The following is a 66,135-nucleotide window of genomic DNA, read 5'->3' on the forward strand; positions in this document are numbered from 1 at the left end:
ATCACACCCATCTGAACACACCCACCTGAACACACCCACCTGATCACACCCATCTGAACACACCCACCTGATCACACCCACCTGATCACACCCATCTGAACACACCCACCTGATCACACCCACCTGATCACACCCACCTGATCACACCCACCTGATCACACCCATCTGAACACACCTACCTGATCACACCCACCTGATCACACCCATCTGAACACACCTACCTGATCACACCCACCTGATCACACCCACCTGATCACACCCATCTGAACACACCCACCTGAACACACCTACCTGATCACACCCACCTGATCACACCCACCTGAACACACCCACCTGAACACACCTACCTGATCACACCCACCTGATCACACCCATCTGAACACACCCACCTGAACACACCCACCTGATCACACCCATCTGATCACACCCATCTGAACACACCCACCTGATCACACCCATCTGAACACACCTACCTGATCACACCCACCTGATCACACCCACCTGATCACACCCATCTGAACACACCCACCTGAACACACCCACCTGATCACACCCATCTGAACACACCCACCTGATCACACCCACCTGATCACACCCATCTGAACACACCCACCTGATCACACCCACCTGATCACACCCACCTGATCACACCCATCTGAACACACCTACCTGATCACACCCACCTGATCACACCCATCTGAACACACCTACCTGATCACACCCACCTGATCACACCCACCTGATCACACCCATCTGAACACACCTACCTGATCACACCCACCTGATCACACCCATCTGAACACACCCACCTGAACACACCCACCTGATCACACCCATCTGAACACACCTACCTGATCACACCCACCTGATCACACCCATCTGAACACACCCACCTGATCACACCCACCTGATCACACCCATCTGAACACACCCACCTGATCACACCCATCTGAACACACCTACCTGATCACACCCACCTGAACACACCCACCTGATCACACCCACCTGATCACACCCATCTGAACACACCCACCTGATCACACCCACCTGATCACACCCATCTGAACACACCCACCTGATCACACCCATCTGAACACACCTACCTGATCACACCCACCTGATCACACCCACCTGAACACACCCACCTGATCACACCCACCTGATCACACCCATCTGAACACACCCACCTGATCACACCCACCTGATCACACCCATCTGAACACACCCACCTGATCACACCCACCTGATCACACCCATCTGAACACACCCACCTGAACACACCCACCTGATCACACCCATCTGAACACACCCACCTGATCACACCCACCTGATCACACCCATCTGAACACACCCACCTGATCACACCCACCTGATCACACCCACCTGAACACACCCACCTGAACACACCCACCTGATCACACCCATCTGAACACACCTACCTGATCACACCCACCTGATCACACCCACCTGAACACACCCACCTGATCACACCCACCTGATCACACCCATCTGATCACACCCACCTGATCACACCCATCTGAACACACCCACCTGAACACACCCACCTGATCACACCCATCTGAACACACCTACCTGATCACACCCACCTGATCACACCCATCTGAACACACCCACCTGAACACACCCACCTGATCACACCCATCTGAACACACCTACCTGATCACACCCACCTGATCACACCCACCTGATCACACCCATCTGATCACACCCACCTGATCACACCCATCTGAACACACCCACCTGAACACACCCACCTGATCACACCCATCTGAACACACCTACCTGATCACACCCACCTGATCACACCCATCTGAACACACCCACCTGATCACACCCACCTGATCACACCCATCTGATCACACCCAGCAGCACAGGTAATATCATGTAGGATGTCTCTGTATTTCTATATACTGACCCACTAAAAGAACTACACACTAACACTTCTACTTTAAGCTGAATGTGAAATAAGGAGTTTGTGTGTTTGTTCCATTTTTAAGGACATGTAACTGAAGATCTGATTATTATCAAAATGGGAACTAAGAAAGGGTAGGAACTGATTTATTACTGAAGTTGTTACTTCAATACTTTAATACACTTTATAATGTAAAATACACTCTTAGATCTGATCTGAGCAAAAAATCAGAACTGTGCAACGAAGCTGGTAATGTGAATGCAACCTTGCAACGATCTGACTTTATAAATTAAAACTATCTGTTTTCTACTAAATGTGTGTGTGTGTGTGTGTGTGCGATGTTGCAGATAGTAGCGAGCGGAGTATGTCACACAGACTGGACGTATCTGTATGATTGTGAGAAAGGAGTGAAGACTCGGCCGTTTCCCCTCATTCTGGGTCACGAGGCTGCTGGTGTGGTGGAGAGTGTCGGCCCGGGGGTGACCGCTGTGCAGCCTGGTACACTAAACACACACACACACACACACACACACACACTCCACGCTGACCCTACTACTTGTCCTGATTTCTTTTCCCTATTTTTCTTCTTTTACTCATTCTTCTTGTTCTTCTTGCTGATATTCTTCTTCTTCTTTTCTTCTTCTTTCCTCCAGGTGATAAGGTGATCCCTCTCTTCCTGTCTCAGTGCGGTGAGTGTGACTACTGTCTGAGCCCAAAGACAAACCTCTGCTTAAAGAACCGGTGAGAATATTGTTGTTGATGTTGTTTTAAGACTCCTGATCAAAACAACCAAACCTTATAGACACAGTCTTTACTACTGGAACTGTATAGGAATGTTAGTAATATATATTTTCTCATTATATATAATGAGTAGTATGTAAAAATGATATAAAATGTTATATTTTCTCTATTCTGTATTCTAATTAGTTATGCTCATAGTGCTTAAGAACCCTTATGTTTTCGCTAGGATTTTTCTTATGCTTCTTTTTATTTTTCTCCAATAAAACTGATCATGCCATAGGTGCTACAGACATGAAACATGGTGAGTAGGTACTAATCCTTCCTTCTACTCAGGCAAGAGAGGTACTTATTCAGTGGGTTCTCCCAAACAAAAAAGCCTCAAGAACCATTTAGTTCCACCCACTTTAATTTTTAGCTAATTTGCATAATATGCAAAACCTACTTTTGAGAACTTCTCCCAGGATTTTTGTTTATCTTCCCAAAATTGGATCTGATCTAGCTGAAATTTGGTACGCTGCATCTCGATACTAATCTGTAGATGGATGTTTGATGATGACCTGATTACTTAAAAAACATGGCTGATATCAGACAATCAGATTTTAGCATGCATTTGACAGGGTTTACATTGAGCTATTAAAAGTTTGGGAAGTGCTATTCATGATTGTGCACTTAAGAGCAAGCATATCTTTTGCAAAATAAGGTGTACAGTGATCTTTCCCTATGGTTTTTCCATTATATCATGAGAATTTGACTTTTGGAAAATTTAGCTCTGCCTAGTCAAATTTCTGATCTGTTTAATTTGTTTAATATGCATAACCTATTTTTGATAACGTATCCTATGATTTTTGCCCTACCTACAAAATTTGGTGTCACATTACTCAGCAAAGACTGAACCTCAATATTAAGCAAAAGAGAGGGAGAGGCAGAGAACGAGTGGAGTTCACAGCCAGATTTTGCTTTATTTTTCACTCCAAATTCTAAAATAGATGCAAACGTGCTGATTAGAGAACTGGTGAGACACTACAAACTGGGGCAAACCATGAGGCCTCCATCTGCCGGAATAGCCGACCTCAACTGGAAATGCATGTAAAAAAAAAAGGATCAGCAAAATAAAAAGAAAGAGGAGAAGGGAGAGATCAGACAAAAAAAAGCAGATCAAGCTAGAAACAAAAGCGAGACTGCGAGAGAAACTTTTTTTTTTCCCTTTTATACATTTCTTAAGGGCTGCTAATAGGACACACCTGCGCACCAGTGTAACCCATTTCCTGTTAGAACACTGGTAAATGCCACGCCTCCCTCAACAACCCAACAAGGAAACTCTTAAATCAACCAGATGACTGACAGGCTCTTTACAGTCAATAATTATCAAAAACAAGTTGAAATTGTAAACAATATGGCAGCCACATGCAATCAATCATTGCATGGCAGAGCTTCATTTACTCAGGCAGCTATAAAACAGGGCTATCATTGAGCTATCAACACCAAATGTGGTAATTAGGTCCCATATCCCACCCCCTACTCAGCCATATTAAATGACACATACCCACCTGACGGGGGCGCTGTAGTTAATGAATTTACCTTTTGGTTTATATCTCCACAACTGTATGGGAAGAGTAAAAATATATCAGCTGAATTCCTAAGTTGTCCTGCATCTTTTCGCTTTAATTTAAACTTTTGGCTGACATATTTTCCACCATCTTGAACTCCTCTTAAGTTGTTCATCAACATGAAATATGGAACGTAGCATGTAGAGAGTTTGGTAACAAAAATTACTAAACAGTTTTGATTGGGCAAACAATTTGGCTACTACAGGTCAATGAAATTTTAGGTCAATGCATGTATGTACTAAGATAGCCATTTCTTCTGAATGCAAAGTTCAATTTCTATGACCTTTTCTGTATGTAATCACTAGAATACTCTGTGGCCACGCTCCAAATTTCAATAATTTCAACAATCGGTCAATAGGTGGTGCTATAACTAACAAATATATCTCCTCAACCGTTGAAATTTGCTATACTTTTTCTTGGGCAAAATTGAAAACTTTACTTGCAGTTATTTGTACAATTATTGCATTTGCGGCAGAAATATGGCAAAGCAAAACCTGGAAAACTCAGAAAATTGAGTACTTTTGGACCCTGGTGTACTAATTTAGGCTTGGATTTCATAATTTAGGCTTGGCCCACTTAGAAACCATGGCTTTGGACTTCAGTTGATATGATAGCTGTGGAAGACATGATAGACATGTGGAAACTGTATTGAATTTGTCCATGGAGTACACAGTTATAGAAGGGAATGATTTATAATCGCACTATCGGGTGTCACCCAGATGAAGATGGGTTTCCTTTTGAGTCTGGTTCCTCTCAAGGTTTCTTCCTCATATCGTCTCAGGGAGTTTTTCCTCACCACTGTCACCTCTGACTCGCTCAAGGTACGAGTCGTATCACCTGTAAGGGGCAGCAGGTGTATCAGTTTATCGGTGTGAGCACTTTCTGTGAATACACGGCTGTTCCTGAATACAACGTCGTTAAAATTCACGGAGATGCACCTCTGGATAAAGTCTGTCTCCTCGGCTGTGGAGTGGCTACGGGATACGGAGCAGCACTAAACACAGCTAAAGTGTGTGTGTGTGTGTGTGTGTGAAGAAGTTTTGATGAGTGACATGAACATTACTCTCGTTACTTCTTCTTTCCTGTTTCTACTTTTGATTTTCGTTATTTTTCCTTTTCTGTCTTTTTCATCTTTTTCTTCTTCCTCTTCTTCTTCTTTAATTCTTTTCCCGTGGTTGTACCTCCTCGTCTTTGCAGGTGGAGCGTGGTTTCGTCTGTGCCGTATTCGGTTTGGGAGCCATCGGTCTCGCCGCTGTGATGGGCTGTAAAGCTGCCGGAGCCTCCAGGATCATCGGCGTCGACATCAACGCAGAGAAACGAGAAATCTCCAAGTTTGGTGTCTCTGAGTTTGTGAACCCTAACGATCACAGCAAACCCATTCAGGAGGTGCTGGTGGAGATGACGAGTGGAGGAGTGGACTACAGCTTCGAGTGTGTGGGGAACGTCACGCTTATGGTGGGTTTGAGTTTGAGTCAGGAAATATCAGCTTCCGTGTGACTGCTCTGCAGTGACAACTTCTTCTTCTGAAGGCAGAGATTGCACATTAGACGTGATTCAGATGATAATAAACTTCACGTTTGATTTGATTGATGCTCTTTTATGAAACTGTTTATGTGTAAATGGTGTCACTAAGACAACCGAGAGTGTGCTGATTCAGACTCAGATGAATGAATGTGTTTTGTCTCCACTAGAGGGCAGCGTTTGAGAGCTGCAATGCTGCCTGGGGAACCTGTGTGATTGTGGGATGGACTGAAAAAACCTAATCTCAGTGCTGCCTAAGGACCTTGTGCTGGGACGAACACTTAAAGGATGCGTCTTTGGTGGTAAGAGACGAGTAATTTATCACGTAGCTATTCTCTGAATCAAGCTGTCCAAAATGCTCTCAATTAATTACTTACTATTAATTAATCACATATTTAATTACATTGTGATTTCATGAAAAACCAGAAACTGTAAGTGTTTTTTCTCATGTACTGTTTATTCCTAAACACAGATCTCAACAGAGAGAAAAAAAATAACTACATATGTAAAAATAGTAATTTTTCACTGCAGTCATGTAACAGTGTTTCACACAGGTATTTTCAGTGGCAGAAGATAATCTAGAACTTTACTGGCAGACCATTTTTCTGTAAATGATATGCTGAAGGAATGTAATGTGTATGTCTGTGTAATATGTGGTAATACTGGGGAAGTTTTGGTTGCTGAACAATGTCCAGTAGTCCCCCGTCAGTGCCGCTGTAGTCTGTATGTTTTCACGCCACTGTGTTTTGTTTTAAAGGGAAGGTTAAAGACGTCATACTTCTGTGATACTTATAATCTGCCAAGACAAAGATCGCCAGCTACGACACCCTTGTCCACTGAACCATCTGGGAGAGTTTTACAGAGACATTAAATCATTAAGCAATGTGTGTGTGTGTGTGTCTGTGTTGTACTGAACAGGATGGAAGAGTGTGTGTAGTTTACCCAAACTGGTGGAGGATTACATGAGCGGCTGAATTTTGCTGGACGAGCTTGTGAGACACACTCACTCTGGAGGAGACTAACCACGCCTTCAAACTGATGACTAGTGGGAAAACGTTTGTGAGTCACATGACCATAATACGACCAATAGACCTGTGTTATTTATTTGGTGGGATTAATTTTCAGGGTTTTTTTTTCTTCTGTGCCTATTTAAGCTGGCTGTATGACTTTAAAGGAGTTGATATAAAAATCATTAAACATAAAGTTGTGGAATTTATCCCACTTATCTTTCATTTATTTTTTGTATCTTTCTGTCTGTTCTCTCTTTCTTTCCATATTTTCCAATTAAACTTCCTATCTTTTTATTAATCTACTAGTTACATCTCATTTTTTCTACTTTCTTTACTTTTCATTTCATTTTGACTGAATGACTGACTGAAGCTGATTAAATCGGATTAAACAGGTGTTCTAATTAAAATAAGGACAAAATGATGACACACTTTACAAAATAACGAACGCTGAATATAAAGTCACTTATCCCACTTTTCATTTACTGCTTTCTCTCTCTGTCTCTTCTCTCTTTCTCAGTGTCCGATCAGTGATAAAAATGTGAGATGTGAGCGTCCAATCTCAGTTCTTTAACCATGATGACATCATCAGTCACCATGTTGACAGCATCAGTCTCCATGGCAACAGTCTCACTCTTCAGTGGGCCTCAGAGCTGCTGGAACTTCTGTAAAGTTTAAAGGAAAACACAATGATGTAGATGGAAACTTGGGACAGAAGACATGACTGTGTGTTTGTCGGTCATGTGTTAATGCTGTGATTGTAAATCAATATAATAATAAAACTGAGATGTAGTACAGATGTTGGAGAACATTTCATTGGTCCTGACATCACATGATTTGAAGCAGTTTTAATTCAGATATACTGATGACAATTTATACTGCATTGCTCCCCCCTAACACTTGAGCCACTTCCTGGAACATTACAGCAACCTAGCAACAGCCTAGGAACCAAGTGACATATCAAACTCCATAACTAACTACATGTTTCAAACTTTTAGCCTTTTAACGCACAGGACACAGAGCGTTCAACCTCTGATCCTCTAGATAGGAGAAGGGAGGCGGAAAGCTCGATCACCTCACAAGTGAATGCTGGGGAGCATTTAGCCATAAAGGCCTGGTTGGACATGAGAAAAACCTTATCTCCACTGTGAGAGAATTTAGTGCACGAGGGATGAACAGAGAATGCGTGTAAGTCACTGACATGTTTGGCTGAAGCCAGGGCCAGGAGCAAAGCTGTCTTAAAGGACAGAAACTTTGGGGGAAATGTCTCTGAGGGGCTCAAAAGGCTGTTGAGATAGAGCCTCCAGCACCATGGAGAAGTCCCAATCTGGAACAGCTCTTCTAGTGACTGTAAGGGAATGGTGAGCGCCCTTCATGTACCTGCGAATGAGGGGGTGTTGTCTCACCATTGTGCGGTTGAGCACAACATGGCATGCAGCAATAGCTGCTAAGTAGACCTTAATAGTGGAAAAGGATTTACCACCGTCCATAAGGTCTTGCAAAAAGCATAAAATATCCGAAACTGAACACTGATATGATATCAGCCAGCACCCATCACACCACTCCTGGAACACATGCCACTTACTGTCATATAGGGACCTTGTGGAGGAGGCCCTAGCACTCTGTATGGTGGTGGCCACATGTAGAGGAAGCCCCATTATGTTCAGTTTTGCCCTCTCATGGGCCAAGCCCAGAGGGCCACCTTGTCTGGGTGAGGGTTATAGATTTTCCCGTTTGCCTGAGACAGGAGGTCTGTGTATAATAGGAGGGGCCACGGCTGGGCATACAAAAGAGGAATTATCTCTGCCAGCCACAGTGCTTTGGGCCACCTGGATGCAACCAGAACTCTCACCCTGGCCATGGTGGGGGCTATTAAACAAAGGGGAGGGAATGCGTAGAGCAGCACGTTGGGCCACAGATGGACAAATGCATCCACGCTGAGGGGTGTGTCCCCATCCCTGAGCAAGAAGAACATAGGACAATGGGTGTTTTGCACGAGGTAAAGAGACCTACTGTTGCCTGACCAAATCTCTCCCACAGCAATCCCACTACTTGAGGTTAGAGGCACCAGTCTCTGTAGAGTTGGTTCCCCCTCAACAAGAGGTCTGCACCCCTGTTCGAAATGCCTGGGACATGGGTCACACATGATGGCAGAAAGTGCCGTCTGCTCCACACTAAAAGCCTGTGAGGTAGAGCATGAAGCTTGGTGGAGTGCATCCCTACTTGGCAATTGACGTTTGCTACAGCCATGATATTTTCGCAGTGTACCAGCACATGATGGCCATGGTGGCGGGGCAGGAAATGTTTCAGAGTCTTCCAAACTGTAATGACCTCCAAATAATTTATGTGGGCTGAGCGAAGCTCATTTGCCCACAAGCCATTCAGTGTTCTGCCCTCCTGGATGGCTCCCCACTCTGTTGAGGATGCAACTGTTGTTAGCACTTTTCACAACACACCCGCCCTGAGGGGGGTGCCATGAACCTAAAACTCCAAGTGGTGCAGGGCTGCTGAGCATGAGTGCGTCACCCTGACGGAGTGGCAGAGGTTGTGTAAAGGACTGAGTTGGAGGGATAAAACCCACTTCATGAATGCCATCATTCTCAGAGGGCCCAGAGGCAAAACCTGAATAGCTGATGCCAGAAGACCCTCGCCCCCTTCTTGAACTGTGAGAGGCAATTCATTATGGAGAGAATGCACTCTTGCGATAGGCATGCACGCATAGTTATTGAATTCAGCTCCAGACCCAGGAATATGACATTCTGAGCAGGAGTGAAACTGCTTTTGCTCACATTCACTCTGCAGCCGAGCGATGTGATGTTGAGCACATGATGGGTGTTTTGCACCACTTTCTCTCTGGAATTGGCTTTAATTAGCCAATCGTCTATATATGTTAGGATCCTGAGACCCATCATTCTCAACGGGGCTAAACCCGCCTCCGCACACAGACAGAACACTCTCAGACTCAGCAAGAGGTCGAAAGAAGAACTGTGAATTCGTAATGTATGCCTTGGTAGGCAGATGTTCCGATGAATTAAAAGAGAAAGAGTGCTGTAAGCCAACATTCTAAAAGGTTATTTCCTCAAATTTTTGTTCCAAAATAGGAAGAAGGGAGCTGTCCTTCTTTGGAACCAGAAAATAACGAGAGTAAAACCCCTGATGGCATAGATGCGGGGGTACCACTTGAAGTGCCACTCCTCGAGAAGGCACTCCTCTTTCAGAACATCCTCTGTATGAGAAGAGACTGACACAGGGGCTGACAGAGACTGCCAGGCTGTTATGTGACTCACGAGAGTTCCCATCTGAACCAGGGAATTGCTAAGAGCTGGAAATGTGGCTAGTTCATTCATTTGTGACACAATGGTGCCATCTAATGAACAACTTGGGATGCTGGGAGATGATTTGTAATATTTTTTTGTGTTTTGGGGAACACTGGGGCCGAAGCCTTTATTGAAAGTTTGAGAGCTGTGTGGAGGGAGCTGTGCTTGAGCACCGCTTGTGCACATTTTCTCACTGAATTACCCTTTGATAAGTGGATGCCCCCCAAAGTGAGCTGGGAGGGGGACCACACACTACACACACTAGACAACACTGGGAATGGTGAAGCCACTACAAACACAGGGTGGCTGGCTGATTAATGAAGGAGGGTTCACCTGGTAATGTCCTTGAGGAGAGTTGGATCGCTTTGGTCAGCCCAGTTCACGGAGGCCACACCCTGGAGTGTGCCGTCATCATAGTTTCCCCCATCAGAGTTGGACTGTTCAAAATCCACACTCTGAGTCATGGCCACTTTGAGCATTCGACGCCAAAGTTTTTGGGGAGCACTAGGCAGTGGCTACAGTTTTCGGGGAAGTCAAGGGCTTCTTCGAGTGTGCTTCAGGCCTATGCAAACCACACAGAAAGGATGAGAATCCCTAGCCATGATAAAGCACCGTACGTGGCCAGGCAGGCATGCGACTGATTATCCCTGGTGGAAGCCGAAGCTGGTTTAGAATGCGCCATGGCAGCAAAACACAGAGCTCAGTCGAATCCATAAGGTGGGCAGCTGTAGGACAGGGAAAAAGATTGAGAGGAGGGAGGCAGCCTAATAAGAAGTGCGAGCATGGTTGGATTGGAGTGACACAGCTAACCTGGCTAGCAAGATAAACACGTCTGGCAGAGGCTGATCCAAGGCATATGTCCTCCTGCAGACAAAAAGCACAAGTCAGTAATCCAGCAAGATAAGAGTACAAAATAAATCAGAGGTTGCAAGAAGAGAATGTCAACTGAGGAAGAGTACCCCATGCAGGTTCTTTATGCACTCGGGTAAGGGGCGTGCCTCTACCAGGCACTGGACACATGCTCGTGTCTGTCAAAGCCAGACATAGTGCAATTGGATGCTTCTGCAGAGGTCAGGTACGGATGCCCTTCCCATAGGTGGATCTCGAACACGAGATGATGAAAGAAAACATCACAGTATCATTCAGTCAGTTCTAGGTTAGTCTACAAATTTTACCCTTCTAGAGTTTGTCTTTAACCCATTACGTTTATACTGTATACTTTACAGGGTTCTGTAGTTTACTGATGAGGAACTATTCTAGAGCGGGTTCTTGTGTTTCAGAGTGCGTTACTGTGGATGTGAGGAGTGTGTGGCAGGTGGCAGTGTTGGGTTTATGACTCTGTGACTAACACAGAACACGGAAGAAATGGATTCTGGAAGAGTTCCAGGATTATAAACACAGGAACACACAATTCAGCACACACTTCAGTACAGGTAATGTCATGTAGAACATCTCTGTAACTATAAATGCACTACTAAAAGTAAGGGATAAAAATGAATGAAGTGCACATCAGCTAGTGTACACTTTTAACTTATACTGAATCTGCAATAAGGAGTTTGTGTGTGTGTGTGTGTGTGTGTGTTGCTTTTTAAGGAGGTGTAACTGAAGATCTGATTATTTTCAAAATGGGAACTGAGAACAAGGTAGGAACTGATTTATTACTGGAGTTTTTTCTTCTACGGCTGCTTAATGTGCCCTATAATATAAATCTTATACACTCTTATGATCTAAAATAAACTCCGTGGTTGAATATTAAACCAATACACTACTTAAGGACGAGTGTTACACTAATTTTATTCCCCTGTCATTGATAAAATCACTGTAACGCACACCCTCAAGTGGTTTATTGCATTTATAAAAAAGTAACAAAAAATTACTATTAATAATAACCACAATAAATAATTCTCCTGCCACAAAAAATTTGTGTGTTAACAGTAAGCTTTGCTAAGCAAAATCAGGGTCCAAGATTAGGGTGCTCCATGGACAGAGCAATGGCTTAAGAGTAACAGTTTTATTGATTTAAAATTTGGCTCATTAAAACAGACGATAGTATCACTGCAAATCTTTGGAATCACCTATAACGGTTCCTCCGCAGGGTTGCAGGCGTTTAGTCTCCGTGATAGTGTGAGGTCTACAGAAAATTGCTGCCTCCCTGATGTCCGAGTGATTTACGTGTAAACCTAATGACACTCAGCAGTGCCACTCTGTGTGTGTCTGTGTGTATGTGTGTGTTTATATGTTATTTTAGGTGATCAGGTGTAAAGCGGCTGTGGCTTGGGAACCTGGGAAGCCTCTCTCTGTTGAAGAAGTAGAAGTTGCTCCACCTAAAGACCATGAAGTGAGAATTAAGGTGCGTATTTCTCGTCAGGACTAACAGGAGTTTGTTCCTTCGGTTCTTCTGTAAAATCATGGTTGCATCCTTGACTTTTGGACACAACCACTGATTAAAACTCTGTGTGTGTGTGTGTGTGTGTGTATTTGTGTGTGTGGTGTTGCAGATAGCAGCGAGCGGAGTGTGTCACACAGACTGGACGTATCTGTATGATTATGAAAAAGGAGTGAAGACTCTGCCATTTCCCCTCATTCTGGGTCACGAGGCTGCTGGTGTGGTGGAGAGTGTCGGCCCGGGGGTGACCGCTGTGCAGCCTGGTACACTAAACACATACACACACACACACTTGCTTACTTGTCATCCATTGTAATCTGATGTCCTTTGTCCTGTAATGGTGGGTTCTGAGACGGCTAAACAGTCTAATCCTGGAACCCCAGGTTGTGTTACAGGTGGGGTATTTATAAGTGGTAGTGGTGGTAGCAGCATACTCCTGTGTGTTCTTTCTCGGTTGTTTCTGGTATCTCCTAGCAGTTCTGTCCTCTTCTTCCAGTGTTCAAGTCCCTCGGTCATCCCCGGGCCAACACTCTCCTGTCAATAAGGTTGAGCTGCTCCCATGTGTTATGGTCAGCAGATACCCCCTACAGGTTCTCAGGTCTTATGTAGCACTTCTTTAGTGAAAGCTTCACCTGGTCTTTATACCTTTTTTCTGTCTACCAGCTGAGCCTTGGCCACAGTGTACCTGACTGTAGACCACTCTGTGGGTTAGGTGGTTCTGGGGTGCTGATAACGTGACCTACCCAGTGTAGTTGTTTTTGTGTGACCATGGCCTCAATACTTTTGAAGTTGGTCTGGTAAGTATGTCAGTATGAGGCACATGATCACAGCAGATGAGTCCCAGGATAAGCTTCAGACATCCTACAATATGTGGAAGCACTCAGGGCCCTTCTGGATGTGACCCAGGCTTCCAGACCCCCAGCTGTAGAGGAGGGCTGCTATACAGGCAGTGTGGTAAACAGCAACCTTGGTGTGTTGGTGGAGATTCTTGTTCTGAAAGACCTGGCAGTGAAGCCTCCCAAAAGCAGCTGATGCTTCTTTAATCTGGTTGTGTATTTTGTTGTCGATACTGCAGTCCTCAGACAGGATACTACCCAGGTGTTTCAATGAAGGAGCTACTGAAGGTGTATATGGTTAATTTTGAAGACTGCACAATTTGCATATTAATAATTGGGTTAATTAGCTGACACATACGAATTATTATGCACTGGCTAGTAATTGGCAGCTGTCTGAGCCTGAGTATCTTCTCTCACCCTTATCAGATTATAGAGAATCCAAAGGTACACAATTTGGGATATACATTGAATTAGAGTAGAAAACATATCTCTCTTTTATTTTATTTTTTATTGATAAACCAAAACTTATGTGATAACAGTTTTCTCCAGCAAATGACATAATCAAGTAATGTATTCTTACTTACTCTAAAAGTAACAGGCTGCCAGGAAGCAAATATTTTTTATTTTATCATATCATTTTGTGCAGAAAGTTGATGGAAGTGTAGATTATGACAGTCTATTTAGTGCTTCTTTTTCTTCTTCTTCTGCTTCCCTCCAGGCGATAAGGTGATCCCTGTCCTTCTGCCTCACTGTGATAAGTGTGAGTTCTGTCTGAGCTCAAAGACGAACCTCTGTACAAAGAACTGGTGAGGACATTGTTGTTGAGGTTGTTTTTTTTTAATCCAATTACAGACCCTGATCAACATGACCAAACATTATTGTCTCTATATTTACTACTGTAACATAATACTTTTCTGAACTTATTATATAACACTTACATATTTTGAATCTGGTCCCTCTGAAGGTTTCTTCCTCTAAATCTATATCTGTATTTCTGTAAAGCTGTGCTGTGACTATTAGTAAGAGCACTATATAAAGAAAATTGAATATAAATGAACGTATAATATCAGGATTGAGTAGTGTGTTATATTTCTCCTCATTGCACTCATGTTCAGTTTGCTCACTGGAGGTTTAAATAGTGACCCTGGCAAACAGGTTACTCAGCTGATAATAGTGACTTTTTATCTACAGACTTTTTATCTACAGACCTTTTGTCTGTCTCTCTCAGGGAGAAGCTTCAGCAGTGTGTGCAAGCTGATGGTACGAGTCGTATCACCTGTAAGGGGCAGCAGGTGTATCAGTTTGCTGGTGTGAGCACCTTCTGTGAATACACGGTTGTTCCTGAATACAACGTCGCCAAGATTCACCGAGATGCACCTCTGGATAAAGTCTGTCTCCTCGGCTGTGGAGTGGCTACGGGATACGGAGCAGCACTAAACGCGGCCAAAGTGTGTGTTTGTATGTGTGTGTATGTGTGTGTTCATTCCAAGAACTTTTAATGAGTAACTCGAACATGCAATAAAATAGTTTACCTTAGGACATTATATTACTGATTAACCTGCTCAACGGTCTCATGGAGGACTTTAAAATCCTGAGTCATGGTGAGACACTTTAAATGTTCATGAACTCTCAGTGCTCTACTGACACACACTGCTGTACTTTTTTTTATAAACACCATGACATGGAGTTTCAGACTTTTAATTTTAATCCCCCACTGCTCTGTAAAGCAAGGTGTCCCTTAGGGATCAATCAAAGGCTGTGTTTTATTTATTATTCATATGGTTGCAATTTACAAGTGGGCAAGCTCTATCCACAAGCCCATGGCTGGACAGCTCTTTCCCTGAGACCATGGTTGGCCAGCTTTGTCCACAAGCCTGTGGTTGGCCAGCTCTCTCCACGTGCCTTTGGTCTGCCAGCTCTATCCATGAGTCCTTGTTGGCTAGCTCTATCCATGAACCCGTGGTCAGCTAGCTCTTTCCACACGTCCGTGGTCAGCTAGCTATTTCCATGAGCTCGTGTTCGGACACCTCTATCCATGAACATGTGGTCGGACAGCTCTATCCAAGAGCCCGTGGTTAGCCAGCTTTTCCACGAGCCTTTATTCAGACAGCTCTATCCATGAGCTCATGAGCAGACAGCTCTATCCATGAGCTCGTGGTCAGACATCTCTATCCATGAGCCTGTGGTTGACAGTTCTAAAACACCAGCCATTCTCATGCTGTTAGTTAGTCTCGTCTTCCAGCTTGAAGCTGTGAGGTAGTGAGCACCCCATGTGGCTCCCACCTGAAAGTCAGTATTTACCCCTAACCGATCCTAACCTAACCACTTTTCTTCTTAACATCTACTTCTCCCTCTTTTTCTTCAATTCCTCCTGCTTCTTCTTCCTCTTTTTTTCCTTTTCATTCCAATTTCCATCTTCACCATCTTCTCCCCTTTCTTCCTCTTTCAACTTCTTCTTTTTCTTTTCCCTCTTGTTCTTGTCCTTGGTTAGGATAAGTCACAGGATGAAAATAAATATAAGGGTGGGTGTGGCCTGAATGATGTCACTCCCTCGTGCAAACACAAGTGCATGCTTGTAAATTGGAAAGGCAGTGTATATACACAGCATCACTGCACTGTATACATTAATCACATATTTTTTGTGGATGAATTTATCTTATTTTCTGAACCCCGTGGTTGTACCTCCTCGTCTCTGCAGGTGGAGCGTGGTTCCGTCTGTGCCGTGTTCGGTTTGGGAGCCATCGGTCTTGCCGCTGTGATGGGCTGTAAAGCTGCCGGAGCCTCCAGGATCATCGGCGTCGACATCAAAGCAGAGAAACGTGAAATTGCCAAGAAGTTTGGTGTCTCTGAGTTTGTGAACCCTAACGATCACAGCAAACCCATTCAGGAGGTGCTGGTGGAGATGACGCGTGGAGGAGTGGACTACAGCTTCGAGTGTGTGGGGAACGTCACGCTTATGGTGGGTTTGAGTTTGAGTCATGAAATATCAGCTTCCGTGTGACTGCTCTGCAGTGACAACTTCTTCTTCTTCTTCTTCTTCTGAAGGCAGAGATTGCACATTAGACGTGATTCAGATGATAATAAACTTCACGTTTGATTTGATTGATGCTCTTTTATGAAACTGTTTATGTGTAAATGGTGTCACTAAGACAACCGAGAGTGTGCTGATTCAGACTCAGATGAATGAATGTGTTTTGTCTCCACTAGAGGGCAGCGTTTGAGAGCTGCAATGCTGCCTGGGGAACCTGTGTGATTGTGGGATGGACTGAAAAAAACCTAATGTCGCTGTTGCCTAAGGACCTCTTGCTGGGACGAACACTTAAAGGATGCTTCTTGGGTGGTAAGAGACGAGAAATTTATCACGTAGCTAATTGTAGCAACATAATGTCTATTAATATTAATTTCCGCTTTAAATAATCTGAACAAATAATCCACCACAAAAACGAAAGAAAAGGCTGAAAGTATTTTTAGAATGAAAACAGTTCTAAATAAATTTAGACAAATTTATCCAAATTGGTTGTTTGTGTGTGTGTGTGTGTGTTGTACTGAACAGGATGGAAGAGTGTGTGTAGTTTACCCAAACTGGTGGAGGACTACATGAGTGGCCGAATTTTGCTGGATGAGTTTGTGACACACACACTCACTCTGGAGGAGACTAACCACGCCTTCGAACTGATGACCAGTGGGAAAAGGTCTGTGAGTCACATGACCATAATACGACTAATAGAACTGTGTTAGTTTATTCATTAGGATTAAATAAACTTCCTGCAGATTCCCTCCGATTAGCTCGTGTTCCTTTTCTCTATCTTTCTATCTTTTTTCAGTCACCTACTAGTATTCTTTCTAAATATATAGAGTTATATTTACATCCCTTTACATCTTACTTTCTTTCAGTTCAGTTTGACTGAATGACTGACTGAAGCTGATTAAATCGGATTAAACAGGTGTTCTAATTAAAATAAGGACAAAATGAAGACACACTTTACAAAATAACGAACGCTGAATATAAAGTCACTTATCCCACTTTTCATTTACTGCTTTTTCTTTCTTTCTCAGTGTCCGATCGGTGATAAAAATGTGAGATGTGTGCATCCAATCTCAGTTCTTTACCCATGACAACATCATCAGTCACTTTGATGACACCATCAATCTCCATGGCAACAGTCTCACTCTTCAGTGGGCCTCAGAGCTGCTGGATCTTCTGTAAAGTTTAAAGGAAAACACAGTGATGTAGACGGAAACTTGGGACAGAAGACATGTCTGTGTGTTTGTCGTTCATGTGTTAATGCTGTGATTGTATATATCAATATAAAAATAAAATTGGTCATTTGAACATTTCATTGGTCCTGCCATTACATGATTTGAAGCAGTGTTTATTCAGATATACTGATGACAATTTATACTGCATTGCTCCCCCCTAACACTTGAGCCACTTCCTGGAACATTGTAGCAACCTAGCAACAGCCTAGGAGCCAATTGACATATCAAACTCCATAATTAAATACATGTTTTAACCTTTTAGCCTTTTAACTGTTCAACTTTTTAAGATTTTAAATTCTATAACCGTGAAACAATAGGTTATTGTCCATAACCCTGGTTCTCTGAAACATAGAGTGGCGAGATCGACCTTTGGGAAAGTCATCCATACCTGACCTCTGCAGAAGCATCCAATTGCACCAAGTCTGGCTTTGAGAGACAGGATCGCATGTCCATTGCCAGGCAGTGGCACGCCCCTTACCTGAGTGCACAAAGGACCTACACGCAGTACTCTTCCTCAGTGAGCATATTTGCTTGTCCTGATGAAAGTGAGACAAGCTTGGTGGATCTCTCCACTCGATGTTTCAGAGAACTGGGGTTAAGGACAGTAATCTATTGTCACCTCTTTCATAATCTTGTGTTCGAGATCCACCTATGGGAGAAATGGACAACTCCCCTGTTGCCCAAAACACTCACAGTGAGGCCCTGTAAGACAGGGGATGGTCACCTAGTTAGGTGGTACTTGACGCATCCCATAGTAACATGCCTGGTGACACCATGCACAGAGGTGATAGTGGTATGCAGGAGGAAACATGAAGGACAGGTAGTGGCATACATATGCAAACAAGCCTGGCGATGCCCACACAGAAGTGAAGGTGGCATCCATGCGAGAACATAAAAGTAATGCTGGTGACATGAATAAGCAGAGCCTGACAGCCAAAGCTTAAAGGGCAGTTAGAGGGCTTAATGGAGGGAGGCTACAAGAGCCTACTCCTAGGACAGAATGAGCTACCGGGGTCCTAGTGACATTAAGCAGGTAGTATCTGACAAATGTATGGGGAGAAGCCCAGCTTGCAGCGGAACAGGTATCCTGTAATGAAACCCACCTAAACAGAGCCCAAGAGGCAGTCATGCCCCTAGTAGAGTGTGCTCTAAGGCCCCCAGGAGGCTGCACTCCCTTTGATTCATATGCCAAAGTTATAGCTTCCACAAGCCAATGAGAGAGGCATTGTTTAGAAATGGGATTCCCCGTTGGCGGGGTGGCCTAGGAAATGAAGAGCTGGTCACTCCTCCTGAAAGGACTGGTCCAATCCAAGTAGGCCCGAAGGGCACGCACAGGACACAGAGCGTTCAACCTCTGATCCTCTAGATAGGAGAAGGGAGGCAAAAAGCTCAATCACCTCGCGAGTGAATGCTGGGGAGCATTTAGCCATAAAGGCCTGGTTGGGCATGTGAAAAACCTTATCTCCACTGTGAGAGAATTTAGTGCACGAGGGATGAACAGAGAATGCGTGTAAGTCACTGACATGTTTGGCTGAAGCCAGGGCCAGGAGCAAAGCTGTCTTAAAGGACAGAAACTTTGGGGAAATGTCTCTGAGGGGCTCAAAAGGCTGTTGAGACAGAGCCTCCAGCACCATGGAGAAGTCCCCATCTGGAACAGCTCTTCTAGTGACTGTAAGGGAATGGTGAGCGCCCTTCATGTACCTGCGAATGAGGGGGTGCTGTCTCACCATTGTGCCGTTGAGCACAACATGGCATGCAGCAATAGCTGCTAAGTAGACCTTAATAGTGGAAAAGGATTTACCACCGTCCATAAGGTCTTGCAAAAAGCATAAAATATCCGAAACTGAACACTGATATGATATCAGCCAGCACCCATCACACCACTCCTGGAACACATGCCACTTACTGTCATATAGGGAGCTTGTGGAAGAGGCCCTAGCACTCTGTATGGTGGTGGCCACATGTAGAGGAAGCCCCATTATGTTCAGTTTTGCCCTCTCATGGGCCAAGCCCAGAGGGCCACCTTGTCTGGATGAGAGTGATAGATTTTCCCGTTTGCCTGAGACAGGAGGTCTGTGCATAATACGAGGGGCCACGGCTGGGCATACAAAAGAGGAATTATCTCTCCCAGCCACACTGCTAGGCAAAATGGGAGGGAATGCGTAGAGCAGCACGTTGGGCCACGGATGGACAAATGCATCCACACTGAGGGGTGTGTCCCCATCCCTTAGTAAGAAGAACATAGGACAATGAGCATTTCACATGAGGTAACGAGATCTATAGTTGCCTGACCGAATCTCTCCCACAGCAATCCCACTACTTGAGGTTAGAGGCACCAGTCTCCGTAGAGTTGGTTCCCCCTCAACAAGAGGTCTGCGCCCCTGTTCGAAATGCCTGGGACATGTGTCACACGTAATGGCAGAAAGTGCCGTCTGCTCCACACTAAAAGCCTGTGAGCTAGAGCATGAAGCGCATGGAGTGCATCCCTACTTGGCAATTGACGTTTGCTACAGCCATGATATTTTCACAGTGTACCAGCACATGATGGCCATGGTGGCGGGGCAGGAAATGTTTCAGAGTCTTCCAAACTGTAATGACCTCCAAATAATTTATGTGGGCTGAGCGAAGCTCATTTACCCACAAGCCATTCATGTTCTGCCCTCCTGGATGGCTCCCCACTCTGTTGAGGATGCAACTGTTGTTAGCACTTTTCGCAACACACCCACCCTGAGGGGGGTGCCATGAACCTAAAACTCCAAGTGGTGCAGGGCTGCTGAGCATGAGTGCGTCACCCTGACGGAGTGGCAGAGATATTGTACCCTTGCCCCCTCCTTGAACTGTGAGAGGCAATTCATTATGCGCTCTTGCGATAGGCATGCACGCATAGTTATTGAATTCAGCTCCAGACCCAGGAATATGACATTCTGAGCAGGAGTGAAACTGCTTTTGCTCTATTCACTCTGAAGCCGAGCGAATTGATGTGCGCAAGCAGGCCATCTTGGGTGGGGATAAGGTGTCTGGCGATAGAGGGCACAATGGTGGGCGGGGGGGGGTCACCTGTGCAGAGAGTGGCCATGTCCTTATCTCCCCATCAAAGTTTCCTGTCATGAACATCCCTCTCTTGGTCAGTGGCACTATGTAGAGCCTACCACACAAAATTCGAAGAGGAAGGACTGAGGTAAGGCAGTGGGAGTGAAGGTCTACATCATCCTCATTCCAGAGCCGGATGGCTCATTAATGAAGGAGGGTTCACCTGGTAAGATGTCCTTGAGGAGAGTCGGATCGCTTTGGTCAGCCCAGCTACAGTTTTCGGGGAAGTCAAGGGCTTCTTCGAGTGTGTTTCAGGCCTATGCGAACCACACAGAAAGGATGAGAATCCCTAGTTGTGATAAAGCACCGCACGTGGCCGGGCAGCTATGCGACTGGTTATCCCTAGTGGAAGCCGAAGCTGGTTTAGAATGCGCCATGGCAGCAAAACACAGAGCTCAGTCGAACCCGTAGGGTGGGCAGCCGTAGGACAGGGAAAAAGATTGAGAGGAGGAAGGCAGCCTAATAAGTAGTATGAGCATGGGTGGCTTGGAAAGACACAGCTAACCTGGCTTGCAAGATAAACACGTCTGGCAGAGGCTGATCCAAGGCATATGTCCTCCTGCAGACAAAAAGTGCCAATCAGTAATCCAGCGAGATGAGAGCACAAAATAAACCAGAGGTTGCGAGAAGAGAATGTCAACTGAGGAAGAGTACCGCGTGCAGGTTCTTTATGCACTCGGGTAAGGGGCGTGCCTCTACCAGGCACTGGACACACGCTCATGTCTGTCAAAGCCAGACATAGTGCAATTGGATGCTTCTGCAGAGGTCAGGTACGGATGCCCTTCCCATAAGTGGATCTCGAACACGAGATGATGAAAGAAAACATCACAGTATCATTCAGTCAGTTCTAGGTTAATCTACAACTTTTACCCTTCTAGAGTTTGTCTTTAACCCATTACGTTTATACCGTATACTTTACAGGGTTCTGTAGTTTACTGATAAGGAACTGTTCTAGAGCGGGTTCTTGTGTTTCAGAGTGCGTTATTGTGGATGTCAGGAGTGTGTGGCAGGTGGCAGTGTTGGGTTTATGACTCTGTGACTAACACAGAACACGGAAGAAATGGATTCTGGAAGAGTTCCAGGATTATAAACACAGGAACACACAATTCAGCACACACTTCAGTACAGGTAATGTCATGTAGAACATCTCTGTAACTATAAATGCACTACTAAAAGTAAGGGATAAAAATGAATGAAGTGCACATCAGCTAGTGTACACTTTTAACTTATACTGAATCTGCAATAAGGAGTTTGTGTGTGTGTGTGTGTGTGTTGCTTTTTAAGGAGGTGTTACTGAAGATCTGATTATTTTCAAAATGGGAACTGAGAACAAGGTAGGAACTGATTTATTACTGGAGTTGTTTCTTCTACGGCTGCTTAATGTGCCTTATAATATAAATCTTATCGTATCTGAATATAAAATACACTCTTATGATCTAAAATAAACTCCGTGATTGAATATTAAATCAATACACCACTTAAGGACGAGTGTTACACTAATTTTAATCCCCTGTCGGTGATAAAATCTCTGTAACGCACACCCTCGAGTGGCTTATTGCATTTATAAAACAGTAACAAAAAGAACAAAAAAATTTGGCTCTTTAAAACAGAAGATAGTATCACTGCAAATCTTTGGAATCACCTATAACGGCTCCTCCGCAGGGTTGCAGGCGTTTAGTCTCCGTGATGGTGTGAGTTCTACAGAAAATTGCTGCCTCCCTGATGTCCGAGTGATTTACGTGTAAACCTAATGACACTCAGCAGTGCCACTCTGTGTGTATGTGTGTGTTTATGTGCTATTTTAGGTGATCAGGTGTAAAGCGGCTGTGGCTTGGGAACCTGGGAAGCCTCTCTCTGTTGAAGAAGTAGAAGTTGCTCCACCTAAAGACCATGAAGTGAGAATTAAGGTGCGTATTTCTCCTCAGGACTAACAGGAGTTTGTTCCTTCGGTTCTTCTATAAAATCTTGCTTGCAGCCTTGGCTTTTGGACACAACCACTGATTAAAACTTTGTGTGTGTGTGTGTGCGTGTGTGTGTATTTGTGTGTGTGGTGTTGCAGATAGCAGCGAGCGGAGTGTGTCACACAGACTTGACGTATCTGTATGATTATGAGAAAGGAGTGGAGCCTCAGCCGTTTCCCCTCATTCTGGGTCACGAGGGTGCTGGTGTGGTGGAGAGTGTCGGCCTGGGGGTGACCGCTGTGCAGCCTGGTACACTAAACACACACACACACACTTGCTTGTCATCCATTGTAATCTGATGTCCTTTGTCCTGTAATGGTGGGTTCTGAGACGGCTCAACAGTCTAATCCTGGAACCCCAGGTTGTGTTACAGGTGGGGTATTTATAAGTGGTAGTGGTGGTAGCAGCATACTCCTGTGTGTTCTTCCTCAGTTGTTTATGGTATCTCCTACCAGTTCTGTCCTCTTCTTCCAGTGTACAAGTCCCTCGGTCATCCCCAGGCCAACACTCTCCTGTCAATAAGGTTGAGCTGCTCCCATGTGTTATGGTCAGCAGATACCCCCTATAGGTTATCAGGTCTTATGTAGCACCTCTTTGGTGAAAGCTCCACCTGGTCTTTATACCTTTTTTTCTGTCTACCAGCTGAGCCTTGGCCACAGTGTACCTGACTGTAGACCACTCTGTGGGGCAGGTGGTTCTGGGGTGCTGATAACGTGACCTACCCAGTGTAGTTGTTTTTGTGTGACCATGGCCTCAATACTTCTACACCAGTGTAGATTATGACAGTCTATTTAGTTCTTCTTTTTCTTCTTCTTCTCCTTCCCTCCAGGTGATAAGGTGATCCCTGTCCTTCTGCCTCACTGTGCTAAGTGTGAGTTCTGTCTGAGCTCAAAGACGAACGTCTGCACAAAGACCTGGTGAGGACGTTGTTGTTGAGGTTTTTTTTTTATCCAATTACAGCCCCTGATCAACATGACCAAACATTATTGACTCTATATTTACTACTGTAACATAATACTTTTCTGAACTTATTATATAACACTTACATATTTTGAATCTCTAAATATTTTTGAAGCTCAAAATCTATATTTCTGTAAAGCTGTGCTGTGACTATTAGTAAGAGCACTATATAAGGAAAATTGAATATAAATGAACGTATAATATCAGGATTGAGTAGTGTGTTATATTTCTCCTCATTGCACTCATGTTCAGTTTGCTCACTGGAGGTTTAAATAGTGACCCTGGCAAACGGGTTACTCAGCTGATAATAGTGACTTTTTATCTACAGACCTTTTGTCTGTCTCTCTCAGGGGGAAGCTTCAGCAGGGTGTGCTAGCTGATGGTATGAATCGTATCACCTGTAAGGGGCAGCAGGTGTATCAGTTTGTTGGTGTGAGCACTTTCTGTGAATACACGGTTGTTCCTGATTACAACGTCGCCAAGATTCACCGAGATGCACCTCTGGATAAAGTCTGTCTCCTCGGCTGTGGAGTGGCTACGGGATACGGAGCAGCACTAAACGCGGCCAAAGTGTGTGTTTGTATGTTTGTGTATGTGTGTGTTCATTCCAGGAACTTTTAATGAGTAACTCGAACATGCAATAAAATAGTTTATCTTAGGAAATTATACTACTGATTAATCTGCCCACCTGTCTCATGGATGACTTTAATATCCTGAGTCATGGTGAGACACTTTAAATTTTTATGAACTCTCAGTGCTCTACTGACACACACTGCTGTACTTTTTTTTATAAACACCATGACATGGAGACTTTCAGACTTTTAATTTTAATCCTCCACTGCTCTGTAAAGCAAGGTGTCCCTTAGGGATCAATCAAAGGCTGTGTTTTATTTATTATTCATATAGTTGAATTTATAAGTGGGCCAGCTCTATCCACAAGCCCATGGCTGGACAGCTCTTTCCCTGAGACCATGGTCTGCCAGCTCTACCCATGAGTCCGTGTTCGGCTAGCACTATCCATGAGCCCGTGGTCGGCTAGCTCTATCCATGAGTCCGTGGTCTGCTAGCTCTGTCCACGAGCCCATGGTTGGCCAGCTTTTCCACGAGCCTTTATTCAGACAGCTTTATCCATGAGCTCATGAGCAGACAGCTCTATCCATGAGCTCGTGGTCAGACAGCTCTATCCATGAGCCTGTGGTTGACAGTTCTAAAACACCAGCCATTCTCATGCTGTTAGTTAGCCTTGTCTTCCAGCTTGAAGCTGTGAGGTAGTGAGCACCCCATGTGGCTCCCACCTGAAAGTCAGTATTTACCCCTAACCGATCCTAACCTAACCACTTTTCTTCTTAACATCTACTTCTCCCTCTTTTTCTTCAATTCCTCCTGCTTCTTCTTCCTCTTCTTTTCCTTTTCATTCCAATTTCCATCTTCACCATCTTCTCCTTTTTCTTCTTCTTTCACTTTCTTCATGTTCTTTTTCTTTTCCTTCTTCTTCTTGTCCTTGGTTAGGATAAGTCACAGGGTGAAAATAAATATAAGGGTGGGTGTGGCCTGAATGATGTCACTTCCACGTGCAAATATAATTGCATGCTTGTGAATTGGAAAGGCAGTGTATATACACAGCATCACTGCACTGTATACATTAATTCAAATTCTGACATATTTTTTGTGGATGAATTTATCTTATTTTCTGAACCCTGTGGTTGTACCTCCTCGTCTCTGCAGGTGGAGCGTGGTTCAGTCTGTGCCGTGTTCGGTTTGGGAGCCATCGGTCTTGCCGCTGTGATGGGCTGTAAAGCTGCCGGTGCCTCCAGGATCATCGGCGTCGACATCAACGCAGAGAAACGAGAAATTGCCAAGAAGTTTGGTGTCTCTGAGTTTGTGAACCCTAACGATCACAGCAAACCCATTCAGGAGGTGCTGGTGGAGATGACGAGTGGAGGAGTGGACTACAGCTTCGAGTGTGTGGGGAACGTCTCGCTTATGGTGGGTTTGAGTTTGAGTCAGGAAATATCAGCTTCCGTGTAACTGCTCTGCAGTGACAACTTCTTCTTCTGAAGGCAGAGATTGCACATTAGACGTGATTCAGATGATAATAAACTTCACGTTTGATTTGATTGATGCTCTTTTATGAAACTGTTTATGTGTAAATGGTGTCACTAAGACAACCGAGAGTGTGCTGATTCAGACTCAGATGAAAGAATGTGTTTTGTCTCCACTAGAGGGCAGCGTTTGAGAGCTGCAATGCTGCCTGGGGAACCTGTGTGATTGTGGGATGGACTGAAAAAAACCTAATGTCGCTGTTGCCTAAGGACCTCTTGCTGGGACGAACACTTAAAGGATGCTTCTTGGGTGGTAAGAGACGAGAAATTTATCACGTAGCTAATTGTAGCAACATAATGTCTATTAATATTAATTTCTGCTTTAAATAATCTGAACAAATAATCCACCACAAAAACGAAAGAAAAGGCTGAAAGTATTTTTAGAATGAAAACAGTTCTAAATAAATTTAGACAAATTTATCCAAATTGGTTGTTTGTGTGTGTGTGTGTGTTGTACTGAACAGGATGGAAGAGTGTGTGTAGTTTACCCAAACTGGTGGAGGACTACATGAGTGGCCGAATTTTGCTGGATGAGTTTGTGACACACACACTCACTCTGGAGGAGACTAACCACGCCTTCGAACTGATGACCAGTGGGAAAAGGTCTGTGAGTCACATGACCATAATACGACTAATAGAACTGTGTTAGTTTATTCATTAGGATTAAATAAACTTCCTGCAGATTCCCTCCGATTAGCTCGTGTTCCTTTTCTCTATCTTTCTATCTTTTTTCAGTCACCTACTAGTATTCTTTCTAAATATATAGAGTTATATTTACATCCCTTTACATCTTACTTTCTTTCAGTTCAGTTTGACTGAATGACTGACTGAAGCTGATTAAATCGGATTAAACAGGTGTTCTAATTAAAATAAGGACAAAATGAAGACACACTTTACAAAATAACGAACGCTGAATATAAAGTCACTTATCCCACTTTTCATTTACTGCTTTTTCTTTCTTTCTCAGTGTCCGATCGGTGATAAAAATGTGAGATGTGTGCATCCAATCTCAGTTCTTTACCCATGACAACATCATCAGTCACTTTGATGACACCATCAATCTCCATGGCAACAGTCTCACTCTTCAGTGGGCCTCAGAGCTGCTGGATCTTCTGTAAAGTTTAAAGGAAAACACAGTGATGTAGACGGAAACTTGGGACAGAAGACATGTCTGTGTGTTTGTCGTTCATGTGTTAATGCTGTGATTGTATATATCAATATAAAAATAAAATTGGTCATTTGAACATTTCATTGGTCCTGCCATTACATGATTTGAAGCAGTGTTTATTCAGATATACTGATGACAATTTATACTGCATTGCTCCCCCCTAACACTTGAGCCACTTCCTGGAACATTGTAGCAACCTAGCAACAGCCTAGGAGCCAATTGACATATCAAACTCCATAATTAAATACATGTTTTAACCTTTTAGCCTTTTAACTGTTCAACTTTTTAAGATTTTAAATTCTATAACCGTGAAACAATAGGTTATTGTCCATAACCCTGGTTCTCTGAAACATAGAGTGGCGAGATCGACCTTTGGGAAAGTCATCCATACCTGACCTCTGCAGAAGCATCCAATTGCACCAAGTCTGGCTTTGAGAGACAGGATCGCATGTCCATTGCCAGGCAGTGGCACGCCCCTTACCTGAGTGCACAAAGGACCTACACGCAGTACTCTTCCTCAGTGAGCATATTTGCTTGTCCTGATGAAAGTGAGACAAGCTTGGTGGATCTCTCCACTCGATGTTTCAGAGAACTGGGGTTAAGGACGGTAATATATTGTCACCTCTTTCATAATCTTGTGTTCGAGATCCACCTATGGGAGAAATGGACAACTCCCCTGTTGCCCAAAACACTCACAGTGAGGCCCTGTAAGACAGGGGATGGTCACCTAGTTAGGTGGTACTTGACGCATCCCATAGTAACATGCCTGGTGACACCATGCACAGAGGTGATAGTGGTATGCAGGAGGAAACATGAAGGACAGGTAGTGGCATACATATGCAAACAAGCCTGGCGATGCCCACACAGAAGTGAAGGTGGCATCCATGCGAGAACATAAAAGTAATGCTGGTGACATGAATAAGCAGAGCCTGACAGCCAAAGCTTAAAGGGCAGTTAGAGGGCTTAATGGAGGGAGGCTACAAGAGCCTACTCCTAGGACAGAATGAGCTACCGGGGTCCTAGTGACATTAAGCAGGTAGTATCTGACAAATGTATGGGGAGAAGCCCAGCTTGCAGCGGAACAGGTATCCTGTAATGAAACCCACCTAAACAGAGCCCAAGAGGCAGTCATGCCCCTAGTAGAGTGTGCTCTAAGGCCCCCAGGATGCTGCACTCCCTTCGATTCATATGCCAAAGTTATAGCTTCCACAAGCCAATGAGAGAGGCATTGTTTAGAAATGGGATTCCCCGTTGGCGGGGTGGCCTAGGAAATGAAGAGCTGGTCACTCCTCCTGAAAGGACTGGTCCAATCCAAGTAGGCCCGAAGGGCACGCACAGGACACAGAGCGTTCAACCTCTGATCCTCTAGATAGGAGAAGGGAGGCAAAAAGCTCAATCACCTCGCGAGTGAATGCTGGGGAGCATTTAGCCATAAAGGCCTGGTTGGGCATGTGAAAAACCTTATCTCCACTGTGAGAGAATTTAGTGCACGAGGGATGAACAGAGAATGCGTGTAAGTCACTGACATGTTTGGCTGAAGCCAGGGCCAGGAGCAAAGCTGTCTTAAAGGACAGAAACTTTGGGGAAATGTCTCTGAGGGGCTCAAAAGGCTGTTGAGACAGAGCCTCCAGCACCATGGAGAAGTCCCCATCTGGAACAGCTCTTCTAGTGACTGTAAGGGAATGGTGAGCGCCCTTCATGTACCTGCGAATGAGGGGGTGCTGTCTCACCATTGTGCCGTTGAGCACAACATGGCATGCAGCAATAGCTGCTAAGTAGACCTTAATAGTGGAAAAGGATTTACCACCGTCCATAAGGTCTTGCAAAAAGCATAAAATATCCGAAACTGAACACTGATATGATATCAGCCAGCACCCATCACACCACTCCTGGAACACATGCCACTTACTGTCATATAGGGACCTTGTGGAGGAGGCCCTAGCACTCTGTATGGTGGTGGCCACATGTAGAGGAAGCCCCATTATGTTCAGTTTTGCCCTCTCATGGGCCAAGCCCAGAGGGCCACCTTGTCTGGATGAGAGTGATAGATTTTCCCATTTGCCTGAGACAGGAGGTCTGTGCATAATACGAGGGGCCATGGCTGGGCATACAAAAGAGGAATTATCTCTCCCAGCCACATTGCTAGGCAAAATGGGAGGGAATGCGTAGAGCAGCACGTTGGGCCACGGATGGACAAATGCATCCACGCTGAGGGGTGTGTCCCCATCCCTTAGTAAGAAGAACATAGGACAATGAGCGTTTCACATGAGGTAACGAGATCTATAGTTGCCTGACCGAATCTCTCCCACAGCAATCCCACTACTTGAGGTTAGAGGCACCAGTCTCCGTAGAGTTGGTTCCCCCTCAACAAGAGGTCTGCGCCCCTGTTCGAAATGCCTGGGACATGTGTCACACGTAATGGCAGAAAGTGCCGTCTGCTCCACACTAAAAGCCTGTGAGCTAGAGCATGAAGCGCATGGAGTGCATCCCTACTTGGCAATTGACGTTTGCTACAGCCATGATATTTTCACAGTGTACCAGCACATGATGGCCATGGTGGCGGGGCAGGAAATGTTTCAGAGTCTTCCAAACTGTAATGACCTCCAAATAATTTATGTGGGCTGAGCGAAGCTCATTTACCCACAAGCCATTCATGTTCTGCCCTCCTGGATGGCTCCCCACTCTGTTGAGGATGCAACTGTTGTTAGCACTTTTCGCAACACACCCACCCTGAGGGGGGTGCCATGAACCTAAAACTCCAAGTGGTGCAGGGCTGCTGAGCATGAGTGCGTCACCCTGACGGAGTGGCAGAGATATTGTACCCTTGCCCCCTCCTTGAACTGTGAGAGGCAATTCATTATGCGCTCTTGCGATAGGCATGCACGCATAGTTATTGAATTCAGCTCCAGACCCAGGAATATGACATTCTGAGCAGGAGTGAAACTGCTTTTGCTCTATTCACTCTGAAGCCGAGCGAATTGATGTGCGCAAGCAGGCCATCTTGGGTGGGGATAAGGTGTCTGGCGATAGAGGGCACAATGGTGGGCGGGGGGGGGGTCACCTGTGCAGAGAGTGGCCATGTCCTTATCTCCCCATCAAAGTTTCCTGTCATGAACATCCCTCTCTTGGTCAGTGGCACTATGTAGAGCCTACCACACAAAATTCGAAGAGGAAGGACTGAGGTAAGGCAGTGGGAGTGAAGGTCTACATCATCCTCATTCCAGAGCCGGATGGCTCATTAATGAAGGAGGGTTCACCTGGTAAGATGTCCTTGAGGAGAGTCGGATCGCTTTGGTCAGCCCAGCTACAGTTTTCGGGGAAGTCAAGGGCTTCTTCGAGTGTGTTTCAGGCCTATGCGAACCACACAGAAAGGATGAGAATCCCTAGTTGTGATAAAGCACCGCACGTGGCCGGGCAGGTATGCGACTGGTTATCCCTAGTGGAAGCCGAAGCTGGTTTAGAATGCGCCATGGCAGCAAAACACAGAGCTCAGTCGAACCCGTAGGGTGGGCAGCCGTAGGACAGGGAAAAAGATTGAGAGGAGGAAGGCAGCCTAATAAGTAGTATGAGCATGGGTGGCTTGGAAAGACACAGCTAACCTGGCTTGCAAGATAAACACGTCTGGCAGAGGCTGATCCAAGGCATATGTCCTCCTGCAGACAAAAAGTGCCAATCAGTAATCCAGCGAGATGAGAGCACAAAATAAACCAGAGGTTGCGAGAAGAGAATGTCAACTGAGGAAGAGTACCGCGTGCAGGTTCTTTATGCACTCGGGTAAGGGGCGTGCCTCTACCAGGCACTGGACACACGCTCGTGTCTGTCAAAGCCAGACATAGTGCAATTGGATGCTTCTGCAGAGGTCAGGTACGGATGCCCTTCCCATAAGTGGATCTCGAACACGAGATGATGAAAGAAAACATCACAGTATCATTCAGTCAGTTCTAGGTTAATCTACAACTTTTACCCTTCTAGAGTTTGTCTTTAACCCATTACGTTTATACTGTATACTTTACAGGGTTCTGTAGTTTACTGATAAGGAACTGTTCTAGAGCGGGTTCTTGTGTTTCAGAGTGCGTTATTGTGGATGTCAGGAGTGTGTGGCAGGTGGCAGTGTTGGGTTTATGACTCTGTGACTAACACAGAACACAGAAGAAATGGATTCTGGAAGAGTTCCAGGATTATAAACACAGGAACACACAATTCAGCACACACTTCAGTACAGGTAATGTCATGTAGAACATCTCTGTAACTATAAATGCACTACTAAAAGTAAGGGATAAAAATGAATGAAGTGCACATCAGCTAGTGTACACTTTTAACTTATACTGAATCTGCAATAAGGAGTTTGTGTGTGTGTGTGTGTGTGTGTTGCTTTTTAAGGAGGTGTTACTGAAGATCTGATTATTTTCAAAATGGGAACTGAGAACAAGGTAGGAACTGATTTATTACTGGAGTTGTTTCTTCTACGGCTGCTTAATGTGCCTTATAATATAAATCTTATCGTATCTGAATATAAAATACACTCTTATGATCTAAAATAAACTCCGTGATTGAATATTAAATCAATACACCACTTAAGGACGAGTGTTACACTAATTTTAATCCCCTGTCGGTGATAAAATCTCTGTAACGCACACCCTCGAGTGGCTTATTGCATTTATAAAACAGTAACAAAAAGAACAAAAAAATTTGGCTCTTTAAAACAGAAGATAGTATCACTGCAAATCTTTGGAATCACCTATAACGGCTCCTCCGCAGGGTTGCAGGCGTTTAGTCTCCGTGATGGTGTGAGTTCTACAGAAAATTGCTGCCTCCCTGATGTCCGAGTGATTTACGTGTAAACCTAATGACACTCAGCAGTGCCACTCTGTGTGTATGTGTGTGTTTATGTGCTATTTTAGGTGATCAGGTGTAAAGCGGCTGTGGCTTGGGAACCTGGGAAGCCTCTCTCTGTTGAAGAAGTAGAAGTTGCTCCACCTAAAGACCATGAAGTGAGAATTAAGGTGCGTATTTCTCCTCAGGACTAACAGGAGTTTGTTCCTTCGGTTCTTCTATAAAATCTTGCTTGCAGCCTTGGCTTTTGGACACAACCACTGATTAAAACTTTGTGTGTGTGTGTGTGTGTGTGTGTATTTGTGTGTGTGGTGTTGCAGATAGCAGCGAGCGGAGTGTGTCACACAGACTTGACGTATCTGTATGATTATGAGAAAGGAGTGGAGCCTCAGCCGTTTCCCCTCATTCTGGGTCACGAGGGTGCTGGTGTGGTGGAGAGTGTCGGCCCGGGGGTGACCGCTGTGCAGCCTGGTACAATAAACACACACACACACACTTGCTTGTCATCCATTGTAATCTGATGTCCTTTGTCCTGTAATGGTGGGTTCTGAGACGGCTCAACAGTCTAATCCTGGAACCCCAGGTTGTGTTACAGGTGGGGTATTTATAAGTGGTAGTGGTGGTAGCAGCATACTCCTGTGTGTTCTTCCTCAGTTGTTTATGGTATCTCCTACCAGTTCTGTCCTCTTCTTCCAGTGTTCAAGTCCCTCGGTCATCCCCGGGCCAACACTCTCCTGTCAATAAGGTTGAGCTGCTCCCATGTGTTATGGTCAGCAGATACCCCCTATAGGTTATCAGGTCTTATGTAGCACCTCTTTGGTGAAAGCTCCACCTGGTCTTTATACCTTTTTTTCTGTCTACCAGCTGAGCCTTGGCCACAGTGTACCTGACTGTAGACCACTCTGTGGGGCAGGTGGTTCTGGGGTGCTGATAACGTGACCTACCCAGTGTAGTTGTTTTTGTGTGACCATGGCCTCAATACTTCTACACCAGTGTAGATTATGACAGTCTATTTAGTTCTTCTTTTTCTTCTTCTTCTCCTTCCCTCCAGGTGATAAGGTGATCCCTGTCCTTCTGCCTCACTGTGCTAAGTGTGAGTTCTGTCTGAGCTCAAAGACGAACGTCTGCACAAAGACCTGGTGAGGACGTTGTTGTTGAGGTTTTTTTTTTATCCAATTACAGCCCCTGATCAACATGACCAAACATTATTGACTCTATATTTACTACTGTAACATAATACTTTTCTGAACTTATTATATAACACTTACATATTTTGAATCTCTAAATATTTTTGAAGCTCAAAATCTATATTTCTGTAAAGCTGTGCTGTGACTATTAGTAAGAGCACTATATAAGGAAAATTGAATATAAATGAACGTATAATATCAGGATTGAGTAGTGTGTTATATTTCTCCTCATTGCACTCATGTTCAGTTTGCTCACTGGAGGTTTAAATAGTGACCCTGGCAAACAGGTTACTCAGCTGATAATAGTGACTTTTTATCTACAGACCTTTTGTCTGTCTCTCTCAGGGGGAAGCTTCAGAAGGGTGTGCTAGCTGATGGTATGAATCGTATCACCTGTAAGGGGCAGCAGGTGTATCAGTTTGTTGGTGTGAGCACTTTCTGTGAATACACGGTTGTTCCTGATTACAACGTCGCCAAGATTCACCGAGATGCACCTTTGGATAAAGTCTGTCTCCTCGGCTGTGGAGTGGCTACGGGATACGGAGCAGCACTAAACGCGGCCAAAGTGTGTGTTTGTATGTTTGTGTATGTGTGTGTTCATTCCAGGAACTTTTAATGAGTAACTCGAACATGCAATAAAATAGTTTATCTTAGGAAATTATACTACTGATTAATCTGCCCACCTGTCTCATGGATGACTTTAATATCCTGAGTCATGGTGAGACACTTTAAATTTTTATGAACTCTCAGTGCTCTACTGACACACACTGCTGTACTTTTTTTTATAAACACCATGACATGGAGACTTTCAGACTTTTAATTTTAATCCTCCACTGCTCTGTAAAGCAAGGTGTCCCTTAGGGATCAATCAAAGGCTGTGTTTTATTTATTATTCATATAGTTGAATTTACAAGTGGGCCAGCTCTATCCACAAGCCCATGGCTGGACAGCTCTTTCCCTGAGACCATGGTCTGCCAGCTCTACCCATGAGTCCGTGTTCGGCTAGCACTATCCATGAGCCCGTGGTCGGCTAGCTCTATCCATGAGTCCGTGGTCTGCTAGCTCTGTCCACGAGCCCATGGTTGGCCAGCTTTTCCACGAGCCTTTATTCAGACAGCTTTATCCATGAGCTCATGAGCAGACAGCTCTATCCATGAGCTCGTGGTCAGACAGCTCTATCCATGAGCCTGTGGTTGACAGTTCTAAAACACCAGCCATTCTCATGCTGTTAGTTAGCCTTGTCTTCCAGCTTGAAGCTGTGAGGTAGTGAGCACCCCATGTGGCTCCCACCTGAAAGTCAGTATTTACCCCTAACCGATCCTAACCTAACCACTTTTCTTCTTAACATCTACTTCTTCCTCTTTTTCTTCAATTCCTCCTGCTTCTTCTTCCTCTTCTTTTCCTTTTCATTCCAATTTCCATCTTCACCATCTTCTCCTTTTTCTTCTTCTTTCACTTTCTTCATGTTCTTTTTCTTTTCCTTCTTCTTCTTGTCCTTGGTTAGGATAAGTCACAGGGTGAAAATAAATATAAGGGTGGGTGTGGCCTGAATGATGTCACTTCCACGTGCAAATATAATTGCATGCTTGTGAATTGGAAAGGCAGTGTATATACACAGCATCACTGCACTGTATACATTAATTCAAATTCTGACATATTTTTTGTGGATGAATTTATCTTATTTTCTGAACCCTGTGGTTGTACCTCCTCGTCTCTGCAGGTGGAGCGTGGTTCAGTCTGTGCCGTGTTCGGTTTGGGAGCCATCGGTCTTGCCGCTGTGATGGGCTGTAAAGCTGCCGGTGCCTCCAGGATCATCGGCGTCGACATCAACGCAGAGAAACGAGAAATTGCCAAGAAGTTTGGTGTCTCTGAGTTTGTGAACCCTAACGATCACAGCAAACCCATTCAGGAGGTGCTGGTGGAGATGACGAGTGGAGGAGTGGACTACAGCTTCGAGTGTGTGGGGAACGTCTCGCTTATGGTGGGTTTGAGTTTGAGTCAGGAAATATCAGCTTCCGTGTGACTGCTCTGCAGTGACAACTTCTTCTTCTGAAGGCAGAGATTGCACATTAGACGTGATTCAGATGATAATAAACTTCACGTTTGATTTGATTGATGCTCTTTTATGAAACTGTTTATGTGTAAATGGTGTCACTAAGACAACCGAGAGTGTGCTGATTCAGACTCAGATGAAAGAATGTGTTTTGTCTCCACTAGAGGGCAGCGTTTGAGAGCTGCAATGCTGCCTGGGGAACCTGTGTGATTGTGGGATGGACTGAAAAAAACCTAATGTCGGTGTTGCCTAAGGACCTCTTGCTGGGACGAACACTTAAAGGATGCTTCTTGGGTGGTAAGAGACGAGAAATTTATCACGTAGCTAATTGTAGCTACATAATGTCTATTAATATTAATTTCTGCTTTAAATAATCTGAACAAATAATCCACCACAAAAACGAAAGAAAAGGCTGAAAGTATTTTTAGAATGAAAACAGTTCTAAATAAATTTAGACAAATTTATCCAAATTGGTTGTTTGTGTGTGTGTGTGTGTTGTACTGAACAGGATGGAAGAGTGTGTGTAGTTTACCCAAACTGGTGGAGGACTACATGAGTGGCCGAATTTTGCTGGATGAGTTTGTGACACACACACTCACTCTGGAGGAGACTAACCACGCCTTCGAACTAATGACCAGTGGGAAAAGGTCTGTGAGTCACATGACCATAATACGACTAATAGAACTGTGTTAGTTTATTCATTAGGATTAAATAAACTTCCTGCAGATTCCCTCCGATTAGCTCGTGTTCCTTTTCTCTATCTTTCTATCTTTTTTCAGTCACCTACTAGTATTCTTTCTAAATATATAGAGTTATATTTACATCCCTTTACATCTTACTTTCTTTCAGTTCAGTTTGACTGAATGACTGACTGAAGCTGATTAAATCGGATTAAACAGGTGTTCTAATTAAAATAAGGACAAAATGAAGACACACTTTACAAAATAACGAACGCTGAATATAAAGTCACTTATCCCACTTTTCATTTATTGCTTTTTCTTTCTTTCTCAGTGTCCGATCGGTGATAAAAATGTGAGATGTGTGCATCCAATCTCAGTTCTTTACCCATGACAACATCATCAGTCACTTTGATGACACCATCAATCTCCATGGCAACAGTCTCACTCTTCAGTGGGCCTCAGAGCTGCTGGATCTTCTGTAAAGTTTAAAGGAAAACACAGTGATGTAGACGGAAACTTGGGACAGAAGACATGTCTGTGTGTTTGTCGTTCATGTGTTAATGCTGTGATTGTATATATCAATATAAAAATAAAATTGAGATGTAGTACAGATGTTGGAGAACATTTCATTGGTCCTGCCATTACATGATTTGAAGCAGTGTTTATTCAGATATACTGATGACAATTTATACTGCATTGCTCCCCCCTAACACTTGAGCCACTTCCTGGAACATTGTAGCAACCTAGCAACAGCCTAGGAGCCAATTGACATATCAAACTCCATAATTAAATACATGTTTTAACCTTTTAGCCTTTTAACTGTTCAACTTTTTAAGATTTTAAATTCTATAACCGTGAAACAATAGGTTATTGTCCATAACCCTGGTTCTCTGAAACATAGAGTGGCGAGATCGACCTTTGGGAAAGTCATCCATACCTGACCTCTGCAGAAGCATCCAATTGCACCAAGTCTGGCTTTGAGAGACAGGATCGCATGTCCATTGCCAGGCAGTGGCACGCCCCTTACCTGAGTGCACAAAGGACCTACACGCAGTACTCTTCCTCAGTGAGCATATTTGCTTGTCCTGATGAAAGTGAGACAAGCTTGGTGGATCTCTCCACTCGATGTTTCAGAGAACTGGGGTTAAGGACAGTAATCTATTGTCACCTCTTTCATAATCTTGTGTTCGAGATCCACCTATGGGAGAAATGGACAACTCCCCTGTTGCCCAAAACACTCACAGTGAGGCCCTGTAAGACAGGGGATGGTCACCTAGTTAGGTGGTACTTGACGCATCCCATAGTAACATGCCTGGTGACACCATGCACAGAGGTGATAGTGGTATGCAGGAGGAAACATGAAGGACAGGTAGTGGCATACATATGCAAACAAGCCTGGCGATGCCCACACAGAAGTGAAGGTGGCATCCATGCGAGAACATAAAAGTAATGCTGGTGACATGAATAAGCAGAGCCTGACAGCCAAAGCTTAAAGGGCAGTTAGAGGGCTTAATGGAGGGAGGCTACAAGAGCCTACTCCTAGGACAGAATGAGCTACCGGGGTCCTAGTGACATTAAGCAGGTAGTATCTGACAAATGTATGGGGAGAAGCCCAGCTTGCAGCGGAACAGGTATCCTGTAATGAAACCCACCTAAACAGAGCCCAAGAGGCAGTCATGCCCCTAGTAGAGTGTGCTCTAAGGCCCCCAGGAGGCTGCACTCCCTTCGATTCATATGCCAAAGTTATAGCTTCCACAAGCCAATGAGAGAGGCATTGTTTAGAAATGGGATTCCCCGTTGGCGGGGTGGCCTAGGAAATGAAGAGCTGGTCACTCCTCCTGAAAGGACTGGTCCAATCCAAGTAGGCCCGAAGGGCACGCACAGGACACAGAGCGTTCAACCTCTGATCCTCTAGATAGGAGAAGGGAGGCAAAAAGCTCAATCACCTCGCGAGTGAATGCTGGGGAGCATTTAGCCATAAAGGCCTGGTTGGGCATGTGAAAAACCTTATCTCCACTGTGAGAGAATTTAGTGCACGAGGGATGAACAGAGAATGCGTGTAAGTCACTGACATGTTTGGCTGAAGCCAGGGCCAGGAGCAAAGCTGTCTTAAAGGACAGAAACTTTGGGGAAATGTCTCTGAGGGGCTCAAAAGGCTGTTGAGACAGAGCCTCCAGCACCATGGAGAAGTCCCCATCTGGAACAGCTCTTCTAGTGACTGTAAGGGAATGGTGAGCGCCCTTCATGTACCTGCGAATGAGGGGGTGCTGTCTCACCATTGTGCCGTTGAGCACAACATGGCATGCAGCAATAGCTGCTAAGTAGACCTTAATAGTGGAAAAGGATTTACCACCGTCCATAAGGTCTTGCAAAAAGCATAAAATATCCGAAACTGAACACTGATATGATATCAGCCAGCACCCATCACACCACTCCTGGAACACATGCCACTTACTGTCATATAGGGAGCTTGTGGAAGAGGCCCTAGCACTCTGTATGGTGGTGGCCACATGTAGAGGAAGCCCCATTATGTTCAGTTTTGCCCTCTCATGGGCCAAGCCCAGAGGGCCACCTTGTCTGGATGAGAGTGATAGATTTTCCCGTTTGCCTGAGACAGGAGGTCTGTGCATAATACGAGGGGCCACGGCTGGGCATACAAAAGAGGAATTATCTCTCCCAGCCACACTGCTAGGCAAAATGGGAGGGAATGCGTAGAGCAGCACGTTGGGCCACGGATGGACAAATGCATCCACACTGAGGGGTGTGTCCCCATCCCTTAGTAAGAAGAACATAGGACAATGAGCGTTTCACATGAGGTAACGAGATCTATAGTTGCCTGACCGAATCTCTCCCACAGCAATCCCACTACTTGAGGTTAGAGGCACCAGTCTCCGTAGAGTTGGTTCCCCCTCAACAAGAGGTCTGCGCCCCTGTTCGAAATGCCTGGGACATGTGTCACACGTAATGGCAGAAAGTGCCGTCTGCTCCACACTAAAAGCCTGTGAGCTAGAGCATGAAGCGCATGGAGTGCATCCCTACTTGGCAATTGACGTTTGCTACAGCCATGATATTTTCACAGTGTACCAGCACATGATGGCCATGGTGGCGGGGCAGGAAATGTTTCAGAGTCTTCCAAACTGTAATGACCTCCAAATAATTTATGTGGGCTGAGCGAAGCTCATTTACCCACAAGCCATTCATGTTCTGCCCTCCTGGATGGCTCCCCACTCTGTTGAGGATGCAACTGTTGTTAGCACTTTTCGCAACACACCCACCCTGAGGGGGGTGCCATGAACCTAAAACTCCAAGTGGTGCAGGGCTGCTGAGCATGAGTGCGTCACCCTGACGGAGTGGCAGAGATATTGTACCCTTGCCCCCTCCTTGAACTGTGAGAGGCAATTCATTATGCGCTCTTGCGATAGGCATGCACGCATAGTTATTGAATTCAGCTCCAGACCCAGGAATATGACATTCTGAGCAGGAGTGAAACTGCTTTTGCTCTATTCACTCTGAAGCCGAGCGAATTGATGTGCGCAAGCAGGCCATCTTGGGTGGGGATAAGGTGTCTGGCGATAGAGGGCACAATGGTGGGCGGGGGGGGGGTCACCTGTGCAGAGAGTGGCCATGTCCTTATCTCCCCATCAAAGTTTCCTGTCATGAACATCCCTCTCTTGGTCAGTGGCACTATGTAGAGCCTACCACACAAAATTCGAAGAGGAAGGACTGAGGTAAGGCAGTGGGAGTGAAGGTCTACATCATCCTCATTCCAGAGCCGGATGGCTCATTAATGAAGGAGGGTTCACCTGGTAAGATGTCCTTGAGGAGAGTCGGATCGCTTTGGTCAGCCCAGCTACAGTTTTCGGGGAAGTCAAGGGCTTCTTCGAGTGTGTTTCAGGCCTATGCGAACCACACAGAAAGGATGAGAATCCCTAGTTGTGATAAAGCACCGCACGTGGCCGGGCAGGTATGCGACTGGTTATCCCTAGTGGAAGCCGAAGCTGGTTTAGAATGCGCCATGGCAGCAAAACACAGAGCTCAGTCGAACCCGTAGGGTGGGCAGCCGTAGGACAGGGAAAAAGATTGAGAGGAGGAAGGCAGCCTAATAAGTAGTATGAGCATGGGTGGCTTGGAAAGACACAGCTAACCTGGCTTGCAAGATAAACACGTCTGGCAGAGGCTGATCCAAGGCATATGTCCTCCTGCAGACAAAAAGTGCCAATCAGTAATCCAGCGAGATGAGAGCACAAAATAAACCAGAGGTTGCGAGAAGAGAATGTCAACTGAGGAAGAGTACCGCGTGCAGGTTCTTTATGCACTCGGGTAAGGGGCGTGCCTCTACCAGGCACTGGACACACGCTCGTGTCTGTCAAAGCCAGACATAGTGCAATTGGATGCTTCTGCAGAGGTCAGGTACGGATGCCCTTCCCATAAGTGGATCTCGAACACGAGATGATGAAAGAAAACATCACAGTATCATTCAGTCAGTTCTAGGTTAATCTACAACTTTTACCCTTCTAGAGTTTGTCTTTAACCCATTACGTTTATACCGTATACTTTACAGGGTTCTGTAGTTTACTGATAAGGAACTGTTCTAGAGCGGGTTCTTGTGTTTCAGAGTGCGTTATTGTGGATGTCAGGAGTGTGTGGCAGGTGGCAGTGTTGGGTTTATGACTCTGTGACTAACACAGAACACAGAAGAAATGGATTCTGGAAGAGTTCCAGGATTATAAACACAGGAACACACAATTCAGCACACACTTCAGTACAGGTAATGTCATGTAGAACATCTCTGTAACTATAAATGCACTACTAAAAGTAAGGGATAAAAATGAATGAAGTGCACATCAGCTAGTGTACACTTTTAACTTATACTGAATCTGCAATAAGGAGTTTGTGTGTGTGTGTGTGTGTGTGTGTGTGTGTGTGTTGCTTTTTAAGGAGGTGTTACTGAAGATCTGATTATTTTCAAAATGGGAACTGAGAACAAGGTAGGAACTGATTTATTACTGGAGTTGTTTCTTCTACGGCTGCTTAATGTGCCTTATAATATAAATCTTATCGTATCTGAATATAAAATACACTCTTATGATCTAAAATAAACTCCGTGATTGAATATTAAATCAATACACCACTTAAGGACGAGTGTTACACTAATTTTAATCCCCTGTCGGTGATAAAATCTCTGTAACGCACACCCTCGAGTGGCTTATTGCATTTATAAAACAGTAACAAAAAGAACAAAAAAATTTGGCTCTTTAAAACAGAAGATAGTATCACTGCAAATCTTTGGAATCACCTATAACGGCTCCTCCGCAGGGTTGCAGGCGTTTAGTCTCCGTGATGGTGTGAGTTCTACAGAAAATTGCTGCCTCCCTGATGTCCGAGTGATTTACGTGTAAACCTAATGACACTCAGCAGTGCCACTCTGTGTGTATGTGTGTGTTTATGTGCTATTTTAGGTGATCAGGTGTAAAGCGGCTGTGGCTTGGGAACCTGGGAAGCCTCTCTCTGTTGAAGAAGTAGAAGTTGCTCCACCTAAAGACCATGAAGTGAGAATTAAGGTGCGTATTTCTCCTCAGGACTAACAGGAGTTTGTTCCTTCGGTTCTTCTATAAAATCTTGCTTGCAGCCTTGGCTTTTGGACACAACCACTGATTAAAACTTTGTGTGTGTGTGTGTGTGTGTGTGTATTTGTGTGTGTGGTGTTGCAGATAGCAGCGAGCGGAGTGTGTCACACAGACTTGACGTATCTGTATGATTATGAGAAAGGAGTGGAGCCTCAGCCGTTTCCCCTCATTCTGGGTCACGAGGGTGCTGGTGTGGTGGAGAGTGTCGGCCCGGGGGTGACCGCTGTGCAGCCTGGTACACTAAACACACACACACACACTTGCTTGTCATCCATTGTAATCTGATGTCCTTTGTCCTGTAATGGTGGGTTCTGAGACGGCTCAACAGTCTAATCCTGGAACCCCAGGTTGTGTTACAGGTGGGGTATTTATAAGTGGTAGTGGTGGTAGCAGCATACTCCTGTGTGTTCTTCCTCAGTTGTTTATGGTATCTCCTACCAGTTCTGTCCTCTTCTTCCAGTGTTCAAGTCCCTCGGTCATCCCCAGGCCAACACTCTCCTGTCAATAAGGTTGAGCTGCTCCCATGTGTTATGGTCAGCAGATACCCCCTATAGGTTATCAGGTCTTATGTAGCACCTCTTTGGTGAAAGCTCCACCTGGTCTTTATACCTTTTTTTCTGTCTACCAGCTGAGCCTTGGCCACAGTGTACCTGACTGTAGACCACTCTGTGGGGCAGGTGGTTCTGGGGTGCTGATAACGTGACCTACCCAGTGTAGTTGTTTTTGTGTGACCATGGCCTCAATACTTCTACACCAGTGTAGATTATGACAGTCTATTTAGTTCTTCTTTTTCTTCTTCTTCTCCTTCCCTCCAGGTGATAAGGTGATCCCTGTCCTTCTGCCTCACTGTGCTAAGTGTGAGTTCTGTCTGAGCTCAAAGACGAACGTCTGCACAAAGACCTGGTGAGGACGTTGTTGTTGAGGTTTTTTTTATCCAATTACAGCCCCTGATCAACATGACCAAACATTATTGACTCTATATTTACTACTGTAACATAATACTTTTCTGAACTTATTATATAACACTTACATATTTTGAATCTCTAAATATTTTTGAAGCTCAAAATCTATATCTGTATTTCTGTAAAGCTGTGCTGTGACTATTAGTAAGAGCACTATATAAGGAAAATTGAATGTAACTGAACATATAATATCAGGATTGAGTAGTGTGTTATATTTCTCCTCATTGCACTCATGTTCAGTTTGCTCACTGGAGGTTTAAATAGTGACCCTGGCAAACAGGTTACTCAGCTGATAATAGTGACTTTTTATCTACAGACCTTTTGTCTGTCTCTCTCAGGGGGAAGCTTCAGAAGGGTGTGCTAGCTGATGGTATGAATCGTATCACCTGTAAGGGGCAGCAGGTGTATCAGTTTGTTGGTGTGAGCACTTTCTGTGAATACACGGTTGTTCCTGATTACAACGTCGCCAAGATTCACCGAGATGCACCTTTGGATAAAGTCTGTCTCCTCGGCTGTGGAGTGGCTACGGGATACGGAGCAGCACTAAACGCGGCCAAAGTGTGTGTTTGTATGTTTGTGTATGTGTGTGTTCATTCCAGGAACTTTTAATGAGTAACTCGAACATGCAATAAAATAGTTTATCTTAGGAAATTATACTACTGATTAATCTGCCCACCTGTCTCATGGATGACTTTAATATCCTGAGTCATGGTGAGACACTTTAAATTTTTATGAACTCTCAGTGCTCTACTGACACACACTGCTGTACTTTTTTTTATAAACACCATGACATGGAGACTTTCAGACTTTTAATTTTAATCCTCCACTGCTCTGTAAAGCAAGGTGTCCCTTAGGGATCAATCAAAGGCTGTGTTTTATTTATTATTCATATAGTTGAATTTACAAGTGGGCCAGCTCTATCCACAAGCCCATGGCTGGACAGCTCTTTCCCTGAGACCATGGTCTGCCAGCTCTACCCATGAGTCCGTGTTCGGCTAGCACTATCCATGAGCCCGTGGTCGGCTAGCTCTATCCATGAGTCCGTGGTCTGCTAGCTCTGTCCACGAGCCCATGGTTGGCCAGCTTTTCCACGAGCCTTTATTCAGACAGCTTTATCCATGAGCTCATGAGCAGACAGCTCTATCCATGAGCTCGTGGTCAGACAGCTCTATCCATGAGCCTGTGGTTGACAGTTCTAAAACACCAGCCATTCTCATGCTGTTAGTTAGCCTTGTCTTCCAGCTTGAAGCTGTGAGGTAGTGAGCACCCCATGTGGCTCCCACCTGAAAGTCAGTATTTACCCCTAACCGATCCTAACCTAACCACTTTTCTTCTTAACATCTACTTCTCCCTCTTTTTCTTCAATTCCTCCTGCTTCTTCTTCCTCTTCTTTTCCTTTTCATTCCAATTTCCATCTTCACCATCTTCTCCTTTTTCTTCTTCTTTCACTTTCTTCATGTTCTTTTTCTTTTCCTTCTTCTTCTTGTCCTTGGTTAGGATAAGTCACAGGGTGAAAATAAATATAAGGGTGGGTGTGGCCTGAATGATGTCACTTCCTCGTGCAAATATAATTGCATGCTTGTGAATTGGAAAGGCAGTGTATATACACAGCATCACTGCACTGTATACATTAATTCAAATTCTGACATATTTTTTGTGGATGAATTTATCTTATTTTCTGAACCCTGTGGTTGTACCTCCTCGTCTCTGCAGGTGGAGCGTGGTTCAGTCTGTGCCGTGTTCGGTTTGGGAGCCATCGGTCTTGCCGCTGTGATGGGCTGTAAAGCTGCCGGTGCCTCCAGGATCATCGGCGTCGACATCAACGCAGAGAAACGAGAAATTGCCAAGAAGTTTGGTGTCTCTGAGTTTGTGAACCCTAACGATCACAGCAAACCCATTCAGGAGGTGCTGGTGGAGATGACGAGTGGAGGAGTGGACTACAGCTTCGAGTGTGTGGGGAACGTCTCGCTTATGGTGGGTTTGAGTTTGAGTCAGGAAATATCAGCTTCCGTGTGACTGCTCTGCAGTGACAACTTCTTCTTCTGAAGGCAGAGATTGCACATTAGACGTGATTCAGATGATAATAAACTTCACGTTTGATTTGATTGATGCTCTTTTATGAAACTGTTTATGTGTAAATGGTGTCACTAAGACAACCGAGAGTGTGCTGATTCAGACTCAGATGAAAGAATGTGTTTTGTCTCCACTAGAGGGCAGCGTTTGAGAGCTGCAATGCTGCCTGGGGAACCTGTGTGATTGTGGGATGGACTGAAAAAAACCTAATGTCGGTGTTGCCTAAGGACCTCTTGCTGGGACGAACACTTAAAGGATGCTTCTTGGGTGGTAAGAGACGAGAAATTTATCACGTAGCTAATTGTAGCTACATAATGTCTATTAATATTAATTTCTGCTTTAAATAATCTGAACAAATAATCCACCACAAAAACGAAAGAAAAGGCTGAAAGTATTTTTAGAATGAAAACAGTTCTAAATAAATTTAGACAAATTTATCCAAATTGGTTGTTTGTGTGTGTGTGTGTGTTGTACTGAACAGGATGGAAGAGTGTGTGTAGTTTACCCAAACTGGTGGAGGACTACATGAGTGGCCGAATTTTGCTGGATGAGTTTGTGACACACACACTCACTCTGGAGGAGACTAACCACGCCTTCGAACTGATGACCAGTGGGAAAAGGTCTGTGAGTCACATGACCATAATACGACTAATAGAACTGTGTTAGTTTATTCATTAGGATTAAATAAACTTCCTGCAGATTCCCTCCGATTAGCTCGTGTTCCTTTTCTCTATCTTTCTATCTTTTTTCAGTCACCTACTAGTATTCTTTCTAAATATATAGAGTTATATTTACATCCCTTTACATCTTACTTTCTTTCAGTTCAGTTTGACTGAATGACTGACTGAAGCTGATTAAATCGGATTAAACAGGTGTTCTAATTAAAATAAGGACAAAATGAAGACACACTTTACAAAATAACGAACGCTGAATATAAAGTCACTTATCCCACTTTTCATTTATTGCTTTTTCTTTCTTTCTCAGTGTCCGATCGGTGATAAAAATGTGAGATGTGTGCATCCAATCTCAGTTCTTTACCCATGACAACATCATCAGTCACTTTGATGACACCATCAATCTCCATGGCAACAGTCTCACTCTTCAGTGGGCCTCAGAGCTGCTGGATCTTCTGTAAAGTTTAAAGGAAAACACAGTGATGTAGACGGAAACTTGGGACAGAAGACATGTCTGTGTGTTTGTCGTTCATGTGTTAATGCTGTGATTGTATATATCAATATAAAAATAAAATTGAGATGTAGTACAGATGTTGGAGAACATTTCATTGGTCCTGCCATTACATGATTTGAAGCAGTGTTTATTCAGATATACTGATGACAATTTATACTGCATTGCTCCCCCCTAACACTTGAGCCACTTCCTGGAACATTGTAGCAACCTAGCAACAGCCTAGGAGCCAATTGACATATCAAACTCCATAATTAAATACATGTTTTAACCTTTTAGCCTTTTAACTGTTCAACTTTTTAAGATTTTAAATTCTATAACCGTGAAACAATAGGTTATTGTCCATAACCCTGGTTCTCTGAAACATAGAGTGGCGAGATCGACCTTTGGGAAAGTCATCCATACCTGACCTCTGCAGAAGCATCCAATTGCACCAAGTCTGGCTTTGAGAGACAGGATCGCATGTCCATTGCCAGGCAGTGGCACGCCCCTTACCTGAGTGCACAAAGGACCTACACGCAGTACTCTTCCTCAGTGAGCATATTTGCTTGTCCTGATGAAAGTGAGACAAGCTTGGTGGATCTCTCCACTCGATGTTTCAGAGAACTGGGGTTAAGGACAGTAATCTATTGTCACCTCTTTCATAATCTTGTGTTCGAGATCCACCTATGGGAGAAATGGACAACTCCCCTGTTGCCCAAAACACTCACAGTGAGGCCCTGTAAGACAGGGGATGGTCACCTAGTTAGGTGGTACTTGACGCATCCCATAGTAACATGCCTGGTGACACCATGCACAGAGGTGATAGTGGTATGCAGGAGGAAACATGAAGGACAGGTAGTGGCATACATATGCAAACAAGCCTGGCGATGCCCACACAGAAGTGAAGGTGGCATCCATGCGAGAACATAAAAGTAATGCTGGTGACATGAATAAGCAGAGCCTGACAGCCAAAGCTTAAAGGGCAGTTAGAGGGCTTAATGGAGGGAGGCTACAAGAGCCTACTCCTAGGACAGAATGAGCTACCGGGGTCCTAGTGACATTAAGCAGGTAGTATCTGACAAATGTATGGGGAGAAGCCCAGCTTGCAGCGGAACAGGTATCCTGTAATGAAACCCACCTAAACAGAGCCCAAGAGGCAGTCATGCCCCTAGTAGAGTGTGCTCTAAGGCCCCCAGGAGGCTGCACTCCCTTCGATTCATATGCCAAAGTTATAGCTTCCACAAGCCAATGAGAGAGGCATTGTTTAGAAATGGGATTCCCCGTTGGCGGGGTGGCCTAGGAAATGAAGAGCTGGTCACTCCTCCTGAAAGGACTGGTCCAATCCAAGTAGGCCCGAAGGGCACGCACAGGACACAGAGCGTTCAACCTCTGATCCTCTAGATAGGAGAAGGGAGGCAAAAAGCTCAATCACCTCGCGAGTGAATGCTGGGGAGCATTTAGCCATAAAGGCCTGGTTGGGCATGTGAAAAACCTTATCTCCACTGTGAGAGAATTTAGTGCACGAGGGATGAACAGAGAATGCGTGTAAGTCACTGACATGTTTGGCTGAAGCCAGGGCCAGGAGCAAAGCTGTCTTAAAGGACAGAAACTTTGGGGAAATGTCTCTGAGGGGCTCAAAAGGCTGTTGAGACAGAGCCTCCAGCACCATGGAGAAGTCCCCATCTGGAACAGCTCTTCTAGTGACTGTAAGGGAATGGTGAGCGCCCTTCATGTACCTGCGAATGAGGGGGTGCTGTCTCACCATTGTGCCGTTGAGCACAACATGGCATGCAGCAATAGCTGCTAAGTAGACCTTAATAGTGGAAAAGGATTTACCACCGTCCATAAGGTCTTGCAAAAAGCATAAAATATCCGAAACTGAACACTGATATGATATCAGCCAGCACCCATCACACCACTCCTGGAACACATGCCACTTACTGTCATATAGGGAGCTTGTGGAAGAGGCCCTAGCACTCTGTATGGTGGTGGCCACATGTAGAGGAAGCCCCATTATGTTCAGTTTTGCCCTCTCATGGGCCAAGCCCAGAGGGCCACCTTGTCTGGATGAGAGTGATAGATTTTCCCGTTTGCCTGAGACAGGAGGTCTGTGCATAATACGAGGGGCCACGGCTGGGCATACAAAAGAGGAATTATCTCTCCCAGCCACACTGCTAGGCAAAATGGGAGGGAATGCGTAGAGCAGCACGTTGGGCCACGGATGGACAAATGCATCCACACTGAGGGGTGTGTCCCCATCCCTTAGTAAGAAGAACATAGGACAATGAGCGTTTCACATGAGGTAACGAGATCTATAGTTGCCTGACCGAATCTCTCCCACAGCAATCCCACTACTTGAGGTTAGAGGCACCAGTCTCCGTAGAGTTGGTTCCCCCTCAACAAGAGGTCTGCGCCCCTGTTCGAAATGCCTGGGACATGTGTCACACGTAATGGCAGAAAGTGCCGTCTGCTCCACACTAAAAGCCTGTGAGCTAGAGCATGAAGCGCATGGAGTGCATCCCTACTTGGCAATTGACGTTTGCTACAGCCATGATATTTTCACAGTGTACCAGCACATGATGGCCATGGTGGCGGGGCAGGAAATGTTTCAGAGTCTTCCAAACTGTAATGACCTCCAAATAATTTATGTGGGCTGAGCGAAGCTCATTTACCCACAAGCCATTCATGTTCTGCCCTCCTGGATGGCTCCCCACTCTGTTGAGGATGCAACTGTTGTTAGCACTTTTCGCAACACACCCACCCTGAGGGGGGTGCCATGAACCTAAAACTCCAAGTGGTGCAGGGCTGCTGAGCATGAGTGCGTCACCCTGACGGAGTGGCAGAGATATTGTACCCTTGCCCCCTCCTTGAACTGTGAGAGGCAATTCATTATGCGCTCTTGCGATAGGCATGCACGCATAGTTATTGAATTCAGCTCCAGACCCAGGAATATGACATTCTGAGCAGGAGTGAAACTGCTTTTGCTCTATTCACTCTGAAGCCGAGCGAATTGATGTGCGCAAGCAGGCCATCTTGGGTGGGGATAAGGTGTCTGGCGATAGAGGGCACAATGGTGGGCGGGGGGGGGGTCACCTGTGCAGAGAGTGGCCATGTCCTTATCTCCCCATCAAAGTTTCCTGTCATGAACATCCCTCTCTTGGTCAGTGGCACTATGTAGAGCCTACCACACAAAATTCGAAGAGGAAGGACTGAGGTAAGGCAGTGGGAGTGAAGGTCTACATCATCCTCATTCCAGAGCCGGATGGCTCATTAATGAAGGAGGGTTCACCTGGTAAGATGTCCTTGAGGAGAGTCGGATCGCTTTGGTCAGCCCAGCTACAGTTTTCGGGGAAGTCAAGGGCTTCTTCGAGTGTGTTTCAGGCCTATGCGAACCACACAGAAAGGATGAGAATCCCTAGTTGTGATAAAGCACCGCACGTGGCCGGGCAGGTATGCGACTGGTTATCCCTAGTGGAAGCCGAAGCTGGTTTAGAATGCGCCATGGCAGCAAAACACAGAGCTCAGTCGAACCCGTAGGGTGGGCAGCCGTAGGACAGGGAAAAAGATTGAGAGGAGGAAGGCAGCCTAATAAGTAGTATGAGCATGGGTGGCTTGGAAAGACACAGCTAACCTGGCTTGCAAGATAAACACGTCTGGCAGAGGCTGATCCAAGGCATATGTCCTCCTGCAGACAAAAAGTGCCAATCAGTAATCCAGCGAGATGAGAGCACAAAATAAACCAGAGGTTGCGAGAAGAGAATGTCAACTGAGGAAGAGTACCGCGTGCAGGTTCTTTATGCACTCGGGTAAGGGGCGTGCCTCTACCAGGCACTGGACACACGCTCGTGTCTGTCAAAGCCAGACATAGTGCAATTGGATGCTTCTGCAGAGGTCAGGTACGGATGCCCTTCCCATAAGTGGATCTCGAACACGAGATGATGAAAGAAAACATCACAGTATCATTCAGTCAGTTCTAGGTTAATCTACAACTTTTACCCTTCTAGAGTTTGTCTTTAACCCATTACGTTTATACCGTATACTTTACAGGGTTCTGTAGTTTACTGATAAGGAACTGTTCTAGAGCGGGTTCTTGTGTTTCAGAGTGCGTTATTGTGGATGTCAGGAGTGTGTGGCAGGTGGCAGTGTTGGGTTTATGACTCTGTGACTAACACAGAACACGGAAGAAATGGATTCTGGAAGAGTTCCAGGATTATAAACACAGGAACACACAATTCAGCACACACTTCAGTACAGGTAATGTCATGTAGAACATCTCTGTAACTATAAATGCACTACTAAAAGTAAGGGATAAAAATGAATGAAGTGCACATCAGCTAGTGTACACTTTTAACTTATACTGAATCTGCAATAAGGAGTTGTGTGTGTGTGTGTGTGTTGCTTTTTAAGGAGGTGTTACTGAAGATCTGATTATTTTCAAAATGGGAACTGAGAACAAGGTAGGAACTGATTTATTACTGGAGTTGTTTCTTCTACGGCTGCTTAATGTGCCTTATAATATAAATCTTATCGTATCTGAATATAAAATACACTCTTATGATCTAAAATAAACTCCGTGATTGAATATTAAATCAATACACCACTTAAGGACGAGTGTTACACTAATTTTAATCCCCTGTCGGTGATAAAATCTCTGTAATGCACACCCTCGAGTGGCTTATTGCATTTATAAAACAGTAACAAAAAGAACAAAAAAATTTGGCTCTTTAAAACAGAAGATAGTATCACTGCAAATCTTTGGAATCACCTATAACGGCTCCTCCGCAGGGTTGCAGGCGTTTAGTCTCCGTGATGGTGTGAGTTCTACAGAAAATTGCTGCCTCCCTGATGTCCGAGTGATTTACGTGTAAACCTAATGACACTCAGCAGTGCCACTCTGTGTGTATGTGTGTGTTTATGTGCTATTTTAGGTGATCAGGTGTAAAGCGGCTGTGGCTTGGGAACCTGGGAAGCCTCTCTCTGTTGAAGAAGTAGAAGTTGCTCCACCTAAAGACCATGAAGTGAGAATTAAGGTGCGTATTTCTCCTCAGGACTAACAGGAGTTTGTTCCTTCGGTTCTTCTATAAAATCTTGCTTGCAGCCTTGGCTTTTGGACACAACCACTGATTAAAACTTTGTGTGTGTGTGTGTGTGTATTTGTGTGTGTGGTGTTGCAGATAGCAGCGAGCGGAGTGTGTCACACAGACTTGACGTATCTGTATGATTATGAGAAAGGAGTGGAGCCTCAGCCGTTTCCCCTCATTCTGGGTCACGAGGGTGCTGGTGTGGTGGAGAGTGTCGGCCCGGGGGTGACCGCTGTGCAGCCTGGTACACTAAACACACACACACACACTTGCTTGTCATCCATTGTAATCTGATGTCCTTTGTCCTGTAATGGTGGGTTCTGAGACGGCTCAACAGTCTAATCCTGGAACCCCAGGTTGTGTTACAGGTGGGGTATTTATAAGTGGTAGTGGTGGTAGCAGCATACTCCTGTGTGTTCTTCCTCAGTTGTTTATGGTATCTCCTACCAGTTCTGTCCTCTTCTTCCAGTGTTCAAGTCCCTCGGTCATCCCCAGGCCAACACTCTCCTGTCAATAAGGTTGAGCTGCTCCCATGTGTTATGGTCAGCAGATACCCCCTATAGGTTATCAGGTCTTATGTAGCACCTCTTTGGTGAAAGCTCCACCTGGTCTTTATACCTTTTTTTCTGTCTACCAGCTGAGCCTTGGCCACAGTGTACCTGACTGTAGACCACTCTGTGGGGCAGGTGGTTCTGGGGTGCTGATAACGTGACCTACCCAGTGTAGTTGTTTTTGTGTGACCATGGCCTCAATACTTCTACACCAGTGTAGATTATGACAGTCTATTTAGTTCTTCTTTTTCTTCTTCTTCTCCTTCCCTCCAGGTGATAAGGTGATCCCTGTCCTTCTGCCTCACTGTGCTAAGTGTGAGTTCTGTCTGAGCTCAAAGACGAACGTCTGCACAAAGACCTGGTGAGGACGTTGTTGTTGAGGTTTTTTTTTTTATCCAATTACAGCCCCTGATCAACATGACCAAACATTATTGACTCTATATTTACTACTGTAACATAATACTTTTCTGAACTTATTATATAACACTTACATATTTTGAATCTCTAAATATTTTTGAAGCTCAAAATCTATATTTCTGTAAAGCTGTGCTGTGACTATTAGTAAGAGCACTATATAAGGAAAATTGAATATAAATGAACGTATAATATCAGGATTGAGTAGTGTGTTATATTTCTCCTCATTGCACTCATGTTCAGTTTGCTCACTGGAGGTTTAAATAGTGACCCTGGCAAACAGGTTACTCAGCTGATAATAGTGACTTTTTATCTACAGACCTTTTGTCTGTCTCTCTCAGGGGGAAGCTTCAGAAGGGTGTGCTAGCTGATGGTATGAATCGTATCACCTGTAAGGGGCAGCAGGTGTATCAGTTTGTTGGTGTGAGCACTTTCTGTGAATACACGGTTGTTCCTGATTACAACGTCGCCAAGATTCACCGAGATGCACCTCTGGATAAAGTCTGTCTCCTCGGCTGTGGAGTGGCTACGGGATACGGAGCAGCACTAAACGCGGCCAAAGTGTGTGTTTGTATGTTTGTGTATGTGTGTGTTCATTCCAGGAACTTTTAATGAGTAACTCGAACATGCAATAAAATAGTTTATCTTAGGAAATTATACTACTGATTAATCTGCCCACCTGTCTCATGGATGACTTTAATATCCTGAGTCATGGTGAGACACTTTAAATTTTTATGAACTCTCAGTGCTCTACTGACACACACTGCTGTACTTTTTTTTATAAACACCATGACATGGAGACTTTCAGACTTTTAATTTTAATCCTCCACTGCTCTGTAAAGCAAGGTGTCCCTTAGGGATCAATCAAAGGCTGTGTTTTATTTATTATTCATATAGTTGAATTTATAAGTGGGCCAGCTCTATCCACAAGCCCATGGCTGGACAGCTCTTTCCCTGAGACCATGGTCTGCCAGCTCTACCCATGAGTCCGTGTTCGGCTAGCACTACCCATGAGTCCGTGTTCGGCTAGCACTATCCATGAGTCCGTGGTCTGCTAGCTCTGTCCACGAGCCCATGGTTGGCCAGCTTTTCCACGAGCCTTTATTCAGACAGCTTTATCCATGAGCTCGTGGTCAGACAGCTCTATCCAAGAGCCTGTGGTCAGACAGCTCTATCCAAGAGCCTGTGGTTGACAGTTCTAAAACACCAGCCATTCTCATGCTGTTAGTTAGCCTTGTCTTCCAGCTTGAAGCTGTGAGGTAGTGAGCACCCCATGTGGCTCCCACCTGAAAGTCAGTATTTACCCCTAACCGATCCTAACCTAACCACTTTTCTTCTTAACATCTACTTCTCCCTCTTTTTCTTCATTTCCTCCTGCTTCTTCTTCCTCTTCTTTTCCTTTTCATTCCAATTTCCATCTTCACCATCTTCTCCTTTTTCTTTTTCTTTCACTTTCTTCATGTTCTTTTTCTTTTCCTTCTTCTTCTTGTCCTTGGTTAGGATAAGTCACAGGGTGAAAATAAATATAAGGGTGGGTGTGGCCTGAATGATGTCACTTCCTCGTGCAAATATAATTGCATGCTTGTGAATTGGAAAGGCAGTGTATATACACAGTATCACTGCACTGTATACATTAATTGAAATTCTCACATAATTTTTGTGGATGAATTTATCTTATTTTCTGAACCCCGTGGTTGTACCTCCTCGTCTCTGCAGGTGGAGCGTGGTTCCGTCTGTGCCGTGTTCGGTTTGGGAGCCATCGGTCTTGCCGCTGTGATGGGCTGTAAAGCTGCCGGTGCCTCCAGGATCATCGGCGTCGACATCAACGCAGAGAAACGAGAAATTGCCAAGAAGTTTGGTGTCTCTGAGTTTGTGAACCCTAACGATCACAGCAAACCCATTCAGGAGGTGCTGGTGGAGATGACGAGTGGAGGAGTGGACTACAGCTTCGAGTGTGTGGGGAACGTCTCGCTTATGGTGGGTTTGAGTTTGAGTCAGGAAATATCAGCTTCCGTGTGACTGCTCTGCAGTGACAACTTCTTCTTCTGAAGGCAGAGATTGCACATTAGACGTGATTCAGATGATAATAAACTTCACGTTTGATTTGATTGATGCTCTTTTATGAAACTGTTTATGTGTAAATGGTGTCACTAAGACAACCTAGAGTGTGCTGATTCAGACTCAGATGAAAGAATGTGTTTTGTCTCCACTAGAGGGCAGCGTTTGAGAGCTGCAATGCTGCCTGGGGAACCTGTGTGATTGTGGGATGGACTGAAAAAAACCTAATGTCGCTGTTGCCTAAGGACCTCTTGCTGGGACGAACACTTAAAGGATGCTTCTTGGGTGGTAAGAGACGAGAAATTTATCACGTAGCTAATTGTAGCAATATAATGTCTATTAATATTAATTTCTGCTTTAAATAATCTGAACAAATAATCCACCACAAAAACGAAAGAAAAGGCTGAAAGTATTTTTAGAATGAAAACAGTTCTAAATAAATTTAGACAAATTTATCCAAATTGGTTGTTTGTGTGTGTGTGTGTGTGTTGTACTGAACAGGATGGAAGAGTGTGTGTAGTTTACCCAAACTGGTGGAGGACTACATGAGTGGCCGAATTTTGCTGGATGAGTTTGTGACACACACACTCACTCTGGAGGAGACTAACCACGCCTTCGAACTGATGACCAGTGGGAAAAGGTCTGTGAGTCACATGACCATAATACGACTAATAGAACTGTGTTAGTTTATTCATTAGGATTAAATAAACTTCCTGCAGATTCCCTCCGATTAGCTCGTGTTCCTTTTCTCTATCTTTCTATCTTTTTTCAGTCACCTACTAGTATTCTTTCTAAATATATAGAGTTATATTTACATCCCTTTACATCTTACTTTCTTTCAGTTCAGTTTGACTGAATGACTGACTGAAGCTGATTAAATCGGATTAAACAGGTGTTCTAATTAAAATAAGGACAAAATGAAGACACACTTTACAAAATAACGAACGCTGAATATAAAGTCACTTATCCCACTTTTCATTTACTGCTTTTTCTTTCTTTCTCAGTGTCCGATCAGTGATAAAAATGTGAGATGTGAGCGTCCAATCTCAGTTCTTTACCCATGACGACATCATCAGTCACCAGGACGACAGCATCAATCTCCATGGCAACAGTCTCACTCTTCAGTGGGCCTCAGAGCTGCTGGAACTTCTGTAAAGTTTAAAGGAAAACACAGTGATGTAGACGGAAACTTGGGACAGAAGACGTGTCTGTGTGTTTGTCGTTCATGTGTTAATGCTGAAATAAAAAAATAAAATAAAACTGAAACTGCAGTCTGAAATTAGAATAAATATCACTGCACTTACAATATTTTGCCCTGTTGTCATTTTAGAAATGCAGACATCTTCAACCTGAAACCTTCAAAAGTTTTTAAAAAGAATCTGAAAATGTAATTACTTTTTAAAAATTATATTCAAGTTTTTTTCTATTTATAATTGTTGACTGTATTTTAATATCTCTTTAATCCTTCTCAAGATTTTAATATTTTATTATTTCTGAAAAGTTTAAACATAAAATTAAACAAAAAATTAAAGATAAAACTTAGAAAAGTGAAAAGAATCATTAAGTCTGATTAACTCCTCGTTTGTAGCTGCAATGTCCATTTTTTTTTTTTACATTTTAATCCTTTAATATCATGCTTGCTAGAACGTTTGGCCAACAAATATCTTCTGAGTTAATTTTGAATTGCAAAAAAAAGAGTATATGTGAATTTATCTAATTTTAATTTGAATTTTTATTATGACATTATTACAAAATTACTCAAATTATTTATCCAGGTCATGTCATTGCTGTGATCAGCATCTAACTTTAATTACCAGCCTGCTTCATAGCCTGCAGACATGGCCGCCACGATCTCCAACTCCAGCACACACACGTTCACGTTCACGTTCCCAGTCACCTGACTGCTAATTACACACACTCAAACGCAGAGTATCGCTCAGTGTATCCTACCTGACGAGCCAAGCGTTGTGGCTTTTGCATTCCGATTTTTGAGTCTTGGATTTTTCCAAGTTTTATCCAAGTTTTGTCAGAAGCCTGTTTTTGACCCTGACTTTGCTTCACCTTTTAAATTTACCTGCCAGTTCTTGCAGTAGCGCTTTTTACCTGCAACTGCTGCCATCTCAGCTACCTGACAATCCTATATGTTGATATTTTTCCATACAGCATTGAGAGATAATCGTGTTTCTTTAAAGTATTTATTTTATTAAAAAAATAAAAAATAAAAATACATAACATTATGTCAGACCAATAAGATAATTTTCTTAAAATTAGATTTCTTAAAATTAAAGTAAAAATGTCTAGATTAAATAATCGTATTTAGGTTAAGTAATTAAGTAATAATCTCATGTATCTGTTAGTAGTACATAATTTATATTTATTTTATGCGATTAAATAGATTAATCTGTGTTTAAAATATTTAATAGCTATCATTTTTTTGCTGTGTGTATTTCTAATACATCACCTGTAACGAGAATGTGAATTTGTCCAGCAGGGGGCAAACTTGCACCACTGTACAACGTTTTTCCGTCCTGCTGACACACACACACACACACACACACACACACACTGTTTTCAAACACCACACGGTTTGGGACACGACCGCAGGACTCCCACACTGCTGTCCAAAACCTTGATCTCGTCTTACAGAGCTCGTCTGGTCAGTCTGCAAAAACAAGATCCTGCTGAGACACACACACACACACACACACACTCGCAGGCCGTGTGAGGTCTGACCTCTGTAATATTATATATGATCTGATGTGGAGGGTTGGAGTAACACGTGTGGCCCGTCAGAGACTCAGAGACTCAGAGACTCAGAGACTGTCCGGAAATTTTTTTATTCGAACTTCAAGTAGATGAAGATCTTTATCTTCATTTTAAATGAAAAAAAAAAAAATCTGCTGGTGTGTTTCACTCATTTTCTCACAACAGTATGTGTGTTTGTGTATGTGTGTTTGTGTATGTCTGTGTGTGTGTGTGTGTGTGTGTGCGTGCAATTCATCAGAGGCTCAGGACTGAGTTACGTCCAAACCCTCCTCATACCCCTCCTCTTTCCCCCGTCTCTCTCTCTTTCTCTTTCTCTCTCTTTCTCTCTGAGGGAAAAGAGACATCAAAAGAGAGACAGACAGATGGAGAGACAGAAAGAAAGAGAGAGAGAGAGAGAACGAGACGAGTTGAGGCAGGTGCTCGCTCGAGTCATTTCTAAATCCTGAGAAAATCTGAAGAAAGATTTGTTCATAGATCACATCAGAGTCAACATTGTGTTATATACGTTTTATATACGTGTGTAATACACCTTATATACATGTTATATAGATGTGTTATATATGTGTCTAATATGTGTTTTATGTGCTATATATTATACTATATATAACTAATACATGTATGTGTTGTATGCATATGTGCATGTTATATAAGGTATAGATGTGTTATATGTTATAATGTGTGTGTTATATATGCAATCAGTTGCTTTTATATGTATATATATATATATATATATATATATATACATATATGTTATATATGTGTTATATACAGTAAAGATGTTTTATGTGTTATAGATACAGCATGTGCTCTGTCTCTATTACATGTTAGATGTGATACATATGTAATTAGTGGTATATGTGTTTTATATATATATAAAACACACATATATATATAGAGTAAGATTGTTTTATGTGTTATATAGGTGTGTTTTCTGTTGTGGCTTATGTGTGTTGTGTTATATCTTTTATGTATGTGTGAGTTAATAGTGTTACTAATGCTATGTTAATAGAGAAAAGCTATTCTAGAGAGGTACAGCTAACCTAGCGAGTGATAAGTAACTAGTAAACTAACCTAGCGAGTGATAAGTAACTAGTAAACTAACCTAGCGAGTGCAGCTACTGTGTTTGCTCTGTAAGCTGGTCAAACAAACTCAAACTAAATAAAGCCGATGCAGCTAAATCCACACACACTCGCTATAAAGTAAGTAAATTAATCTCAAAAAACACAAAATTTGTACATAAACAGTTTCAGAAAAATAACTTCATACATACCGTATCAGAGCTGTTCTTCGCTAATTTTAAGAGACTGTGTGTGGTCCTGGTGAAATTAGCCAGCTAACTTCGGCTAACTGTGAGTGACAAGAAAATAACGAGAGGAAGTCACGACCACACACGTTCCTCGTTTATATAAACTAATATCATACGAAATTAAATGTAATTTCTCCTTTACAACTGGGAACAAAATGTTTACACCAACTTAGTTTTTTTTGGCCAAACTGCAGTATCTCTGTAAATGTATGCTAATACGTTAGCATGACTAAGCGTTTTCTCCCTCAGGTTTGAATGTTAGCTTTGCTAGCTCCTGCGTGTCGGTTTATTCCTCTTTAGTGTTGTGTTCATATCTACTATCAGGTGCTAAATATAAAAGATATTTAAGAACACACCTTAAAGAAGTGCAGCGTAACTCACACAGTGTTAAAAATTAGTCTGTAAAAAAAGAATTATTTTATTTTATTTGAATGTAACGAGTTTTCTCCGTGTCTGTGATTGACAGGTGAATCCACGCTGCATTGTCCGTCTCTAATCAACAATAATGATTTTCTTTCTCGCAGCAACAGATATGAAATCACTTCACACACGCGAACGCGTCCTCGGTCCACACGCAAATATCATCGGGTTGCGAGGCAAACACGCATCGTTCCTGCACGCGCCCGCGGCCTCATAAAGAAAATTGACAAACAGCCAAAATGGCAGCGGAGGTAAACAGAGCGAGTAAATAAAACCTGCAGGAGAAAAAATGTCACAGGGGCCGAGTTGTCTTTCACAATATTTAGATGGGGATCAAAAGATTTCTCCTTCAATTATTATATTTAGTGAGTGCATGTGTGTGTGTGTGTGTGTGTGTGTGTGTGAGAGAGAGAGAGAGAGAGAGAGTGAGAGAGAGAGAGAGACTGCCAGATGGTGACACTGTGGAGCTGCATCACAACTCTTCCTGCGTCCTGGAATTTGAGTCTGCAGTAAAACATCAGTCTGTCTGTCTGAACATCTGTCCATCTCTCTGTGTGTGTGTGTGTGTGTGTGTGTGTCTGTCTGTCTATAGAAGTCGGTTTGTCATTCTGTCAGTTTGTCTTTCTTTCTGGCTATCTATTCATCTGTCTGTCTTTGTGTCTGTCTGTCTATGTCTCTCGTTCTCTCTCTGTCTCTGTCTGTCTCTGTCTATAGCTGTGTGTCTGCCTGTTTCTGTCTTTCTTTCTGTCTGTCTCTCTCTGTCTTTCTGCAAACCTGCCTGTCAGTCAATCTCTCGCTGCCTGTCTGTCTGTCTGTCTGTTGTTCCTGTCTGTATGTCTCTATGCCTGTCTGTCTGTCTGCATTCTCTCTCTCTCTCTTTCTCTCTCTCTCTCTCTCTTTCTCTCTCTCTCTCTCTCAGTCTGTTCTTTGTTCTGTGTGTATCTGTCAGTCTCTCTGTCTGTCTGTCTGTCTGTATCTCTCGTTCTCTCTCTTTGTCTCTGTCTGTCTATGTCTATAGCTGTGTGTCTGCCTGTTTCTGTCTTTCTGCCAACCTGCCTGTCAGTCAATCTCTCTGTCTCTCTGTCTGTCTGTCTCTCTGTCTGCCCTGTTGTCTTTCATCCTGTCTGTCTGTTGTTCCTGTCTGTATGTCTCTATGCCTGTCTGTCTGTCTATCTGCATTCTCTCTCTCTCTCTCTCTCTCTGTCTCTCTCTCTCTCTCTCTGTCAGTCTGTTCTTTGTTCTGTGTGTATGTGTCTATCAATCTGTCTGTCTCTGTCTGTCTTTCAGTATATCTTTCTGTATCTGTCTCTTTTGCTCTCTGTCTATCTGTCTGTCAGTCTGTCTCATTCTCATTAGAAATAAAACTTAATATAATCAACTTTTTATTGTTTTATGAAAAGGCCAATGCTGCCATGATCTAACTGATCTCCCAGCCTGTGTGTGTGTGTGTGTGTGTGTATGAAAGCATGATACCAGAATTGCTGTCAATTGCTGTCAAAGAGAGTGTGTCGCGTTACTGAGAAGTCTGAGAGTCAGACTTCCTGCCTGTCTGTGTGAGTGACACGGCTATTAGGCAGTACATTTCTCTGTGTGTGTGTGTGTGTGTGTGTGTGAGTGTGTGTGAGTGTGTGTGTGTGTGTGTAATGGCAGCAGATGAAAGATGGAGCAGCCGGGAGCTGTGAGTGAGTGAATTTCACTCTGATTCTCACGCTAGTAGATTAAACGTCGTGTGTTTTATTCAGGAATACACGATATGGTTAAGTAAATAAATATCGGCCCCCTTTTAAAAAATGCGCAAAAATGTTTGCTAAAATTTGATGCTTAAAAAAAAGATTATATTCCATAAGAAAATGAAAGTATTTTCTCACAAAAATATATGGTGAAATGTGTGGCAAAATTATTGGTGTGTGTGTGTGCGTGTGTGTGTGTGTGTGTGGGGTCCATCCAAATATGTTTCTAAGTCTAAGTGTTTTTGTAGTAAATTATGCAACTGATAAACTCTTCTATGTGACGGACCTCAAGAGGAAAAAACAGACAAATCTTTTATTTATTTTTTTATTTTATTAACTTGAAGAGAGAGAATGAAGAGAGGCTGGTGAGGGAACGACTGTTTATAGCTGTTATTCACTGACATTAGTTGTAACTGTAAATGGATAAAAAGTATGATGTGTTGTTCTTAATAAATAAAATATTGTAATTTTTAGAAAATTGCTGTAGTGTAAGAGGAATAAAACACTTGGGGACGTGCTGTTAGAGGAAAATAATCAACATTGGAGTGGAAACAGTAACTCTGCTTCATCACACAGTCACATTATTTTTACTGCTTTAATCTTTTCCACTTTGTGCAGATTTTTTTTTGGATTTGATATTTTTATATGTCGCATTACTCACTTTTACTGTAATAATATTATTTATTATTAATTGTTTATTTAACGTGTTTGTTCTTAATGTCATACGTGATGTGTTTTTGGATTTCAGGATCCATTTAAGCAATTCTAACAAAAACGCCATTGTTGAGAAACGCCATCGAGCGTCATTAATTTTGCACGCGGCCATGCAGCGCTTGTGTAAGAGTCGAGGCTTAGCTCGCAATTAAAAATTTCCCCGTCTCTTCTCGGCATTAGTCACGGCTTCTCCTCTGCTTTGATGAGCGTTCCTCCACACTGCTCTCTTTCATGCCGTGTTTGCGCAGCCTGCAAAATAAATATCCCGCCTTCAAAGCTGGAACAAGAATCGGCAAAACCCCTTTAAGCGATCTGAAATCGTCTGGATGCGGTAAAGCTTTTCGGTGACAACGTTAATGAGAGAAACAAGTGTTTGAGTGCCGAGATTCAAAGAAAGAGGTCGAGGAGTTCTGATCGAGCCAAAGCCCGGAGCTGCCATGGCCGACTGCGTGTGTAAAGCGGGAATAAAGACCACCCCGCTGTGTTTGAGCTGTAAATCCGTATCTTTAGCACTAATGCTAGCTTATTGTCAGAGACTTCCCTGGCCTGGGATTCAACCTGACGCCGCTGATATATCCAGAAAATAAATAAAAAGAGGGAAACCCCCTGTATTCCTCACACTCCACTAGTGTGGATCAGGACAGGATGAAATACACCATCATCCAAACGCTGGATTAGCAACACCTCTTTACAGGGTTTAAGACTTAATCTGGCGTCTGACCGTGTGAAATAACGGACGAGGTTTTAATCGACGGGGTTTAAGCGGCTTGCCGTGTGTTAAGTGGGCTGTAATGCGTGCGGTTTTCACATCAGGTCGCCGCCTTGCGCAACACGTCGACGTCGACGACGAAATAGCAAACAACACCCACCAAAAACACCACGCTGTCATGTGGGAAAGACTCGCTGTGTGTCTGTATTTGCACGACAATTATGTAATTACTTCGTTAACACACTCTGTCTGGGTTTCTCAGTGACTCCGGCGCCATGACGACCTCCAAATAATGTACAACAACGCTAACTGCTAGCCGCTAACCCCGATGCAAACACGCGCGGCCTCCTCGGGGTTATATTCAAAGTGCACTACAAAAAGAGAAAAAGATTTTCTTTAAAAATAGAAGACATGCGATGTTAACCCAGACGGGACGCGTCCTTTTGTCTGCTTCTCACACAGACGACAGACAGACAGCGGAAAAGATTCGCAGACAATAAGCGCTACCTCACACACGCTTAAGCCTGGCCTTGGGCTCTTGGGCTGCGTGGCTCAGTGACAGAAGTGTTAGACCACAGCGTGTTCTTCAGACCTCCATCAGCCGTGTCATCTCTCCTTTATCTTCTTCTTCTTTTCTTTCTGCATGAGTTGAAGTGCTTACACCACACCGCAGTCTGGCTGAGAAAACAATAAATAAGAGTTTAGGCAGAATGATAAACGCACAAATACATGAATATAAAATTTAAAATATAATATAAATTAATTAATGAATGAATATGAATTTCCAGTCTATTAAATATTAAAGTAATGAATGAATTAATTTATTATTAATTTGTTTAGATTTGTTTGCCTTGTTTGTGCATTTGGTTACTAAATATTTAATATTTATTTATTTAATCTGAAATAAACATTCATTATTATTTAAATTATTTGCTTATTTACTTTGAGTTCTTGCTGCAGTCATAATGGAAAAATAATAAATAGACAATTATGTGAATATAATTACATTATTCCAAATTAATTAAGTAATGTATTTATTTATTTAAATTAGCTTATTTTATTTGATCATTTGGTTTCTAAATATTAATTATTTTAAAATATTTGTTTATTTATTTATTTTTTTAGGTCTTCGTGTTTCCATCAGTGGTGTCATTTCTTTTTTTCTTTTTTTCTCGCATAATTTGCTGCACTTCCAGCACCAGTCTGTTCTGTTTTTTTTCTTTTCTTTTTCTTTTTTTTTAAAGCATCGGGTCCTGGAGCACAGTTATATATGAATATAATTACATTAGTACATGATGTTTATAATACATTACATATTTAATATATATTTTTTAAAATACTTCTTTTATATTTGTTTATTTATTTTGAGGTCTTGATGTTTCTATTAACAGTGTCATTTCTTTCTTTCTTTCTTTCTTTCTTTCTTTCTTATGACACTATAATTTGTCTTTTTTGGGAAAAAAAATGCATTAGACCCTGTAGCATATGATTAGCAAAAATTATATAGTTACTGTATTTATTTATTTGTTTTTTTGTTTGTTTGTTTGTTTGTTTAATTTCCACACTTACTTATGACACTAAATTATTAAGCATTACGCCCTGTTACACACAATCAGTGCACAAATGTACAATAATTATTTAATATCTCTTTATTTATTTTGAGGTTTTGATCAGGAGTGTTTTTATTCCCGTAAGTTGCTGCACTTATTTACGTGTAACAACCGTTTATTTATTTATTTATTTATTTATTTATTTTTGGAAAAACAAGACTACATAAGCGTGAAGCCGTGTAGCACATGATCAGTGCACAATTATATAAACATAATTATATTTTTTTCAGTTTGTTCATTGTTTATTTAATAAATATTGAATATTTATTTATTTAATATCATTATTTATTTAATGATACTAAATATCATATAATATATAATATATATATGTTTTGCATCGTAAAACTTTTGCTACTTTCCTTAAACTGGCTTTATTTGAAAGTCGTTAAAAAATCCCGTTATTAAACTTGTAACTATGACAAATTATGAATAAAGTTAACAATAATTCTAAAAACTACATCACTTCCTCCATTGTTACATCATCAACAAAACGGAAATACAGTTGGCCACGTTGTCGAACCCTGTGGGATTCCGCACCTCGCTTTAACAGTCATGACTCTACGATAAGATTTCATCGTAAAGGAGAGCGTGCTCTTTGTTTTTTTTATATAAAATGTGTTAGAGTGCTAGGATCGAACTTTACGCACACAGCTAGCTAGGAATCGCTTATATTTATGAAATCGCTTAAAGGTTATGTTGAAATATGTTGCAAATGTGCGTGAAAATTAGCGTAGGACGTTTTGTGATTTATCAGCAAGATCTCATGTTATTATAGTCTATGCTAATGACAAACACAATTAGCATACTTATGCATTCCAAGGTAGCTAGTAGTGTACGCTAGCTGTTGTTTTGATTGTGATATTTATTATATCGCTAATCAACATTTACAGTAAATTTTTCATAGATAAAAGTGAATTCTGGTGCTTTCCGTGGAACTCCGTGGCAGGACATCGATCCTGCGAGTAAATTTATTATTGATTATGAACAAATATCACCTTTGCTGAAGGTTACAGTGTGTGTGTGTGTGTGTGTGTGTGTGTGTGTGTGTGTGTGTGTGTGTGTGTGTGTGTGTTAAACGAAGGGCTTTCCGCTCTGCAAATATCGAACGTTTCTCCCTCAGGTGGTGAAGAGGTCCTTCCGGTCTTGCTCGCACTTTAAATCCCTCAGAGCAAACACAAGCATTTGCTTAATATCATCGTTTCAGTCGCAAAACACACACGAGCGCAAAATGTCAGCCGTGTCCCACGATACAAAGTCAAAATATAATAAAGTCAAACAAGCTGAGGTGGAGAGATTAGCATGTGTGTGCATGAAAAACTCATATTTTTATTAAAAAAAAGAGTCTTTAAAAGGAAATATTTGAGGACGAGGTAAACGAGGCGGCTGCTGTGAAAAGCACAACTCCGCTAATAAAGCGGCCATTTTAAATCCCTTATATAAACCTTCGAAAAGCTAACGCTCCGAGACACGAGGGATACTTTCTCTCCTCTCCTCTCCTCTCTCATCCCATCCCATCGGACGTTATGTATATTTTCCCAGCCATTCCCTCGTTTTTTTTTTCTTTTCAGATCAATTTCGTCTACAAACACATCTTTTTAAGTCCAACCATCCCCCCTTTCTCAACTCAAACGTTAGCTTCTTTAATTAGCACGGGGGGCTTTCCTATTGTGCGTCCCGCAGGGGGAGACGAGCTAAACTCTAAAAACAAACAGAGTCATGCTGGCTTCCTTTCTTCTCTTTCTGTTCATCTCGCCTGGCCGGTGGCAGAGAGCAGCAGACGGGGCCGCACATGGGCTGAGCAAACACTCATAATTGCATCAGATCCCCGTCCTGAAAACGCGTAATGCCTCCAAAATCCTGTTGTTTAAAAAAATAATAAAATATTTGAATGCTAACGAATGATTTCAACCTGTCAAGGGAAGTGTTTTTTGTGTGCTAGCATTAGTTTTGCTGTTAACTAGCTTTGTTTTATCATCATGAGTCTCAGACAAAATTTTAAAAAATCTTATCTTAATCAAGATTTTCAGTATATCTAGAGTAAATTAAGCTAGCTTCATAGCTGTCTTCTTCATCTTATTAGCCAACAAACACGATTGATTTTGCGAAGACTTTCCCATGTTTAAACGGCTAATAAACCACGTCACACTGAAGCTAATCCCAATTCCAATTCACCAAAAAAAGAAAAAAAGGCGTCCCTCTGCACGTGTAAGAACTCGGTTATTATTATTAGCGAGCACAAAGTGCAAAGGCTAAGAGATCAGCGCTAATCCAGTGCCGGGGACCTCCAGTGCAAACCGCCGAGGCGGTGAAAAGGTTTGCGCGCCCGTATTGTGTTTGTGAAGGAGGTTTTAATTTGTGTGGTCCAGGGGTTAGTGTCATCGAAGATAAACACGAGCCCACATCCTTTCTCTGATTACGGCTTTAGCGGGTCCTCTGGAGCTCAGCTCGGAAAAGCCCGGCTTATGTCTGCGCTATCGGAGCTCGAGTAAAGCTAAGCACGAGGACACTCGCTAGACACGGATCTCCACGCTGCTCTATTCTCCAGATTTATTACCCGGATTAGCCGCTATTCTTCTCATCCACTAGCGGTTCTGGTTAGCGGTGCATGCGGTCCATAAACTGATACTGATTTAGATATTAAAAAATGTAAGATGTAAATATTTAACCCACGCCGCTGTAGAAATTCTGCATTCTGATTGGTCAGAAAGTGTTGATTAATTCTCTATAACAAACAATTTATATTAATGTGCTCCTTCTAACACGTTATCGTTTCTATAGCAACAGCTCATTCACAGAGACTAATAATAAACAGATTAACAAATAATCATTTATATGGTTACATTTTGTGTAACACGTATGGAAGGAGTCTCCAGTGTCAGCGCTTTGTAACAGTCAGAGGTAAAGCTGTAAGTGTAAGTTTCCCGACGTCTTCAGGACAGAGGAGTTTACGCTTCTTTGCGGTTTCTCAGTAACATGCGTAACAAGCTGCATTTTGTTTTTTTTTTGTCTTATTAACTACAAGAGAGAGAATAAAGAGGCTGGTGAGGGAACGACTGTTTATAGCTGCTATAACATAAGCGACAACAGGAATGAACTTGTAACTATAAACGGATAAATAGTACGACGTGTCATTCTTTTAATCAATAAAAAAATGTAGCTGTGTTATAAGAGGAATAAAACACTTCAGGACGTGATTTTAGAGGAAAATAATCAACGTTGAAGCGCTAACAGTAACGCCGCTTCACTACAACACACTGCTGTGGATTATTTTCCTAAAACTGCATGACCTGAAGTGTTTTATTCC

At 43.4% G+C, this 66,135-nt stretch overlaps 5 protein-coding genes, 1 long non-coding RNA gene and 1 pseudogene across 11 annotated transcripts; 6 read left to right on the forward strand and 1 right to left on the reverse strand.

Annotated features, from left to right (window-relative positions):
* The first annotated feature begins 2,271 nt into the window (after window positions 1–2,271).
* On the forward strand, window positions 2,272–7,608 carry LOC113524433 (alcohol dehydrogenase class-3-like; annotated as a pseudogene).
* A 3,061-nt stretch (window positions 7,609–10,669) lies between these two features.
* Window positions 10,670–11,425, reverse strand: LOC128318630 (uncharacterized). Its single transcript, XR_008302036.1, has 3 exons — window positions 11,086–11,425; window positions 10,937–10,990; window positions 10,670–10,851 (listed from the first exon to the last, which is right to left on the reverse strand). It is a non-coding gene; the product is annotated as an uncharacterized LOC128318630 (long non-coding RNA).
* A 57-nt stretch (window positions 11,426–11,482) lies between these two features.
* LOC117597735 (alcohol dehydrogenase class-3-like) lies at window positions 11,483–17,686 on the forward strand. Of its 2 annotated transcripts, none has more exons than XM_034306190.2 (10): window positions 11,483–11,559; window positions 11,720–11,769; window positions 12,375–12,476; window positions 12,625–12,775; window positions 14,067–14,154; window positions 14,577–14,796; window positions 16,047–16,307; window positions 16,556–16,688; window positions 16,902–17,040; window positions 17,405–17,686. In XM_034306190.2, exons 2-10 carry the CDS (start codon window positions 11,752–11,754, stop codon window positions 17,427–17,429), a joined length of 1,137 nt encoding a protein of 378 aa, XP_034162081.1. In that variant the 5' UTR covers window positions 11,483–11,559; window positions 11,720–11,751; the 3' UTR covers window positions 17,430–17,686. The 2 variants fall into 2 exon arrangements, with proteins under 2 accessions (XP_034162081.1, XP_053091602.1); XM_053235627.1 differs by having other exon boundaries at window positions 11,546–11,606.
* A 4,071-nt stretch (window positions 17,687–21,757) lies between these two features.
* Window positions 21,758–26,970, forward strand: LOC117595690 (alcohol dehydrogenase class-3-like). Of its 2 annotated transcripts, none has more exons than XM_034306188.2 (10): window positions 21,758–21,826; window positions 21,983–22,032; window positions 22,504–22,605; window positions 22,758–22,908; window positions 23,489–23,576; window positions 23,970–24,189; window positions 25,345–25,605; window positions 25,842–25,974; window positions 26,186–26,324; window positions 26,689–26,970. In XM_034306188.2, the coding sequence occupies exons 2-10, from the start codon at window positions 22,015–22,017 to the stop codon at window positions 26,711–26,713; spliced, it is 1,137 nt and encodes a 378-aa protein (XP_034162079.2). In that variant the 5' UTR covers window positions 21,758–21,826; window positions 21,983–22,014; the 3' UTR covers window positions 26,714–26,970. The 2 variants fall into 2 exon arrangements, with proteins under 2 accessions (XP_034162079.2, XP_034162080.2); XM_034306189.2 differs by having other exon boundaries at window positions 21,780–21,873.
* Window positions 26,971–31,029: 4,059 nt separating this feature from the next.
* On the forward strand, window positions 31,030–36,254 carry LOC128318564 (alcohol dehydrogenase class-3-like). Of its 2 annotated transcripts, none has more exons than XM_053235229.1 (10): window positions 31,030–31,111; window positions 31,270–31,319; window positions 31,791–31,892; window positions 32,043–32,193; window positions 32,774–32,861; window positions 33,255–33,474; window positions 34,630–34,890; window positions 35,127–35,259; window positions 35,471–35,609; window positions 35,974–36,254. In XM_053235229.1, the coding sequence occupies exons 2-10, from the start codon at window positions 31,302–31,304 to the stop codon at window positions 35,996–35,998; spliced, it is 1,137 nt and encodes a 378-aa protein (XP_053091204.1). In that variant the 5' UTR covers window positions 31,030–31,111; window positions 31,270–31,301; the 3' UTR covers window positions 35,999–36,254. The 2 variants fall into 2 exon arrangements, with proteins under 2 accessions (XP_053091204.1, XP_053091203.1); XM_053235228.1 differs by having other exon boundaries at window positions 31,061–31,158.
* Window positions 36,255–40,337: 4,083 nt separating this feature from the next.
* Window positions 40,338–45,569, forward strand: LOC128318561 (alcohol dehydrogenase class-3-like). Of its 2 annotated transcripts, none has more exons than XM_053235221.1 (10): window positions 40,338–40,410; window positions 40,581–40,630; window positions 41,102–41,203; window positions 41,354–41,504; window positions 42,085–42,172; window positions 42,570–42,789; window positions 43,945–44,205; window positions 44,442–44,574; window positions 44,786–44,924; window positions 45,289–45,569. In XM_053235221.1, the coding sequence occupies exons 2-10, from the start codon at window positions 40,613–40,615 to the stop codon at window positions 45,311–45,313; spliced, it is 1,137 nt and encodes a 378-aa protein (XP_053091196.1). In that variant the 5' UTR covers window positions 40,338–40,410; window positions 40,581–40,612; the 3' UTR covers window positions 45,314–45,569. The 2 variants fall into 2 exon arrangements, with proteins under 2 accessions (XP_053091196.1, XP_053091195.1); XM_053235220.1 differs by having other exon boundaries at window positions 40,362–40,457.
* Window positions 45,570–49,651: 4,082 nt separating this feature from the next.
* On the forward strand, window positions 49,652–54,881 carry LOC113524432 (alcohol dehydrogenase class-3-like). 2 transcript variants are annotated; one of them, XM_053235227.1, is made up of 10 exons: window positions 49,652–49,725; window positions 49,879–49,928; window positions 50,400–50,501; window positions 50,646–50,796; window positions 51,377–51,464; window positions 51,859–52,078; window positions 53,234–53,494; window positions 53,731–53,863; window positions 54,077–54,215; window positions 54,580–54,881. In XM_053235227.1, exons 2-10 carry the CDS (start codon window positions 49,911–49,913, stop codon window positions 54,602–54,604), a joined length of 1,137 nt encoding a protein of 378 aa, XP_053091202.1. In that variant the 5' UTR covers window positions 49,652–49,725; window positions 49,879–49,910; the 3' UTR covers window positions 54,605–54,881. The 2 variants fall into 2 exon arrangements, with proteins under 2 accessions (XP_053091202.1, XP_053091201.1); XM_053235226.1 differs by having other exon boundaries at window positions 49,678–49,772.
* The last annotated feature ends 11,254 nt before the right edge of the window (window positions 54,882–66,135 follow it).

This window comes from Pangasianodon hypophthalmus, chromosome 7, assembly GCF_027358585.1.
Source record: "Pangasianodon hypophthalmus isolate fPanHyp1 chromosome 7, fPanHyp1.pri, whole genome shotgun sequence".
NCBI classification, from domain to species: Eukaryota; Metazoa; Chordata; class Actinopteri; order Siluriformes; family Pangasiidae; genus Pangasianodon; species Pangasianodon hypophthalmus.

Bases quoted from the DNA above. Each gene is read 5' to 3' on its own strand.
- LOC128318564 (XM_053235229.1), top strand. The intron at 31,893-32,042 runs GTGCGTATTTCT...GTGGTGTTGCAG, and splicing joins ACCATGAAGTGAGAATTAAG to ATAGCAGCGAGCGGAGTGTG. The intron at 34,891-35,126 runs GTGGGTTTGAGT...TGTCTCCACTAG, and splicing joins TGGGGAACGTCTCGCTTATG to AGGGCAGCGTTTGAGAGCTG.
- LOC117595690 (XM_034306188.2), top strand. The intron at 22,909-23,488 runs GTACACTAAACA...CCTTCCCTCCAG, and splicing joins GGTGACCGCTGTGCAGCCTG to GTGATAAGGTGATCCCTGTC. The intron at 23,577-23,969 runs GTGAGGACGTTG...TGTCTCTCTCAG, and splicing joins AACGTCTGCACAAAGACCTG to GGGGAAGCTTCAGCAGGGTG.
- LOC113524432 (XM_053235227.1), top strand. The intron at 52,079-53,233 runs GTGTGTGTTTGT...TCGTCTCTGCAG, and splicing joins CAGCACTAAACGCGGCCAAA to GTGGAGCGTGGTTCCGTCTG. The intron at 53,864-54,076 runs GTAAGAGACGAG...TGTACTGAACAG, and splicing joins TAAAGGATGCTTCTTGGGTG to GATGGAAGAGTGTGTGTAGT.
- LOC128318561 (XM_053235221.1), top strand. The intron at 41,204-41,353 runs GTGCGTATTTCT...GTGGTGTTGCAG, and splicing joins ACCATGAAGTGAGAATTAAG to ATAGCAGCGAGCGGAGTGTG. The intron at 44,925-45,288 runs GTCTGTGAGTCA...TTTCTTTCTCAG, and splicing joins CTGATGACCAGTGGGAAAAG to TGTCCGATCGGTGATAAAAA.
- LOC117597735 (XM_034306190.2), top strand. The intron at 12,477-12,624 runs GTGCGTATTTCT...GTGGTGTTGCAG, and splicing joins ACCATGAAGTGAGAATTAAG to ATAGCAGCGAGCGGAGTGTG. The intron at 16,308-16,555 runs GTGGGTTTGAGT...TGTCTCCACTAG, and splicing joins TGGGGAACGTCACGCTTATG to AGGGCAGCGTTTGAGAGCTG.